Here is a 55505-nt window from a genome sequence, read left to right as displayed (position 1 = left end):
ATGTTGGGAGATTTTGTACCAAAGACACGCTTTGGTTCATACACAGGTCAAACCAAAGGAATGGGGAGGGGGAAGGAAAGGAGAGATCATTCTAAGGGTTCAACCAGAGGGCAGGCTGCAATGCATTTCATCTTATTTCAGAATCCAAGACTTTAGTGTAGAAGAGCATAGACTGGGAAGCCAGAAGAAACATCTTCATTCAGAGATTCCTCTTAAGGTGCAGGACCTATGTGTGGTTGCTCTGGAACTAGAAATGGCTGGGGAGGATCAAACCGGGGATCATAGCATTTCTGTTCAGGTCACAGGCCCCACTTGCAGGGCTGATAAATGACTTCATGGCTTGGACCGATGGTGTCTCAGACCCACTGGCTCTTCTACCACAGTTCCCCGTCTCCTGGCACAATCGATCTTTCCAGCCATCTGGGAAAGGAGATCACCCAAGAGGTGTGAACACCCAAGGAGTTCACCCAACAGCAGAGGAGCCTGTCTCCCATCAGCACTGGGACTTCAGATAATGGAAGAGGCTACAGAGGGGTGCCAGAGAGGAGCCTCTAAGCCCACCCTCAGTGCGGAGCAGGTTTACACGGGAGGGTTTGGCTCATTCCTGGAACCACTGGCCTGTTTGTTGCCTTCCACCCAGTTTTGGGCTTTTCCACTTAGAGAAAAGGTCCTTCCCACTGAAAGGTTTTCTCCTCCAGGTGTAAAATAATTTTCTATGACTATTTAGTCATTATAATTTATTTATTCAACTTATGTTCTCCAATTAAATTAGTCCCAAGGAGTCTCTAAGCAGATTTGATCACTAAAAAACTAATACTAAAACACAGGAAGGCGAAATGGCCATGTGGGTGGAGGATTTAAAGAATCTGTTGGAGTTTGAGCCGGTGGCCTTTGGACCACATCTCCAAATGGATAGATGTATGGATGTTTGGTGTGCCTTTGTCAAAATAACTGTATAATTACTTTTAATAATGTAGGCATGTTCTTTATATGCTAATAATACATAACAATATATATAAGTCACCAGTGCTTTGGATCTTTTCCTTTACGTAAATGCTATTCAAATACTGCAATTTTGTTCTTCCCCTTTTTCTCTTCTCTTTTCTCCCTTTTGCTTCTTTTCTCATGGTGTGGTTTGTTTGTTTTTGCAATGCACAATAAAAAAATACCTCTTTTGAAAACCAATCTTTGATTTTCTGCCTTTCCCCAGTATTTGGCGAAGTCATGGGTGAACTTTTCCTTCATAGAATAATGGAGCTGGAAGGAGGCTTTTAGGCCAGGGGATCCAACCCCCTGTTCAGGGCAGGAACCCAGTTTAAAGCACCCCTTATGGGGGGTTGACCAGTCTCTGCCAGGGGGCCTCCAGTGACACACACACCCTAGGCAGCTGGTTCCATTTCCTGACTGCTCGGACACTCAGAAACTTTTCCTTGATGTTCCTCCAAAATCTGCTTTCCTGCAACTTACCCCAGGACTGGCAGTCTGAGATGACAGAGAATTCCTTCCAGCCTTCTATGTATCAACATTTCTGGTCTGCCAAAATTCCTATCTTGCTCCACCTCACTCTTCTCTTTTCCAGAATAAACAAACTGGAGCCTTCAAGCTTTGATAGTTGGACTTAGTTTCTAGTCCCCCATCATCTCTGCTACCCTTCTCTGAGCCTGCTGCAGTTTCTCCAAATCTTTCTTGAAGTGTGGCTTCAAGGCCAGAACTTTCAGGTCTGAGGTTTGGGCAGGGGGATCTTGTGAAGCTATTTAAGTGTGCACTACTGTAGTGTTTGGTACACTTCAATAATTGTGTGTGTGAACATACCCACCACTCCCATACCGAAGGCCACATAAGCTCAGGGAGCTGGAGAATTTTAAAGACTCAGAGACCACCGAGGAACAGTGAAAGTATGAAATTGAAGTGAGAGGTGTGTGTGAGAGAAGTTACTTACCCAGGACCCTTCACTGTAGACTCAGAAACTGCAAGCAGAAACTGTTAAAAATGGTGCAAGAGACTGGGAGAACTTTACAGAGGAATTTTAAAAATATCTAACAATTGACAGCAAAAGAAGAAGGGGATGGCAGAGGATGAGGTGGCTAGATGGTGTCACTGAAGCAGTTGGCGCGAGCTTAAGTGGACTCCAGGGGATGGTGGAGGACAGGAAGGCCTGGAGGAATGTTGTCCATGAGGTCGCGATGGGTCAGACACGACTTCGCAACTAACAACAGCAACGAATAGGGAACAAAGGGAAACAATAATGCCAAACAAGGAGGCAATTTCATGCCCTCAAGACTACAGCTCACATCATCCCCAGCCAGTATCGGGAAGAGATGAATCTCCTGGGAGGGCCCAGCTTACCATCCGCAAAATTCCTCAATCATTCCGTGATTTTCCCAGCAGTGAGAAAACATTCTGCTGGCCTCAGTCATGATCAGCCACATGGACAAGCTGTGCTTAAGCACTGCTCATTTTGTTCCTACAAGTTGAAATGATGGGGAAAGGATTAGCAAAGGGAAATTAAGGAAAGCTCTCCTGGACTGCACTGTGGGTCCTTCCCCAGCAATGAAGCTGGCACAGGGTTTCCCAGAAATTGGAATTTGTTGGAAGCTTCTTCTGAATAGAAGACAGAGAAGAGAAGAGTCAGAAGGGGCCTCCAGGGCCATCTAGTCTGACCCCCAACTCCAGCTGGCTCTGCTCATGGCTCTGCTCATACCATGTCCCTGTCCAGCCTATTCTTGAACACCCTCACTGATGGGGCTTCAACCACCTCCCATGGAAGCCCATTCCATCACCTAGGGAAGGAAACATAAAGAACATTGCGCCCAACGTGGGGCTCGAACCCACGACCCTGAGATTAAGAGTCTCATGCTCTACCGACTGAGCTAGCCGGGCTCCTGTGCACAGGGATCCTTCCAATAATTTGCCTTTCCACTTCAACGTCTTCTCTTATTCCTTATCTTCATCTATGCAGCGATTTTATAGTTATTGTTGGCTTTATGCTGTGTCTTGTTAAATCTAATATGAAGTGCGTTATTTTAATTGCTGTGTGTATGCTGTGAGCCACCCAGAAAGCCTATGGCTCAGGGAGCAGCAAACAATTCAAATGAATCGATCGAACATCTATATACCCCATATCTATTTTAGAGACAGAGCATTTTGCAGCCCCCACCTGGGAATTTGAACAGTCATCAGTTGTTGTTTCTTTTATTTTTTATTTTACAATACATTAAAACAAGATATAAATTTTAAAATGGAAGGATCATGCAAAATAAACCAGATTAATTCAAGCACTAGGCTGAAATAAAACCATAGAATCTACAGAAAAGGGAAAGGAAGCTAACCTCCCCCCATCCCTTCTTCATGTTCGCAAATGTGTTCATAATTTTCCTTTCTTTTCCTTTTTTTGTTTTTTCTTTTGGGGGGGAGGGTTGTCCATTTGTTTTAATGAGGAAGCCTCTTAGGTGCAGTGACCTGGTGCATGAACTTGGATGGCTCCCCAAAGAGAACCTGTCAGCCGCAAGGCACCGAACAATCCTTGGCTTGTAGAGGTTATTGTGCCTATGTCGGAATGTCACATCATCCAAACCTCGGTGACTAGCAGACCCATTGTGGGTGCTGGGAACCAGCAAGCACATTTCTTGGCAAGAGTGGCAAACCTGCCCCTTGGCCAGTTACCCCAGAGAGACTCCAAATAACCTTTTTCCCCTTCCGGTTGGACTGACAGCTATCCAAAGGCAAGCTGTCCAACTAAACCAAAAGTGGGAGTGATCTGCACTTGCAAAAACAGGAGGGGGGGGTTTACACCCCTTTTTAGCAAGATCCAGTTGGACTCAACTGGACTCTGAGGGTGCTCTCCACTTTCCACTTGTTACCAAGACTTTAGGTGCCTGGGAACTTAGAAAACAGCAAGACACCTAGAACTATCAGACAGCTGTCAAAACTCTGCTTCTTTTAAAAAGGTAATTACTTTGGACATGAAGCCACATGGATCTTTCAAAGGCATATTTGCATTCATGCCTCTGGGGGAGCACAGCAGTGTGGTCTCCCCTTCACACGAACGCGGACGCACATACTTCATTCACTGAAATGGGGGGTTATGTTTTTGCTTCTGCCCAAAGTCCCTCTGCCCCCACCCCCCCATTACAGATTTCTGCTGCTGGATCAGGCAGGGGAGACCACCAAGCAAGGACAGGAGAGGGGATCCTTCCCAAAATTTCTGCCTGCAAGATCTCGTTACATCCTCATATGTCCATCTCCTGCGGCCCTCTATTTATAACCTTCGGGGGCTTTCCCTCCAGCCCCCCCCCCAATTTTTTTTTAAAGCGCTGCTCCCGCGTTCATAGTCCCCGTTAGCAAACGGGATGCATCTAGGAGACTCGGTTCTTTGAGAATACACAGCTTTTAGAGTAGCTGCCCATCATGCAGCGACCCCGAAGAGGAAGAGGAGGAGGCTTTTCCCCGTGCAGCAAATTAGCAGATGCAATTAATTTTATTTATTTATTTATTTATTTGGGGTATTTTTAGGCCGGCCAGTCACACTGAGTCTCTGGACGGCTCACTGCAAATCCATAAATACAGCAAATGCGCGTCCTCCCCGCACCCGCTTTGCTGTGGGCCTGAGCCCCGGGGCTTTCGGCTCCTGCCCCGCTTGCCGGCCCTGCCAGAGCCGCACGGAGAAAGGCCTCTTCCTCTTCCTCCTCCTCCTGCTCGGGGTCTCTGCGTGATGGGCAGCGGAGCCGCGGAAGAGTTAAGGCGAGAGGCTGCGGCGGGATCGCGGCCAGAGAGGCGCCGAGGAAGCGGGCGGGGCGCGGCCGAGCTTCCTTCCCTTCCCGCCCCCAGAAGGGCAGGCGAGGCCGGGCAAGGAGCGCGACGCGGAGAGGCAGGAGGCCGCGCGGAGACTTTGCGGGGGCGCCCCGGAGGGAGCCGAGCGGCGAGAGGGCGGGGGCCGCCTTGCCCCCGGGCAGCCGCCGCCCCCCGTGCCAGGCGGCTGGTGAGTGGGGTGGGGGGAGAGCCCAGGCAGGGCGAGCCGTGCCCGGAGGGAGGGGGCAGCGCACGGAGCGTGCCTGCGCCCCCCCCCGGCCAAAAGAGGGGGATTCCACCCCAAGGAGGGGGGCGGCGCGCCTCAGCTGCCTGGAAGAACGAGCCTGCGATCCTGCTCCCCGATGGGAGATGCCTCCCAAGGAGGTGGCGGTCTGGATGCCCTGGCTGGAAGAGAGAACAGGAGACACACCCCTCGAGAGAGCTGCCCCCCGAGGGAGCTCCGGGGTGCGGTTTGGGGGAAAGCCTCAGAGCCTCCCCCACCCCGAAGGGAGATAGATGCTCGCTCCTCGGGGAGGCGGGCCTTGCAGCTGACCTATCGGGGACCCTGCGGCATTCCCACATCTTGGAAATGCTTCCTTCCTTCCTCCCTCCCTCTGCTCCTCCAGAGAATGGGGGTGAGGTGGGGAGGGGAGGGGGGTACAGCGCTTTCCTGGCCAAAAGAAGAGACTGCAGATCTTGTGCCGAGATGTGTCCGGTTTTTTAAGTTTAATTATGTTGCTGTAAGCCGCCCCTAGGCTTTTTGCGAATGGGGCGGCATAGAAAAGGTTTAAATAAATAAATAAATAAATAAATAAAACTAGAGAAAGACTTCTAGAGACGCACTTGCTCTGGCGCCAAACTGGGGTCCCCTTCCTTGGGTCCTGGTGCCGGTGAACCTGAAAAAGATCCGAAATGAGAATTTAGGAGTCTGGCCAGATGTAGAATGCAGGCAAAACCCAACAGACCATCGGTGATGTTGGGAAGCAGTTTCCTGACAGCTGGTGTGTTCTGATGACTGCAGGTCTCTTTCGAGGTTAATTGGATTTGGAAGTTTTTTTCCTGGGGTCAAGCTAGTTCATGTTTGCAGGATGGAAAGGAAAAGGCATCTGAGAGTGGGATGAAGAGAAAAGGGTGAGATTTCAGACATAGCTGTTTGTGCAGAGGAGGGGGAGGTCAAGGGAGGGAGTGTTATGGGGGAATTGTTAGGGCTGAGACAATGCTAGAGTTGCACATTGGTCTGGATGAAGCTGAAGGGTGGGAGGTTCAGGACAGATAAAAGGAAGGACACACAATGTATAGTTAAACTATAGAATTCGCTGCCACAGGAAGTAGAGATGGCTGCCAATCCGGATGGCTTTAAAAGGGGATGGGACAGATCCATGAGGGAGGAGGCTGTCTGTGGCTACTAGCCCTGCTGGCCAAGTGCTCCCTCCTTCCCCAGAGGCGGCCAGCCTGCACAAGCCCGTTGCTGAGGAGCTGGGCAGAAGGGGGTCCTGCACCCCTCCTGCTGGAGGGATCCTGGGGGCAGCTGGTTTGCCACCCCTGGACTGGATGGACCTTGGGGCTGACCTGGCAGGGCTTTTCTTATGAATGTTAAACATCTTTTTTCCACCTTAGTGTTTGTCTGGTTTCCTTTCAGAGGGAAGCTCCCAGCACCAGCCCAAGTTGCCCAACACGTCCTGCGAAGCTTCTTGGGGCATGTCGTAGCCTCAAAAGGATTTAAGACCTTTGCAGAACTTGGTGGCCTCCCCTTGCCTCAGGAAAAGAATTGGCTACAGAGGAAGAAGAACTCTCAAGCTGTGATGGAGGTAGACCCAGAACAGAGGGAAATGCTGGGAAATCGGACCTCAGCTGGGTTTGAGGTGGGAGAAGACCACCATGACACCTGGCCTGGGAGAAGCAGGGGCTCCTGGGAGGAGACGATGCAGAAGATCCTTGGTGAGGAGACCTTCAACCTGTACGTACAGCGCCAGCGCTTGAGGGAGTTCTGCTTCCAGCAGGCCGAGGGGCCCCGGGAAGTTTGCAGCCGACTCCACAAACTCTGCCGGCAGTGGCTGAAGCCGGAGAAGCACACGAAAGCTCAGATGCTGGACCTGGTGATCCTGGAGCAGTTGCTGACTGTCCTGCCCCCAGAGATGGAGAACTGGGTCCGAGAATGTGGACCGGAGACCAGTTCCCAGGCGGTGGCCCTGGCCGAAGGCTTCCTCCTGAGCCAGGCGGAGGAGAAAAAGCACGCGGAGGAACAGGTGAGCGGTCCGGCATTCCTCAACAGTTGCCCACTTGCCCGCCCTGTGGTTTTCCTAATTCCTCTCACAGATCCCTGTGGGGGATTTTTGGTGCCGTTTCAGGTGGAGAGGAGGGCTGAGGTAGCCAGCGATTTCCCAGGGACAGAGAAGGCCACGCAAGAAGCCCCAGAGAGGCTACTTCACAGAAATGGCGGAAGTGCCAGCGTGTCACCAGGTGAGGGTGCCAGCATCTCGGAAGCAGCCTTGGAATGCTGGTTGGGAAAACGCTCCTCTCTACCCATTTCAAAATGTGTGGTCAGTCATTGGTGCTGAGTGGCATTATATGAGGGGTCTTCAAAAAGTTTCCACACTTTTAAAAACTCCATTTATTAAGAATTTCAAAAACAAATCACATCACTTTTCTACACAGTCGCATTCCTTTGCCATGCATTTTTCCCAATGTTGTACCAACATTTTAATGCCATCAGCAAAAAATATATAAAATATATTTATAAAATATAAAAGTGCAGAAACTTTTTGAAGACCCCTTGTACATTCCATCATTTATTCTATTTGAAATGATTTGGTGTTTGGAATCATATTCAAATCACTCTGGAGCAGCTCCTTAAAAGATAGTCTAGGAATAAAATCACATATATAAAAATGCAGGTTGAGCCAAGTAAATCGGGCTTGGAAATGCAGACAAATCCCTTAACAATCTGAACTGGTTTTTATCTGGAAATGAAAACTGAAAAGAAGAAACCAATCTAACCAACTTAATGGCTTCGCATTCCATTTTGTACAAGTGTGTGTTTGTGTTTGTGGACGAGAACCGTAAGTGAAAAGCCTTTTCCGTGATGTCCCTCAGATCAAAGCCCAATAAATATTCCCCTTATCCCCCCCATTTCTTCTGCTTTTCTCTAGAAGCCTCAGGTTATAAAAGCACAAGGAAACCTGGAGCAGAGAATCTTTATAATAAACAAATATAAAACTTGGGGAATGTACTTTGACTCTTCCTGATATCATTTAGGGCACGGTTACTAAGGACTAGCAACTTGAATGGGGCAGGGCAAATAACAGAATCAAACATCTTCTGACCTACAGGCGGTGAAATGATCCAGGAGCTTCATCCCAGGCCTTCTCTTCTTGGTGATGGAGTGAAAATGCTTGATGTGCAGTTGTTGGATCAGGTAGGAGAAGAATGATTGGGTAGGGGGCAGACTGGATGCCTCCATCCTCACATTCCAGAAGGATCTTTTTGTTCCCTTTGACCCTGCAAAACTGCTCATGGACAGGACTTTGGAAGGGACTGAGCAAGCTCCAAATCTCATAGGAGAACCTCAAACCACTCATCTTTACTGTCCTTCTGGATAGCTGCATTGTCTGCTAGAAGAGATATTTCCTCTTCTTTTAGGGTCCAGTGACCTTCGAGGAGGTGGCTGTGCAGTTCTCAGAGGATGAGTGGGCACTGCTGGATCCAGGCCAGAGGTCCCTTCACGAGGAAGTCCTGCAGGAGAATTATGGGAATTGGGTCTCTCTGGGTGAGCATCTCTGTTTTCTTTGGCTGATAGGCAAAGGACACCGAGAAAGCTGACTCTGTTTCTTTGTTTGGGAACTGAAGACATCCTGGGCTGATCCCTCTTCCTTGTCTTGTTTGTTTGTTCCCAGTGTTGTTACAACTGTTGAGTTATCTCTGTCTTACAGCAACCCCATGAATGTGTCCCCTCCAAACCATCTTGACCTTGACAGCCCTGCTTGGCTCATGTAAACACGAGGCTGTGCCTTTCTTGATGGAATCCACCTGGCCTGGTTAAGAGATCTCTCACTATTATGAGCCTTTCCATCATCTTTGCTAGAATGGACATAAGGCTAACCAGCCTGTAATTCCCATGTTCCCTCTACTACCATTTTTGATAACTGGGACCACTGATGCCACCCTTCAGTCCTCTGGAACCTCACCTGTTCTCCACGAGGCCTCAAAAATAGGCCGCCTAGGAAGCCTTAGCAGTTGTAGGTGGCCTGTAAATACATGTATGTATGCATGTATGTATGTATCAAACAATCAGCCAACCAACCAATCAAATGGAGGCCAATGGGTGTGAGAATACCCCCACCAACTCCTGAAGTACCCATCAGGGCCTGGCGCCTTTGTAACATCCAGGGCCCTGAGGAGCTCCTCAATTTATAGGGGGGATGACTCTAATCTGTGCCCCTAAATCCCTGGCCTCATCTAGTCCCCCATGTAGATCTCCCCCATTCTGCTTTGGGGAGAACACAGAGGCAAAAGAGTCATTTAGCATCTGTGCCTGTTCCCTCACATCAGTCACCTTCCTCCCTATTAAGCAGTTCCACCACCTGACTCCCCTTCCTCTTGCTATTTACGGAAGCCCTTTTTGTTGCTCCTGATGTTCTTTGCAAGTCTCAGCTCATAGCAGTAGAGAGTTGGGAGGGGTCTACAAGGCTCTTGAGCCCAAGTCCCCCATCTGCTTCCACATGTGGTCCCCCATCCAGCTGCAGGCCTGGGTCTTTCCTGCTTAGCAAGGGTGACTCAGCATGCTCACTTGATGTACAGCTATGCAGGCAGGTGATGGAAAGACCTTTGCAGTACCAACCTTTGTAGTGCAGATTATTTATTTATTTAAAACTCTTTTTAGACCGTCCCTTACCATGGTCTTGGGAAGGTTTAACAATAAGATGAAACAGAATAAAACACAGCATCCTAATCAAAATTTTCCCATCAACAATAAAACCCCCTATTAAAACAATCAAGTCTTAAAACATTGGGAAAATAAAAAGATGCTCATATAGGACTGCCCCTGATCTATCTTTCCCAGTAATATCTGCTCTCACCAATGAAGGTTTCTCCATCAAGCTCTCTCACCTCCTCCATCAGGAGGTGCTAATTGTAACATCATAGAACTGAGAGGGGGAATCGGGTAGTAGTCCCGTGGTGCTGATGATCGCTGCCACTGTGATGTATCGCGTTCATTTTACCTAGAAGGCGCCAGCCGCCAGCCCTTGCTCCGCCCCTGCACTCCCACCCTGGGGCACCCCTTCCCTGCCCCTCCAAGACCAAGTGGCCACCTCAGCCTTAGAGCCCCACCTCCAAGGTCACAGGAGCTCCAGGCAATCTTATGCCCACTCCCGGACTATGTCCAAAGGCCAGAAGATTGCACTCCCCCACCACCACAATCTGCTTGGGCGCCATGCTCAGCCTCTGGGACCTTCCTCTGAGTGCCATCTCCAAGGGAGGGGTAGAGGTTGGCAACCAGGGGAGGGCTTTCTCTATGATGCCCCCCTCCCATCTATGAGACAGTCTCCCCACTGTCACCCACCTGGCATCAAACTTACTATCTTTTTTTTTAAATAAATTTTATTATTTTCTCTACAATCTAACATTAAAAACATCAATCATTTAAGACATCGGACATACTAGGTTGACATCTTACTCTTTTTAACAGTCAATAACCATATTCAGATCTATGCATAGTCCCATTTCTCTAGCCAATAATAAAAAGAGTTCCAAGTTTGATAGATATATGTATTCTCCTTCTCCTTCAAAGACAAGGTCAATCTGTCCATTTCCGCGCAGTCCAAAATCTTTAAGATCAGTTCTTCAGTAGGTGGCTCTTCACTCCTCCAATGTTGGGCAAATACAATCCTCACCGCAGTAATTACACATAGAATCAGGTATATAGCTTGTTTATCAAAGTCATCAGAAATGATGCCTAATAGAAAAACTTCAGGTTTAAATGTTCAAGGGTTTTGTAGCATTTCCTCAAGCCATTTATGTATTTTAACCCAGCAAACTTGCTATCTTTTCAGTACTAGGTTAAGACACATCTTGATGTCAAGACCATGATGGATTTTCTTAGTTCCCTAAAGCCTGGAGGGGATTACCAATCCTATGTGTTTCTCCTTTTCAAGGATCATTTTACTACACATTTTACCTGCCTTAAATTCATCTGAATATTTCTTTAAATTTACATTTGTATTACATTTTAGTGTTGCTGTGCATTGTTGTAAACCACCTCAGGTATGGGGCAGCATAGAAATGCAAATATTACTACTACTACTAATAATAACAATAATAATAATAGATGATGATGGTCACGATCCCACTGCCATTATTATTATATCAATATTCTTAATATAATAAATAATAATATAATTAACAAATGATACCCGTGGGCCAGATAACCTCAAAGGATGGGACCACATCCCATGCCCAACATTCACAGTGGATCGTCTCTCTCAGCACTTTGATGGGGAACCCAGCATTGCTGGTCACAGGCTGCCCTGCTGTGGAGAGGGAAGTACACGCAGGAGATTCCTTGTTATCTCTGGACACTTGCATGCCTAGCGGTTAAACCTCTGGAGAATTGGTAGCTTGGGGAGAGCAGATGGAGGAGGCTGGGCTCACTAAGGGAGTCCAGGCCTCTGCAGGCCGCATGGGGAAACTGCAGGCTGGAGGTTCCACACCGTGGGCTGCTGGTTCATGCAAGTGACCTTTAGTTTGAAGCTGGCCCCTAGAAGTCTCTCTTCTATATTTCAATGGGCAGTTAATGGAGTCTATTCTCTGATTAGGGGGTCTGTTACTTCCTAACCAGCTTTCTCTCCTTATTTCCTCAGGCGACTGGAGGAAGGGCGAGAAAGAAAGTGAACTGCAGAGTTGGGAAACTGATGCACAATGGAAGTGGGGCAATAGACCTGTTCCTTCTCATGGGGCCAGTTTCCATGAAATCCCAAGGCTTCAAGAATGTCACACTGGAAGCAAAAGGAATGCAATGTCTTTATGTGCAAAAGTCTTAACTAGTAAGCCAAGCCTTAGGACACATCAAAGATTGCACACTGTGGAGAAGCCGTGTAAATGTTTAGAGTGTGGGAAGAGCTTCAGGTGGAGTTCAGAACTTTGGTCACACCAAAGGGTCCACACAGGAGAAAAACCATATCAGTGCTCTGAGTGCGGAAAATGCTTCAGGGAGAAGAAAAACCTGAAGGGGCACCACAGAATCCACACAGGGGAGAAGCCCTATAAATGCGCAGAATGTGGGAAGAGCTTCCGATGTAGTTCAGAGCTCTGGTCTCATCAAAGGGTGCACACAGGGGAAAAACCTTACCAGTGCTCAGAGTGTGGAAAGAGCTTCACAGAGAAGAAAAACTTTAGAATGCATTATAAAATTCACACTGAAGACAAACCTTACAAATGTTCAGTTTGTGGAAAGAGCTTCAGGGAAAACAAAAACCTTATCATACATTACCGAATCCACACGGGGGATAAACCTTTCCAATGTACTACTTGTGGGAAGTGCTTCAGTCATAGCACAAACCTTACGAGGCATCACCGAGTCCACACTAGGGAGAGACCGTACACATGTGCAGTGTGTGGAAAGGGTTTCAGTGATAGCAGAACCCTGAGGAGGCATCAGAGAATCCACATGGGGGAAACACCATATACGTGCTCCGAGTCTGGACAGAGCATTGAGTACAGTGCCGAGCTTTATTCACATCAAAGTATACACACTGTGGCTAAACCTTACCAGTGCGCTGAACAGCGTCAGTACCGACACAGGCCCTACAAGCCTTCTCAGAATCTGCATAAAGGAGAGGCGACATACATGCTTGATATGTGGGAGGAATTCTAGGACACATTTGGTCCTAAGGTCACACCCCCCAAAAAACAATACCTTGAATTCAAAATGTTCCAAGCTTTCACAAGCCCTAAAATATATCATGGAATCCCTCCACCCAAAGGATAACCTATATAAAGGTTTCTGGTGTGGAAAGACCAGAAAGTAAACCTTACAGAATATCAGATAATTCATAGGTTCAAGGTTCAGTTTGGGGGCCAGGAAGTACTTCCTGGTGGTTAAGACCCCAAGGGTATGGAATGGGCTTCATTGGGAAGTGGTTGAAGCCCCATCCATGAGGGTGATGGACAAGGATAGGCTGGACATGCACATGGTAGGCATGTCATAAATGGAGCCGGGGGTCAGACTAAATGGCACGGGAGACCCCTTCTGACTCGCGCTCTGCTTCTATGTTTCGACAAAGGAGAGAAACCATATAAATGGTCAGAGGCAGAAAGCATTTTATGAGACAATCCTGAAACAACATTGAGCATCCACACATGAAAAGCCGTTCAGGGCACAGCCCATCATCCCCCAGGAAGCATGGCTGGCTGGGAGCTGCTGGATGTTGTAGTGTTTTCCATTGTACCCTTAAATTCAGAATATGAGAAGGGAGAAAGCAACACTGCAGCTGGATTTCAAGCTCTACTTTGCATAATAGTGTAGGAGTCAGAGAGGCTGAGGGTGTAAAAGGTTTCAGACAACCAAAGTTTTCCTTACCGTCAAAGAATGAGCAAAGCAGAGAAGCTGCTTAAATGCTTGGTGTGTGGAAGGAACTTTGGTGGGGTGCAAGTCTCAGACCACATTGAGGAATCCACCCAGGGGAATGCCCTACAGTTACGCTGATTTTGGGAGCACTTAGAGTAGCCACCTTTGGTGGGGGGCTAATGATGCTTGAATTTCAACTCCCATCAGCCTTAGCTAGGATAGCCAGTGGTGAGGGATGATGGGAGCTCCAGTGTGTCAACATCTGGAGTAGGGCTGTGTGAGGAATCCATTTTGGGGGTGGGGATCTGTTGGATTCCCTGGATCCAGCTCCGAACAGCTGGACCACTTCGTTGCAGCTGTGCGGCCAACTTCCTGGCAAGCGTGCCCGGAGTTTGTGCACTGCTCACCAGGAACAGCCCCGCACAATTGCTGCACAAGCAGGACTCCTGTGCTGCATGCACCACCTTTGTGCTGGTACACAAGACATGGAAGAAGGTTGCTGGTCACACAGCCCACGCTCTGTGAGCTTCAGGCTTCCTCTTGGCTCTTCCTTCTAAGACAGAGCCAAGCACGAGAAGAAGTCCACGGATCCTAGAGAAGCAAACTCCTCAGGGCTTCATTGTATTGCTGATCTGGAGGGCCACCCTTGCCGCTGGGCTCCAGGTGGTCTGCAATCAAGAAGCTCCTTCCAAAAAAAGAGGACTCCCAACTGCGGTGTTGCTGCCCAGAGCACCATACATCCCAAGAGGACAGGGAGGTCCAAAGAATGGATGGTAGGATATGAAATCCCTTTTCCAAGCCACCAAAGACCAGCTGAATTCAGTGGTACCTCGGCTCATGAACGCCTCAGTTCACGACCACATCGGGTCGCAAACAGAAATTTCATAAAAATTTTGCGGCAGGTCACAAACTCTGCATCCGGTGACGATCGCAATTGTGCCCGCCTTCCCTGCATGGGTGCAATTGTGGTCATGCTCAGTGGGGGGGGGGGGCGCGATGGCCACAATTGCACCCGTGTTCCCTGCCCGAGCGCAACCCCAATCGCGCCCATCTATGGCCGCAGTCATGCTTGTGCAGGGAAGATGGGCATGATCGTGGTCATGCTTGGGGGAGGGGGGGAGATGGCCGCGATCTTTGTTGTTCTTCCTTCAAATTTGTGTGAGTAAAAAAATGGTTACAGAATGGATTAATTTATATTGGACCTTATGGGGAAATTTGACTTGGCTCACAACCAATTTCGATCATGACCAGAGTCATGGAATGAATTAAGTTCATGAGCCAAGATACCACTGTACCCTCTTTCCCTGAAAATAAGACTGCGTGTTATACTAATTTTTGCTCCAAAAGACGCATTAGGGCTTATTTTCAGGTCTTATTTTTTTCTTACGAAAGCTGTAAGATTCTTCTCCCGAGAGTCCTCCATGATTCCTTTCTTGTACTCAACAAATAGCTCTTTCTTTTTGCACCCATCTTGCATTTTACATCTATGCATTAAGTATGTCCGTTACAACACATGACGTATTGACATTATTTTTATGTTGTGTCTGTACTCTGGTCATTCAGCAATAAGTCTCACATCCATCTGTATACATAGGCATTTACCTCTTGTCCAAAGGTGCCCGCTTCAGTATTTACAAATAATTATAATGTATATTATAATGTTTTTTAAGTATTAATGTCAATATTATTTAAATTTAATTATATAATAACATTTTTATTTTATAATTCAATGCATCTATCGTTTGTTGCAACGGATGTACTGCCATGTTTCCCCATCCGTCTGGCTGACGATCTTAACTGGGGCCTATTTTTGGGGTAGGGCTTATATTATGAGCCTCCTGAAAAATCATGCTAGGGCTTATTTTCTGGTTAGGTCTTATTTTTGGGAAAACATGGTATGAAAACTAGCTAACCGGCTACTGCTGGGGCTATACTTAGAGAGGAAAGGTTCAGGTCATCCCTTGGCGGTGTTAACCAAACTGCAACAATCCCCTTGGATCCTCTTTTAGGCCTGCTCTTATTGACCACATAATGATATCCATTGCCCTTTGACATACTCCCTTCCATTACTGGTTTTGTGTCCCCTCCTGAGTCCATTACTGGTTTTGTGTCCCCTCTTGAGTCCTTACATCAGCCATTCCCGCAGCCCATCTGAAAACTATTTGATCTCATCTTCCTCAAATTTGATTGTGATCTATTTTAATAAATCTGTTTAATTTTTCATTGAGTTCTGCAAACTGGGATGACATTCCTTTAAGCTGCAAGCAACTCCGCATCCCTGCCTGGAGCGGCTGGGAATGGAGCCTGGAAAACGGTAGCAAAAGAGGCTGGAGGGAGAAGAGACACCTGCAAAGAGAGGGACCTCAGAGGAAGATAGACTACTTGAAGGAAGTTCCCTGGTGATGTGTTTGAAGGGCGGTCCAGATGGGCTATTGATGGCCACCAATCTGGGTGGCTTTAATTGGATGGATTTGTGGTGGGGAAGGAGGTCCTCCGTGGCTACTAGCCCTCCTGGCCATGTGCACCCTCCTTCACCAGAGGTGGCCTGCTTGCACACCCCCGTTGCTGAGGAGCTTGGGCAGGAGGAGGCCTTGCACCCATCCTGCTGGAGGGATCCTCTGGGCAGCTGGTTTTCCATCAAGTGGACGGAGTCAGTGCTGAACTAGATGGACCTGCGGTCCAGCAGGGCTTTTCTTATCTTCTTTCTTATGGATCCAAGTTTAAGCAGCCTCAAGGTGGGACATCAACAAGGGGAAGGCTTTTTTTTTTTTTTTTTTTTTGCAGTGCCCCCCCCCCCCCGGGGGAACCCCCCCCCCCCCAATATGTTTGCCTAGTGCTTCGGCAATGCTTCGGGCACCAGGCAAAACCCTTTTTTTTTCGCCCTGGCTTTTTAATATCAGCAATCTTGTGGTCTCTGGATCGTGTCTAAGGAACTGTAGAATATTTTGGATTCCCACAAAGGAGGGTGGAGACAATCCTCTGACTTCAGAGCTGGGAATTGGGACTCTTCTGGGGATTGGAGTTCCTTCCATGCCCCTCATGGCTGGCATAGGAATAACTCTGCTGGCTGCTTTCCAAGGTCAGGAATTCAACCTCGGAGAGGTGAATGGAGGACTTTTCAGGGGAGAGAAGACCAGAGAAGCCAAGACACAAGATATCCTACAAATGTTTTGTGTCTGTTTCAGTCTTTTGTCCACATTGCATTAAATTGCTTGCTTTTATGTGTGCACGCTGGCCTTAAAATTCAACTGTGATTCTGAAGGAAAAGTTTTAAAGAGAGAAATACGTTTTCCAGAAAGTGGCCCTTCTCTCCCCACACAATCGCAGGGCAACCCACAACTCCTTCTAGGCTACAGAAGGTCTGTACAGTCTGAACACCATAAGGCTTTTCCTCAGAGCTGAAGCTCCCAAGCCTGGCCCTGGCTGGGCGTATAATAATTCTTCCTTCAGTGGAGAGTGGCACTTGAAAAGTTTTCATGGAAGCCCGGCTGAAGTCAGTCAGTCTCATTTTGGTAAGTGTTTAGCTTTCACCATGAAGGCCTGGAGACTAGATCAACGTGAAATCACATGACTGTGCAGAGACAACTGCATGAAAATGGGAGTTTCCTACAGATGGTTAACCCTCAAAACCAAAAAGCTCCAGGGATGAGATTCCCCCTTGACCTGTTTCTTCACTGCAACCTGCCAGCTCTCCTGCCTCGCTCAAGTTCAGAGGAAGGGAGCAAACAAGGAAGAAGCTGATGGTGGTGGAGAGAAGGAGTGGCCGCCACTGTCTTTTGCTGGCAAGGGAGTTGAAAGTTAAATGCATAAATGGGAGCCTTAACTAGTCTTGAAAGGAATGGCAATTCAAACAGGAGTAAACTCTGCTTTGTGGCTATGTCTTTTCTCCTCTCAATCATTGCACCAAACACATTTCAACCCCATTCCCTTTTAAGAAAGGAAAGACAGGGTGGCATACTGGTTACACTGGTTGGGCTGAGGAGATTTAGGTTCTAGTCCCCACTCAGCCATGGAGCCAACTGGGTGACTTTGGGCCAGTCTCAGATTCTCAGCCCAACCTACCTCACAGGGTTGTTGTGAAGATAAATTGAGAGAAGGAAAATCTTGTAAGTCATTTGAGTTCCTTGCAAGAGGAATGGTGGGGTAGAAATATAATAATAAAATAAACGTTGGAGCAGCAGCTTTATTAGAGATCATTACAATGCACAAATGGTCAGCATCTCCAGGCATATGTTAGAAAAAATGTATTTGGTGAGGGGGAGAGATGGGAAAGGGAGAAAAGATGCCTGTTAAAATTCTTCGTGTCATTCTGTAGTTAGTGCCACTAAAGCATGGGTCCTCAAACTATGGCCTGTGGACCAGTTCTGGCCTGCCATGGCCATTTATCTGGCCTGCCTCAGAGTTTTGGACTTGTCCAGAGGAAACGAGCTCCAAGTAAGTCCAAAACCTCTGAGCTGGTGCAGGCGTTCTCAGAAACTGAGCAGAGAGAGAGAGAGCTGGTGCATGCCCAAATTGCAAGAGCCCAACTGTGCGGGCGCCGGCTCTCCCCCCGCCCCTACCCCTCTGCACACATACACAGAACGGGAATATGGAGCGGGAAACAGAAGAGAGGCGGGTGGAAGAGAGAGACAAAGATGGCGAAGGTGAAGACGAAGAACTAAGAAAAGGATTGAAAGTAAGAAAAATATAACTTTTAAAATCTATTTTTAATTATGTGAGCCCAGGGGCAGCTAGCCGCCATCTCGCCAAGTCACAGGGCAGCCAGCCACATGGCCGCTTCTGTGGGAGCAAGCCTCTGCCTCACCGGTCCCCTGTGGAAAAAGTTTGAGGAGCCCTGCACTAAAGGGATGACTTTTGAACTTCACCAGAAGGTCAGCTGCAGAAGGTCTAAACTGCTAAAGTACCAGATACACATTTATGCATCATGAAAGTACCAGATACACATTTATGCAATCCCCAAAATGTATTCACCAACCAATTATATGTTCGTTCATACACACAGGCTGTCTCTTAAGGTAAAGAAAGCCCTCTGAAGGCAACTTTCAACACAGAGAAATAAATAATATGCATCGGTACCCTTTTTAAAGCCACCGTACAAAAACAATAAACAAAAAACAAATAATACTAGCCCAATAAATAAAGCACAAAATTAGGGAACTAGGGGCATTTACGTGTACTGAATGGGGTTGCACTCCTTCAAAAGGAGAACAGTTTGGGGGTGCTTCTTGATTCATCAAAGTCGCCCAATGTGTGTGACAACTCAGCAGCCACTCCCTGCATGTCAACTAGGTGTCATTACAAAGTGGAGAAACTTGGCCCAGTAATACTGCAAGTGCGAAGGAACTTGGAATTGCTGAAGATCACAAGCTAAACATGAGTCAACAATATGATATGGATGCAAAAAGGGCATTTTGGGCTGTGTTTATAGAAGTATAATTCCCAAATCATAGGCAGGACTAGTTTCTCTTTACTCAACACTGGTTAGGCCTCATCTGGAGTACTGCATCCAGTTCTGGGCACCACATTTTAAGAAAGATGCAGGCAAGCTGGGAAGGGTTCCAAGGAGGGCAACAAGGATGATCTGGGGCCTAGAAACAAAGTCCTCTGAGGAGAGACTGAAGGAACTGGGCATGCCCGGCCTCGAGAAGAGAAGACTTTGGGGAGACAGGTTAGCACTCTACGAGTACTTGAAAGGCTGCCACAAAGAGGAAGAAGGCCAGGGTCTCTTCTCCACCATCCCAGAGTGCAGGACATGGAACAACAGGCTCAAGTTACAGGAAACCAGAGTTCAGCTAGATACCAGGATGAACTTTCTGATTGTTACAGCAGTACAGCAATGGAACCCAAGACCATGGGAAGTCGGGGGCTCTCCCACACGCGAGGCGTTCCAGGTGCAACTGGGCAACTGGGCATGCATCTGAGAAGGATGGTTTAACTCAATGTCCTGCACTGAGCAGGGGGTTCTGCTCCATTCCAGCTCTACTATTCTAGGATGCTGCAGCTGCTGACATGGAAAGATCCATGCTGGCTGCTTCTCCAAAGTTGTAAGACCAACCACAGATAAGGGGAAAAGGAATTCTGGAGGGAAAGGAAGAGATTGGCTCTCTCAGTACACATGTATCCTGAAGGAACATTGGCTCCAAGATGGAGTCCTGTTAGCTTATTTGAGTATATCTTGAGCAGACAAATGCATCCCTGCAGCTATAGTTGTAACCATGGATCTGCCTATTCTCACAGGGTCTCCTGGGGGCAACGTTTATTCATCACAGGTGACCAGATAGGTAACAAATCTTAAGACCACTTAGACACCTCATACAATGCCACCTCCAGCTGAGATCCACTGCCTACACCCAGCCCTGCTGATAGACATCTCTGCCACATTTTGAGTAGTGAGGTGGCTGGCTCTTTAATGAATTGTATAGCCAGAAACAGTCATAAAATAATTCCTTTGTGTCTCCTCACAAAGTTTGAAAGAAGATCTGAAGCTGTTTCCCCATCCCAGGCATTTCAAGGGATTCTCAGGATTCCTTCTAGCCTGGATTCTTTGATGGGACTCAGATATCTTGCTTTCTGGCTGAAGCTCCTTCTGCATCAGCGAGTTTCTAGCTCATGTGCAGTTTTTGGTGTTGACAAAGGTGGCTCCATTGTCTGAAAGTCTTTCCACACTGTGAGCATGTATATGGTTTCTCTCCTGTGTGAATTTTTTGATGAAAAGTAAGATTTGAGCTACAGTGGAAGCTCTTTCCACACTCCGAGCATTTGAATGGTTTCTCCACTGTGTGTAGTCTCTGATGGTAAGTAAGACCTGCACTACAACTGAAGGCCTTTTCACATTCTGAGCATATAAATGGCCTCTCCCCTGTGTGGATTGATGGAAAATAAGGCTTGTACTAAAGTGGAAGCTCTTTTCACACTCCAGACATTGATATGGCTTGTCCCCTGTGTGGATCCTCTGATGGACAGTGAGGCTTGAGCTGCAGCTGAAGTTTCCTCCACACTCCAGGCACATATATGGCTTCTCCCGTGTGGATTCTGTAATGGGAATAAAGGTTTGCTCTTTGGCTAAAGTTCTTTCCACACTTTGAGCATTTAAATGGCTTCTCTCCTGTGTGGATCCTGCGATGGGAAGCGAGGCTTGAAGTATAGCTGAAACTCTTTCCACTCTCCAAACATGTAAATGTTTTCTCCCCTGTGTGGGTTCTCTGATGGGAAATAAGGCCTGATCTACAGCTGAAGCACTTTTCACAGTGTGAGCATTTAAATGGCTTTTCTCCTGTGTGGATTCTCCAGTGGGAAGAAAGGTTTGGGCTCTGGCTGAAGCTCTTTCCACATACTGAGCATGTACATGGTTTCTCTTCAGTGTGTGTTCTTTGATGTATGGTCAGGGCTCCAGTATCAATGAACCTCTTCCCACACTCCAAGCATTTATATGGTTTCTCCCCTTTGTGCACTCTTTGATGTTTAGTCAAGCTGAGTCTCTGACTGAAGCTCTTTCCACACTCTGAACATATTAAAGATTGCTCCCTATTGTGTATTCTTTGATATGTAATAGGGCTTGCTTGATTACTAAGCATTTCTGCAGCCTGAGGAAGCGTAGTCCTTTTCATTCCTTTGTGGCTTACTTGGAGTGAATTTCAGAGAGGTCAGCTCCTTCCAAAGCAAGTGATTACTTCCTCCACTTCCATTTTGATTCCTTTTCTTCCATTTTCCCTCTTTATCAGTGTCCTTCTCACCACAGAGAGAAGAATCTGATAAGGGAGAAATGAAATCTCAGACAAGGAAACAAGCTCAATTAACTGCTGTGTATGAAGCAAATTCCCCTTCATGGATCACTGCCTTGTCCTGGCGAAGGGGCTTGCGTAGTTCCCTTGGACTGCAAGGAGATCAAACCAGTCAGTCCTAGAGGAGATCAAGCCTGACTGCTCTTTAGAAGGCCAGATACTGAAGATGAAACTCAAGTATTTTGGCCATCTAATGAGAAGGAAGGACTCACTGGAGAAGAGCCTAATGCTGGGAACAACAGATGGCAAAAGAAGAAGGGGACGGCAGAGGATGAGGTGGCTGGATGGAGTCATTGAAGCAGTTAGTGTGAGCTTAAATGGACTCCAGGGGATGGTGGAGGACAGGAAGGCCTGGAGGAATGTTGTCCATGGAGTCGCGATGGGTCGGACGCGACTTCACGGCTAACAACAACAACAACAACAATGAAGCAAATTAAAAAGACTGTGGAGAAACCCATGTCCGTTAAGTCCTCCATCCATCCACCTTCCTTCCTTTCATCCATCCATCCATCCTTCATATATTCTCTGTACTGCCCAACAACAGTCAAAACTCTCTGGGCAGTTCACAATAGCAGATTAAAAATAACAATACAATACATCATATTGAAACATATTAGAATGCCATAAAAAGTTTACAATACAAAATGTAAAACCTGATTTCAAAGCAGATTAATATTAACTTGAAGAAAAATCTTAAGACTTGTTTGAAAGCTAGCAGACCCCAGTCTTTACCTGGCACTTAAAAGATAGTAAAATTGGTGCCAGCCAGGCCTCAGTGGGGAGCTCATTCACAACTGTGGGGCTGCCACTGAAAAGGCCCTTCTCCTTGTTGCCACCAGCCAAACCTCCCTCAGAGTTAGGCCCCAGAACTTGATGGCAGTGTCCCACTTCTTTGATGGGAAGTAATATCCTTTCAGTGCCAGGTTAAGACTGTCTTCCACTGTAGTCATTCACTTAGTTTACTGGGGGTTTTTAGCTGCTTAAATAGGTCTTATGAACTAATTCATATTGCAACTTTGCCAAATTTCAGAACAGCAATTTTTATGATTTTTTAAAAAATACTGTTGCATTTTATATTGTTTTTTAAGTGTTGTGGTAAACTGTCCAGAGACTTTTGTGATGTTATAAAGTAAAATATGATCAGTTTTACTCAAAGTAAAGGGCACTTCTCCATGAGAACTGGGATGAGGGATGGAGGCAGTATGAGCAGGGCAAAGTTGCCTAGACCAGCAGTTTTCAACCATTTTACAGTTAGGGACCAGAAAAAAAAATGAAAATTATTTTGGGGACTGCTGAGGCAGAAATAAAAAGCATTATATACATAATATAGTATTTTGTGTATTAGTTTCTAAATACAGTACCAAAAAAAGAAAATTTTCTAAAATAACCAGAACATTAGCAGTAAAAATGCTAATAAAAGAATAAAGTATTGAAATTAAATATAATCGAATACAACTGAAATTTTAGAGAGCAATATGTAATTCAAATAAGGCTACTGTGAAATCTGCTGTTGCTTCTTTTCAAGAATACTTGATCAACAGCTTACAATAGCAAAATACAAAATCAATATAAATCCAATACTATACTCATAGCCAAGAAATTAAAAGATGCTTGCTCCTTGGGAGGGAAGCAAATGCAAATCTAGACAGCATACTAAAAAGCAGAGACATCACCCTGCCCACAAAAGTCCATATATTCAAGGCTATGGTTTTCCGAGTTGCAATGTATGGCTGTGAAAGCTGGACCATAAGGAAGACTGAACAATGAAGAATTGAGGCCTTTGAATTGTGGTGCTGGAGAAGATTCCTGAGAGTCCCTTGGACTGCAGAGAGATCAAACCAGTCAGTCCTAGAGGAGATCAACGCTGACTGCTCTTTAGAAGGCCAGATCCTGAAGATGAAACTCAAATACTTTGGCCACCTAATGAGAAGGAAGGACTCCCTGGAGAAGAGCCTAATGCTGGGAACAACAGATGGCAAAAGAAGGGAGGGGGGGAACAGCAGAGGATGAGGTGGCTGGATGGAGTCACTGAAGCAGTTGGCGTGAGCTTAAGTGGACTCCGGGGGATGGTGGAGGACAGGAAGGCCTGGAGGAATGTTGTCCATGGGCTCATGATGGGGTGGATGTGACTTCACAACAAGGAAGCAAAATCCAACTCTGGCTTGATGAGCTCTTGCAAGGAATTCACTGAGAACCAAAGAGGGCATGGCTCTTAAAACCCAGAACAGCTATTTCTTGCAGCTATTTCTTCCAGCCTTTGGCCCTATCTTATTTGTGGGGGCTGAGGTTTAGCCTTGAGCCTCCAGCCATGACTGCAAGGTGGGGTTGACAACATGGAGTAGATGCTACAGCATTTCTTATTTCATTCCTTTGCAAGTTGCTTTGGGATTGAGGAAAAAATGCTGTGAATAAGTGAAGGAATAAATAAACTGTCCCCTTTCCCACAGGAGTTGTGCACGGTGGCAACTAAGTTCCTGAACCCCAGCAAACAGAGAAGGTACATTTGGGGTGCAGATGGGGGAGTGGAATCCTACATTTGCCAATATGACTGGGCAATACTGGGAGTTCTGGAACTTTAACTCTGGGTTGAAGTATGTACTGTGTAGGATTGAAAACTTACTTAATTCAAGCATTGTCATGCCGCTCTGTGGCCCTATTTCCTAGCCAGTTTACAAAACCATGAAGTAGAAGAAAGATGCTGCAGTTTAAAAGGTGCACTTTTTTAAAGCCTGGAAGATTTCTTTTTTTAATCACTGGATGCCCAGCCCCCAAATTTCGTGAATGCAAAATACAGGGAGCCCCTATAGCAGCTGGCCATCACTCCACGCCCCCAAAATTGCACCGAGGGGAAATGAGGAAAGCCCCTGACAAGAAATGCTCGTGTGTCCAAAAATCATTAGGTGCTCCGAATATCATGATGGGAAATGGGGAGAGGTACGAAAATACATTGATGGGGAAAGGAGAGAGCTTTTATAGGAAAGCCCCCCTGCTTCCAAAACCCTAACCCTAACCTAAAATAAAAAGTCGCGGGGAGCTCCCACAATGATGCTGATGAGAAACGAAGAGTCTCCAAAGAGGCGTCGATGGCAGATGCGGCCATCGCTAGGCAGGATTCCTCCACTTCCACCAATAAACGGGCCCCCCCAAAATGGCATTGGTGGGACATGGAGCGAGTCTCCAAATTGACGTGGATGGGAGCCGAGAGGAGCGCACAAATTCTCCAGCTTCCAACCTCCCCAATCCGCCCCGCTCCGTCTCCGCCTTTCCCCCTTTTTACACGCCTCTCCACAATCCAGCCTCTCTTGCTTTAACCCTTCCCGGGACGAGACGGCCAAGCGGACCCCGCCCCGCCGCTCCCGCCTTTCAGACGACCGCCTCCTCGTCTGCGTGAGACCCCTAATGCGTTGCAGCGCGTTGCCCAGATGCGAGAAGATTCCTGGGTGCGCTTTATTTTTATTTGGGGGGGGGGGTAGGGAGGGGTGCTGATGAGGGAGGGGTGCTGATGATGCTTCCTGAGAGGAGGCGATGCAAGCAGCTTCTTGCTCTCCGCACCCCCAAATCCATTCTTTGGGAAGCCGGGGCGGGACGTGGGTTTTGGGGAGAAGAGTGCTCCCCACTGGGAGCTGCTGGGAAAAGATTCAGGATGAGGGCCCTGTGGGCGGGAGGTCCCAACCAGGCTGCCCCAGTCCCCCCTTGTGGGGATGATGGGGAGGGACGCCCCCCCCCCACTAGGGACATCAATGGGGACACAGACCCGCTCCGGAGCAATCTGGTGGGGGGCGCCCCTGACAAGCCGGTGGAGACTGAGCCGGACACAAGAGACCTGGATTGTCCTCTCTGGGTGATTTGGGGCCAGTCACCCACTCCTGCTGAACCCACCTCACAGGGTTGTTGGGAGGATAAAATGGAGGGGGGAGGAGCTGCCCTGGGTTTCTTGCAAGAAAGGGAGGGGGAGGTATACATATAATAAAATCAATAAATAAGTGGGAAGCAAAAGAACTAGCGAATGCTTGCAATGGAAGTCGTGGGGTTTTGAGTTATGCAGAAGGCTTGCCTAAGCTTGATCTTTTTTGGGGGGTGGAGGGAGTGGAAAGGAAATATTTCTAAATGGGGTGTAGCATCCACATTTCAATCCATGGTTCTTTCTGATTCTTGGGGTTTGCTTTCTTTTCAGGCTGCAGGGGGGAGCTGGGGTTTAAAAACTATCTCACTTTGCCAGCAATATATCTGCTTGTTTGGAGAGACGACATTAGGGAATTAACCCTGGCCCTCATTCTTGTGAGACTAAGCAGGGCCCCTTGCACAGTCTGGGCATGGAAAGGACTTAGAGCAAGGGGATATTTGGAGCCTGCATTTGGGCACAGAAAATGGATGTCCAGGATCCAGCAAGCAATGAACTAAGGCTGGGAGCAGGAAAAGACTCTCATGCTGAACAGCCTGGGAGCAGCCGAGGTGTCTGGGAAAGAAAAGCGCTCAAGAATCTGGATGGAGGAATTGTTGGTCCGGATATCCCACTCCAGCATTTCCGAGAGTTCTGCTACCAGCAGGCTGAGGGCCCCCGGGAGGTTTGCAGCAGACTCTACCACCTTTGTCGTCAGTGGCTAAAGCCAGAAAAGCACACGAAAGCTCAGATGCTGGACTTGGTGCTTCTGGAGCAGTTCCTGACTGTCCTCCCCCCAGAGATGAAGAACTGGGTCAGAGAATGTGGGCCAGACACCAGCTCTCAGGCAGTGGCCCTGGCAGAAGGATTCCTCCTGAGCCAGGAAGAGGACACAAAACAGAAAAAGCAGCCGGTAAGGGCTTATTCTATGCAGGCAGTCTTGAAGCGGTGCCTCTCCCACCTGAATTCGCCTGGACATTCATTGTCTGCGGGCTTCTTCCAAGTACCCATTTCCAAGAGAGGTGCAGAGAGTAGCATCAAGGGGGAGGGCCTGCTCTGTGGTGGCTCCAAAATGCGGCCCTCCTGTGTATCTTTTTGTCACCAGCTTAAAGGTGCCTTCTTCCCTGAGCCATTCAGTGGCATGTAATGGCATACAGCAGGTGGGCTTTTTGGTAGGTCTCCCACTGAAAATTTTTGACCTGCTCAAAGGGTTTTCAGCTCTGTTTTTGTAAGCCATCCAGAGACTTACTATTGGGACAGCATATAAAAAATTTAAATAAATAAATAAATAAATATTTCTCCCCTGTTGAAACGTGAAAAAATATTTTTGAAAAACGTCGAAAAATATTTTTATTAAACTCTCAAAAAATATTTATTTTTTAAATAAATATTTTTCCCTGTCGAAACGTTAGGCTCTTTGGATAGTTATTTTTGTTGGTGTTGTCGATGTGGATCACCCAAAGAGCTTTGGCTATAGAAATGAAATAAATAAAATGACAGGCAGTATCTGGAAAAACCTCAAAAGTGAGCCATCCTTTCGGAATATTCTCCTGGAAAGGTATATCCTAATTCTTGTGGGCTGTGATGTCATACGACATGTGACAGGCACTGTGGAGCTCCAGGAGAGGAAGAAGATTCCGTATACCCAGAGGTAGTTTCCTCCCAATTTGTGCTGTCAACTCCAACTTATTTATTTTATTATTTATTACAGGCATTTGTATCCTGTCCTTCCGACAAGCGCTCAGTATGGCTTAAATAATATAAAATTAGAATAATAATAAAACCATGAATAATACAATAATAAAACCACTATTATTAAGACCATATAAAACTGGACATCATAAACTAAAAAGAAAAGGAAGGAAAAGACTGAAAATAGAAAATGCAACTGTGAGGAAGGAAAAAAAGAACCTTACAACATCTAAAACCCTTGTTTATTAAAACGATGGTTGAATAAATAGGTCTTTACCTGGCTCCAGGAGTATAACTTGGGGGCCAGGCAGACCTTTCTGGGGGGCCCATTCCATATTCTGGGTGCCACTGCGGAGAAGGCTCTCCTCCTGGTAGACACCCTCCATACTTCCTTCAAGGAGGCTTCCCAGAGCAAGGCATTATCATATCACCATTAAAATGGTTTTACTAACAGTTGGTATTTCAGAGAGACAGGGAATTTATAGAAGCTGCAGAAGCTTTCTCCCTTCTTTCCTCTTTCCTCTGCTGGTTTTCGGATAGTTTTAGGAGGGGATTAAAAAAAAAAAAACTTATGTTCAGGCAAAAAAATACTGGGTTAAAATACATAAATGGCTTGAGGAAATGCTACAAAAACCTTTAATATTCAAACCTGATGTATTTTTATTAGGCATCATTCCTGATGATTTTGATAAACAAAGTATATATTTGATCTTACATGCAATTACTGTGGCGAGGATTGTATTTGCTCAATATTGGAGGAATGAAGAACCATTGACTGAAGAGCTGATTCTAAAAAAGATTCTGGACTGTGCAGAAATGGATAGACTGACTCTGTCTTTGAACGAGAAGGAAGATACATACTTCTATCAAATTTGGAATTCTTTTTATCATTGGTTAGAGAAATGGGACTATATGTCGAAATTGAATATGGTTATTAATTGTAATAAGAATAAGATGTCAACCCAGTATGTCCAATGTCTCAGGAATAATTGCTGTTTTTAGTTTAAACCTGTAGAGAAAATAATAAAAATTTGGAAATCACAGTTTTAGGAGGGGATTTAGCTGTTTTAAAACAGCACCATTGCATTACTACCTCCACTTCGTAGATCCTTTTGCCATTGCTTGGCAGAGGTGTGTGTGTGTGCTGTAGGGTTTGAAAAGTGCAATCAGTTGAGGAGTTCAAGATCCCAGGAGTTCAAAGATCTGCCCCATTTCTTTCCTTTCTTAATCCCAGCCCCACATTTCACACCTGGGGTCCTCACTCCTGTTTTAGGTGACAAGAGGCAAAGCTGCCCCTGATTTCCCTGCGGCAGAGAAAGGCCTGGTGGCCAGTGCATCATGGCTGCCATTCCAGGGAACCTTCCAGAAGGATGACCGAGATGCTACTCCACTGGGTAAGGGTTATTTATTTATATGTTTATTTACATGTATTTATTTGTTGTTGTTGTTAGTCACCGACCCATTGCAACCCCATGGACAACATTCCTCCAGGCGTTCCTGTCCTCCACCATCCCCCGGAGTCCCCTTAAGCTCACGCCAACTGCTTCAGTGACTCCATCTAACCTCATCCTCTGCCACCCCCTTCTTCTTTTGCCATCTATTGTTCCCAGCATTAGGCTCTTCTCCAGGGAGTCCTTCCTTCTCATTAGGTGGCCAAAGTATTTGAATTTCATCTTCAGTATCTGGCCTTCTAAAGAGCAGTCAGGGTTGACCTCCTCTATCACTGACCGGTTTGATCACCTTGCGGTCCAAGGGACTCGCAGGAGTCTCCTCCAGCACCACAATTCAAAGGCCTCAGTCCTTCGGCGCGCAGCCTTCCTTATGATCCAGCTTTCACAGCCATACATTGCAACTGGGAAAACCATAGCCTTGACTAGACACACTGCCTATAATTGCCGAGACCTTCCTAGGCAGCTTACAATGCATAAAACATATTAACAGAGTAAAGCACATTAAAACCAGTTAAAACACAACAAATTAAACATCTATAAAAGCAATTTAAAAAGGCCACAGAGTGCAGGCTAAATGTAATTTTTTTTCTAAAAAGGTATGTCTTTGCCTGGTGCCAAAAGGAAAATAAAGATGGTGCCAGGCAAATTTCCCTAGGGATGGAGTTCCAAAGATTAGGAGCAGCAGCAGAAAAGACCCTTCACCTGGTTGCCACCCCTCTCATCTCCTTGAGGTTAATGGAGCAAATTTCTACCAACTCTCCCTGTTGTGTCTGTGTGGGAGAGATGCTTCTTTCTACGCTCTTCCACACTTATACAAAATCCTTACTAAAAAATATCATTTGATATTTCCATTTTTGGTTTGCAATCACCAACCACCCTTCAGCATTCTACATAGGGCAGACTGGCCAGTCCCAGTAGAAAATAATTAATGGACAAAAATCTCACACCCGGCATGGTAATATTTAAAAGCTGGTGAGAGAACACTTTGACTGACCTTAAAGTAGCCAATGGGAAAGAAAGGAACCTTGAAGCAAGATTAAAGTGAGAGACTGTTGATTTGGCTTTTATCGAGGAGTCCTAACATCAGAGGCTTCGATTGTGATAATGGATTTTTGTCACACTACATGTGCTACAAAGTGCCAGGACATTTGTGTTGCCAGCAGTGACAGTACCATGAACAGTAACTGTCACTGTCAGTACTTTCCACTTTTTAATTTCGTTTGGGTCTAGTTTATTATTCTTCCCCATTATACAATCTTTATACAGATGGTATAAAGACCCAAATCTCTTGATGATGCTCCGTGCATCTGAAATGGACTGTAGTTACAGAGAAATAAATTGGTTTGGCTTTAAGATGCCACACGACTCTTCGTTGGTTTGAAATCAAGTCCGTCTCCACCTTGATATGGCTGCTGGTTTGGGTTTACAGAACAATCCGAACTGGCGTGTTGAACTGTGGCCAAAACCAAGCTGGAGAGAAATCGATTTCAAACCAGGCTGCACAATGCCAGATGCTATTTCAAGGTACAAACATCTTACCATCTCCTTTATTTCCCTAGCAGGTGGTAGAATGACACCTACGCTTCATTCCAGGCCTTCTTTGCTTTGCGCTGGAGCGGAAGCAAAAGCTTTGCAGCTGTCTGAGGTAGGAGAATAATCATGAGAGAAACAGGCAGACCTTGGCATCTCCCTGGACCTGAAATAAAATCTTTCTCTTTGCTTCCGTCAAAGCTGGCTCTCAGCTAGGCTTTGGCTGTCACTAGTGGAAGTTGAACTCTCACTGGAGACCCTTCACTTGCCTCATCTTTACTGCTTTCTTAAGATTGCAACATTATCTGTGAGGAAGAAAAAATGGTTGCCTTCCTCTTTCAGGAGCCCCTGTCTTTTGAGCATCTAGCTGTGCATTTTTCAGAGGAGGAATGGGCCCTGTTGGATCCAGGCCAGAGGGCTCTGCACCGGGAAGTCATGGAAGAGAATTATGGGATTGTGGCTCTTTTGGGTAAGAATCCTCTTTTCCTGGGCTGCTAGTTGTAGAAAGCAAAAACTGCTTCTGTACTTGGTTGGTAGCAGTGCACTGGGGCGGTTTCACTGAGCAAGACAATAGCTGGTCCTTGTTCTTATGGATGCACCATTTATTTATTTCTGAAATTTATTTAAAGCATTTATATACCATCCACTACAAGCATCTCAGGATGGTTTTACAATAAAAGCAGCACAGGAAAAAAAATGGAGTACAGCACCCAAAACTTCCAGTAAATAAAACCCACTTTAAAACCTATTAAAATAATGGGAAACTAAAAAGGGTTTCTCCTGGCGCTGAAAGGAATAAAGCGCCAGCACCAGGTGAACCTCTCTGGGGAAGTGTTCACAGCTAGGGTCAGGATGAAACCCTGATCTGTCCTTCTAGCATTCACAGGCTTCCTCTTGTGCTCAGCCCCATCTTGGAAAGAAAGCTTGTGAGTGGAGCCGGCTGGAGCCAGGGGTCAGACTAGATGGCCTGGGAGGCCCCGTCTGACTCGCTCTGTTTCTTTGTTTCTATGAAAGCTGAGCCGAGAGGAGGTGAATGCTTGTGGAATGAAGGTTACACAATGGGTGACTTTCATCACATTGTGTGCAGCCTTCTGTGTCAGGCCCAGGATGTGGTGTAGAAGAAAGTGAAGCTTGCACAGTGCATGGGATTCAGTTCCCAGCAAGCGTCTCACAAGTGCTGGGCACGCTTGCCAGAAAGTTGGGCTCAGGACCGCAACAATGCAAACTGGAGTCCGGGGAGCCAAGCCCAGGGAATTCATCTGATTCCAAGCCCCATTATAGGTTCTTCCACAACCCGACCTACTAGTAGGACTGGATCTCACAAGGCAAAACATGTGCAATAAGGTGTGAGGTCCGTCCAACTGTGTCATTGCAGGCTTTTAAGAAGGCCCTGAAAAGGACCTTTTATTTTGGTTCTTCCCTGCTCAGGTTCATGGCTATGGATTAGCCATATTGATTTATGGCTATTTTTATTTTGCTATTGTCCTTTTCTTATTCATTACTTGATTCCACTTCTGTACCACCCGACAGCCAAAACTCTCTGGGCAGCTTGCAGCAATTCAAAGTCGTAACACACGGCATAACATACAGTATAACATTTGTTATAACATAATAAAGCCATAAAACATGGCATAAGATACAGTATGACATTTTATCGTGTTTTCCTTGTTTTTTCACCATGTTTTTAAATGGCTTTTTATCCTTGCATGCCACCTTCTGTCTTACAAAGTGGCCAGGGAATTAAAAGCAACAGCCAAACTTCTTGACTGTCCGATCAGTTGATAATGGAACGACTTCCCTGGGAAGGCTGCTGGCTCCCTTTTGATGGAGTGCTTCTGGCAGAGGTTGGCAAGACCCTTGTAGGAGGTGCTTTCACTCTGGTCTTTTAAAGCAGACCAGGATGTACTAGATGGCCTACAAGAACCACTCCAATCCTTGGATACTGTGAATATAGGGGCAGTTCTTGACAACCTACAAAAGATATTTTACCTGTGGCAAGAACTGCTTTCCCATTAAGCCTTTCCAGTTCTGTAATTCGTATAGACCAAGACTGCAGAACTACAAGCCCGGGAGCCAACTCCAGCCTTCTTGGGATCCCAAGCCTGTCTCCTAGGATTCCCCAGTTGGTGCTGTCCCCTCTCCCCCAACTTTGTGGTGGCGCTGTGAAGATCCAGCTGGAATCCCACTCTCTTGTGTTCACCAGCTTTCTTTCTCATGCTCAGCCCTGACCGATGATGCAAGCCGAGCCGAGATCCGCAAGCAGTAAGGAATGCCAGTGGGTCGCGTCTTTCTGAATTATTCTCACACAAAGCATGCAAAACCCACAAGTCCACTTGTACAGCATGCACACACGTGGCACTTGCTCTAGGGATACCTGCACACCTGCAATGTAGCATGCAACAGGTGGACTTGCCTCCTGCTGGTCCCCTGCACGGATGCTCGGTGCGAGCTGGACTTACAGCAGAGAGAAAGCAGGGCAGAGTCTGGGGAGCCGAGCTGAGAAATTCCAAGAAATTTGGACTTCCAAATCAGATTCCTCATAGAATCATAGAACCATAGAGTTGGAAGGGGCCAAGAATGCCGTTGAGTCCAACCCCCTGCAGTTGCAGGACAATGAAGTACACCATCCCCCTCAGATGGCTCTTACATTGTTAGTTGGTGGTTTCCTGGCTTTTTGGAAGTTTTATTGTCTTTCTCAAAGATTGAAATGTCCTTTCCATGTCTTAGTTACTAACAGTAAACCTTAAAACTAAAATAGGCTGATATTTCAGCCATTTCAGTCCTGCCTCCTTTGCCTTCACCTCACATACTACTGAAAGGGAGACCCCGAAAGACTGAAAATGATTCTGTGTGCTGGATTTCTTTGACAATGCCTGTGTTTATCCCTGACCTGGCTTCCTTCTACCAACAGATGACAGCAAGGATGCCATTAAAAAGGGTAAGCAGCAGAAAAGGACACGTAAGCCTAAACAGAGGTGGAAGAGGAATTCTGCTGCTTTTGAAGTTTCCAGTTGCCATGAAATCCCAGTCCAACAAGACTGTGGAAAGGGAGACAAAGAGAAGACATTCTCCCCATGTGCAGAACTGTCTGGTCTTCTCACCACTCAAAGTATTCCTTATGCGGAGATGCTGCTGATATGTTCAGAATGTGGGAAGAGCTTCAATCGGAGCACGAACCTTACGCGACATCAGCGGATCCACACAGGAGAAAAACCGTATAAATGCTCAGAGTGTGGAAAGAGCTTCAGCCAGAAGATGAACCTTACTCGACATCAGAGAGTGCACACAAAGGACAAGCCCCATGAATGCTCTGTGTGTGGAAAGGGCTTCAGCCAGAGCACAACTCTTCGGATACATCAAAGAATTCACACAGGGGAGAAACCTTATACATGCTCCGAGTGTGGGAAAAGCTTCCGTCAGAAGATCAATCTTACGAGACATCAACGAGCACACAAAAATGAGAAGCCATATACATGCTCAGAGTGTGGAAAGAACTTCAGATATATCTCAAGCCTTAATGATCATCAGAGAATCCACACAGGTGAGAAACCATATAAGTGCTCAGAGTGTGGAAAGAGTTTCAGCCAGAGCACAAGCTTCACTTACCATCAAAGACTCCACTCAAGAGGGAAACCATTTGAATGTTCTGAATGTGGAAAGAGTTTCAGCCATTGCTCAAACCTTAATGAACATCAAAGGATCCACACTGGAGAGAAACCATATCAGTGCCCAGAATGTGATAAGACTTTCAGTCAGAAGATAAACCTTACTAGACATCAGAGAGTGCACACAGGTGAGAAACCATATAAGTGCTCAGAGTGTGGAAAGAGGTTTAGTGACAGTTCAAGTCTTACTTCCCATCAAAGAATTCACACAGGAGAAAAACCATACAAATGTTCTGAGTGTGGAAAGAGATTCAGTCAACTCACTAACTTTACTTACCATCAAAGAATCCACACAGGAGAGAAACCATATAATTGCCCTGAGTGTAGAAAAAGCTTCAGTCAGAAGATAAATCTGATTAGACATCAGAAAGTCCACATGGGAGAGAATCATGTGGATGATAGAAATGTTTGGAATGTGGGAAGAACTTGAGGTGGGCTACAGAAGTTCATATCCAATGATGCACATGTAGGCAGGGATAAATGACCCGGAGATTTTCTGACCAAATCAATTTTAACAGCAGAGAATTCATATTTTGAGAATAGGTATAATCTACAGGCATGCTCATAATGTGGCAAAAAACCAAACCAAACAAAACTCTGTTAGCAAGTCCATTAAGACTATAAACAAAATGGTAAGGCTTAGACTCTCCCTGGTCCTCTTTAGTGAATAAACTTGGCCTGCTGGCCATAAGATGCCTGCACTGACCAGGGGCTGGATTGGATGACCTTACAGTAAGGTGGAGCTTCCATTCTGTGTTTCTTGTGGAAAACTGAAAGAAATCTTCCAAATCCTTTAATGGTTGTAAAGCTTTCTTTTCCATGCGATAAAACCATGACATACAACATACTTCATCATTCCTTGTTATGTAGTCTCTTCATGCCATGATAGCGCTTCTTGTATTCAACTTCTGGTTATAAAGAGATGTTCCAGGGTCTGTTCTACCTTGGATGAAATAGCCATGAACATTGTGATTGACCAGTCTGAACAGAGGAAGAAAAACAGGACAGACCTTTAGGAACAAATCATGCCCTCTCTCATAATGTGAGAAATGGGGTAGAATTGGTTGGCAGGAAATCCAAGCCTTACAAATGGGACTGTTTCTTCCCAGTCATAAAATCCTAGAATCCTAGAAGAGTAGCATTGGAAGGGGCCATAAGGCCATCAGGTCCAACCACCTCCAGTTGAACCATCCCTCTCAAATGGCTGTCCAACTGCATCTTGAGGGCCTGTAGTGTGAGAGAGCCCACAGCCTCCCTCGGTAATTGGTTCTGTTGTTGTACTGTCTGATAGGAAGTTCTTCCTGATGTTCAGCCAGAACATGGCTTCCTATAACTTAAGCCCATTATTCTGTGACCTGCACACTCTGTCAAGATCTCTTCTCGCTGATGCCAGAGTGAAGGACATGGAATAATCAATTCATGTTGCAGCAACCCAGATTCAGACTGGACATCAGGAAAAGCTTCCTCACTGTCAGAGAATACAACAGTGGAATCAGCTGCCTAGAGGGGTGGTGGACTGTCCCACACTAGACACATTCAGAAAGAAACTGGATGGCCATCTGAGTGGGATGGTGTAACCTCGTGTCCTGCAACAGCAGCAGGTTGGACTCGTTGGCCTTCATGGCCCCTTCCAACTCGACTATTCTATGATTCTATTATCCTGGCCTATTGCTATAGCTGATTTACAGAAATTACTTCTGCAAGGTATGGCATGCTCAGTATCTTAGTTTTAAAACTGGGTAGACACATTCTTGAAGCTCAGGTCTTTTGTTTTCTAGCAGTTCAAAGACAGGAGTCTCCTCATATTGATTTATTTATATCTTACATTTATGTGTAAGAATGCCACATACTTCAGACAGAGACCAGGGAGATGCAAGCACATTCACACTGGGCTTACACTCCATCAGCTGATGCTCTTGGAGCCAAGAGTGCTGGACTGGGCTTGACCTGGGGGCTAATCCTGCAAATCAGTTCTTCCGGCTGTACTGCAGTGCCTCTCCATGATCTTGGTCAGGGACTGGTCAGAGCTTTGCTATCCTGAACACACAAGATGCAAAGGTTTGAACTGGAGGTCTCTCCCTTCTAATGTAAAGTGGGTCAGTGCTGGTGGAGGTATTCCTTGGACAATTGTTGGATCACACATGGACATCGCTAGCCATAAGGTGTTGACTTGCTGAAATTCTATCCTATGGAATTGTAATCATATAAGACGGGGTATAACTTTTTTGTACATTTTAAGGAAGAATCTTGTGATGCCATGAATACGGACAGAGGTGGTTTGTTTAATGATAACAAGGGCATCTAGAGGCTCTATGCACTATCCCACCTAGAGCATCCACCACATTCCTTTGTTCTAGGGAGATCCACTGTGTCAGGATCAGGGCCTGAGTGACCCTGCAAGTACCTGCAGAACTAGGAAGACCTTTGCAGGCACTTGCAGGAAAGAGCTGAGGCGCAACTCTGCAGTGCAGCTGGGGGCACTGGAGACCAGGCACTGCTGCTTTTAGCCACAGCAACTCAGTTGTCCGGCTCCTGCATCTCTCTGCCTTGCTGCAGTTCTTCCTGCCTTGCCCTGGCTTGTTCCCGCCTTGCTCCAGTGTGTTCCTGCCTGCTCCTGCATCTCTTGTCCTGGACCTCACCCAGTCCTGGTACTCGACCCCTGGACTGTTTTGTGACTGTGCTATGTCTTTGCTATCCGACCAAGCATCTTCTCCAGCTTCGACCTTGGACTGGTAACTCTCCTTTGCTTCAAGCCCCCAAGTGGTCATGAAGAAGGGGGTGCTGGTTCGGGTGTTCTGCCCACCCCAGCCCGCCACCCACATCCAAGCCTGCTGTCATGAGCTAGGCGTCCTCTTCCAAACAAGACCAGCACTTCAGCAATTATTGGAAGAGCCTTTATTCCCTACAGAAACAACGTATTCACAAGCTTCGAATCACACACTCCAGGTGGAAAGTTGACCCCTTGTTCTGCCCCCATTCACCCAAAACTTTGTTTATGAACCCTTTGGGGCCGGTCTCTGGAGCAGGAGGTGCGCTATGGAAGCAGATGTGCCAGCGTTCTTCCCATTGAGCCCCAGATTGATCCAGCTGGCGAGTGCATCAATGGGCCCTCTCGTCCCCATCTCCAGGGGTGTCAAGTTCTCCTCCCAAGAATCCCTCCTCAGCCGGTTCCCCACCGGATTCTTTCCCACAGGAGAGATGGGGGTTTAATAGTTGTCCTTTATTTATTTATTTGATTAGGATATTTGGATGCCATCCTTTGCAAGAGCCTCAGGACAGCTTACACAAATAAAATACAAATATCTAACATAACATAAATTAACGACCCACTCTGACTGCAATTAAAATACGATGATAAAATTCAATATTAAAACTTATTAAAATATTGATTAAATAAAAAGGTCTTAACCTGGCACCGAAAAACAGATAATGACAGGGCCAGGCGGACCTCTCTGGGGAGTGCATTCCATAGTCAGGGCGCCACTGCAGAGAAGGCCCTCCTCCGGGTACTCTGTCTCCTAATATCTTCCACAGAGGGTTCCTGGAGGAGGGCTTCTGCTGCCAATTTCAGCCCTTGAAGTGTTTTGATCCAGAGCTGGCTCGGGTGGGCTCACCCGGAGAGTTTATTTATTTTATTTAGGAGACTTCTATGCCGCCCCATTCGCCAAAGCCTCGGGGCAGCTCGCATCCATAAATAAAGTTCCTTAATATAAATTAAGTTTAGTCTTGCTAGTCTCAACAACTGAAGGAGTGTTTCCTTCCATGTGTGCCTGCCTGCCCCTTAAAATCTGGGGCAGATGCCCTTCTCTAGGTGCCCTCTCTGAAGGAGATTAGGAGGGTGAGTACCCAGCGAAGGGCCTTCTCTGTGGTGGTACCCCAATTGTGGAATTCGCTCCCCAGAGAGGTTCGTCTGGTGCTGTCACTTTATTCTTTTCATCACCAGGCCAAAGCCTTTTTATTTTCCCAATGTTTTAAGACCTGACTGTTTTAATTGGGGTTTTATTATTAGTTAAATTTTAGGATGCTGTTTTTTTTTTTAATTACATTTTGTATTGTTAAACCATCCCAAAACTTCAGTAATGGGATGGTCCATAAAAGTTTTAAACAAATAAATAAACAACTCCAATATCAGAGTGAGAACTCTGAGCCACAGGTGGGTCAGCTATCCATCCTGCCTCCTCTGAGTTTGAGCCGTCATTCCCACCAAAGCCCTCCATCTCTCATGCACACCTGGGAATCTCATCCGAGCACACGTGCATGACACCCCTTACACCTTGCCCCATTTCAGACATTACTTCATTCTAGAACCAAACTTTTGCAAATGGGAAAAAAAGGGGAATGCCTAGAATTCGAGCGGCTTTCCCCAACCCAGAACTGTGCAGGTGTGTTGGATCCCAACTCTTGCATTGGCCATGTGCCTTCTGAGATGCAGGAGATATCTCACACAGGACAGTGGGAAGCTGGAAAAGATGCTGAAAAGGGCCACCAAAGTGACCAAGCAGAAGGAGGAACTTCCTGGGAGGAAAGGCTGCAGCCATCAAAGCCCCCAACCCTCTGTAAGGCCATTTGGACAGAGAATGTGTGAATATTTGGAAGTGGGGGAAAGAAGCTGGAGGGGCTGATGAACTGTTGCTTTCAGTAGGACAGGGCTATACATGCTGCTAACAGGACTAATTCCCCCTGTTGGTTTACCTGAACTTTTCCTTTCTTCTCCACTGCTATCTTGGTAAATGTACAAGCTTTACTAAAGCATCACAGTATTTAGGGCAGCTTCAGCACCCTCGTGGAATACTGATGATAAAGTTTCGTGCAGTTGAAAATAAAAGCATGGCACATTCCAAGAAGTGGACCTTACACATTTCGGCCCTGTGCATTGACCTCCAATGTTTCCATCCTCTTTGTGGGCAGAATAATTGGAGTGAGGGGAACCACAGCCTGGAATTTCTCCAGGGGAAGAAGGAATTCTCACAGGTGGGGAGTTCCCGTTGGCACGGCACTGCTGTTTGTTCTTGCTTTTTGCGTTGCTTCTGCTGCCAACATTTTGACAGTCTGGTCACCAGTTTGCGTCCTTCACCAGGATCCACACCTGGTGTCATTTGTGGGTGTCATGTGAGGCTGGGTCTTATTTGACATTTCTCCACTGCTCTGTAGTGCCCCAGGCTGCCTGCACTGCCCCAACTGAAAAAGCCTTAAAGGGGGAGCCACTAAAAGATGTCTTCTCCTGCAGCCGTCCTGGGTCCAGATGTATCCTCTAATCTCTTCCCAAGAGCTTCTGAAGAACAAGAGCATTCACATCTGCAAATGGAAACAGCACAGCAGTGGGGAAGCCGGGGGGCTGGGTGGGGGGAATCCCAAGTCTCCCTTGGACTACATGGTAGAGCTCTCCAGTTTGCAGTGGCAAAGTTCACCTTGGACCCAAAAGGATGGTGAGCTGGAGTTGAAATTGGATCTCTCAGGCAAATATTTTCCAGTTATAATGAGGAGACCTGCCATTCACTGCAGAAGGCAAGGTCGCTTGTCTGTGATTCTCTCCCTAGCCCAGGTGTTGGCAGCCTTTAACACTCAAAGAGCCATTTGGACCCATTTCCCACAGAAAAGAAAACACCGGGAGCCGCAAAACTCTCTCGACCTCCATAATGAAAATAATACTGCATATATCGTTTTTTACTTTTATGCTATGTACAAAAAAACTATAGTGTGTTGCATTTATGAAACAGAGCGGGGGCTGTGCTGTGCCGGCGCGTGTCGCAGATTGGCAGCTGTGAGTGACGGAGCCACAGCAGAGGGATTCAAGAGCCACGTGCGGCTCCGGAGCCACGGGATGCCGACCCCTGTCCTAGACAAACGCTTCCCCGCACAGTTGTATTGCAAGGGCTGCATCAGATCTGGGATTCTAATTCTCAGGGTAGGTCCCAGCAGATACTGCAAGATGGCAACAAGGTGCTAGCAGAAGAGAGCTGTTGGCCACTAGACGGATGGATGGATTGTATATACTGCCCTATTCCCATAGGCTCTGACTGGTTTACAAGAGATGAAAACCAGCAGTAATTAAAATTTAGACTAAAAACCAACATATTAAAAGTAATCTGGGAACTACGTGGGGAGGGCTTGTTGGCAGGGATGCCCCTTTCACTCCCTATTGCAAGTAGCACTCTGGGATATGTGGCACATCTTTCCCAACAGGCCATCTCACAGTTTAGGGGCCACCACCGAGAAAGCCCCACGGGTAGTTAGCCATCTTGCAGAAGCAAATTTTGGAAGATTATCCTCAGAGGACCTTACTGGGTGAGATGGGATGATGGCGATGATGATAATGAAGATGACGATGGTGATGGTGATGATTAAATTTTTATACCGCCCCATAGCCCATTGGTCTCTCTGGGTGGTTTACAGATTTAAAAATATACATAGGAACAGCAAAATGAAAACAAATATCTCACAGTGTGTGTGTGGGGGGGGTGGATCCCAGGATGAGAGGCTCTTCTTGGGGTAGATGTGGCAGGTGTGGCATGGCACCTTCTTCTCCCCCCCCCCGCCCCCCTCAGCCCATCTGCTTTGACTAGGACTACCTCTCACTCGGGGGGAGTTTGCTATATGTGAGCACAGGCACTCCTGAAGGTATTTTGAACCAAAGCCATGGATGGTTTTACAGGTAATTCCCAACCCCCTTGTACTGTGACCAGAAATGTACTAGCAGCCGGTGCAGAGACTTTAATTTTGGTGATAGATGATCTCTGCATGACGTTCCAGAGATGAGCCGGGCTGCACTAGGTGCCGTTTTCAGGGTTGGCACAAGGGTAGCCCCACGGAGAGCACATTGCAGGAACCGAGCCTAGAAGTTACCTATTGCTTTCAGGTCATTCTCCAGGAAGGGATACCCACGGTCCACCCTGAGCTCTTGTTGATTCAAGGCTGTGACTTGCTTGATGGAATCTCGTAGCTCGTCTTTCTTTTCTGCCTTCAACTTTACCTTCTTGCGACGTGCCCAGCCTCTTTTTGCCATTTTGGCTTCCAGTGAAAGGTCTGGCTTGATTAGACTCATAACTTATTAAAACTATTCTTAAGCAAGAAGTGAAGTCTCCCAAGTTCCTTTATTCTCCAGCCAGGTCACCATAACCCCTTCTGCTCTGATTTTCCTTCTTGCCTCCTAAATAATTTCCAGTGAGCTCTCAAAGCAGTTAACATTTGGCCATAAAAATACACTAACACGAGCGGTCAAAAACAAAACTGCATTGTCAGCAGCACGAAGGGATGACGCTCAGAAAATGAAGCAGTCGCTTTTCAACTGTGTTCAAAGGCGGGAAGTTTCCAGCCATGCGATGAGATGTAGGTGTCAGCCCATTGGACAAATGTTGCTCGGCATCAAACTACACTACGTGTTGTGGGGCATAAAGCCACTGAGAAATTCAAGCCCCCCGTGCATCTCCCCAAATATTTCCCCACTGCCTAGAGGCAGCTTGCCTCGCCCAGGCTCAACTGGGATTGGCTTTAGTGGGAAGGACTTGCCTTACCTTGCTCCCTGGTTGACGCCACACAAAAAAAGGAACGCTGCAGGGAAAGCCTTGATTCACACCAGAAAGCCTAGTTAGGCAGAAGTAAATCCCAAAGGATTCTCTGGGGCCCACTCCCGAGTTAAACAAGCTGCTTTTCTCTTTGGCTTCCTCTTTCCGACTTTGAGCTGTATGGCCAACAGAGAGGAGATACCTGCTTTTTTCTGGGGCACCAGTCCCCCAGTGTTTGAATGATGAGCGGAGGCAGTACAGTGGTACTTTGACTCACGAACTTAATCCATTCCAGGACTCTGGTCGTGACCCAAATTGATAGTGAGCCAAGTTAAATTTCCCCATAAGGTTCAATGTAAATAAGGTTAATCTGTTCTGCACCCATTGGTTTAAATCAGAAAAATATGAAGCAAAATGACAACAAAGATCGCAGCCACCAAGCACAAGCGCGGCCATCTCCCCGCCCCCACAGCACGACTGAGATCACACCTGTCATCCCTGCACACTGGGGGGTAGGGGGAGATGAGCGTGATCGCGGGCACACTGGGGAAGAGGAGATGAGTGCAAACGGCGCGCTGGGAGTGGGGAGGAGATGGCCGCGATTGCAGTTGTTTTCGTGCAGGGAAGGCATGTGTGATCAGAGGTGCACTCCTGCAGGAAAGACGGGCGCAGCACTGCACAGCCGCCGGGGGGGGGGGGGGGATGGCCGAGATCGCGCCCATCTTTCCTGCAGGAGTGCACCTCTGATCACGCACGCCTTCCCTGCATGAAAGCAACTGTGATCATGGCCATCTCTCCACTCTGGCAGGGTGGTGGGGGGGGAGATGGCTGCAATCTTGGTCACCACCCAATGCAGAGTTTGTGACCCACGTCAAAAATTTTAATGAAATTTTTGTTCGTGACCCAATCTGTTCGTGAACCAAGGCGTTTGTGAGCTGAGGTACCACTGTATTTAGGTGGAAGTTAACCCAAGGTTTAAGGTCTGTGGAAAATGGGTTGCCAACATAAAAGTCATAATTTCCAAGATCCTGTAATATTTTCTGCATCAACCTAATATCCCCCAAAGTAATTTTTTTGCTTTGTTTTGAACCACAGTGATTAGGGATTGACTACCAAATGCTTAACTGTGTTGTGATTTAGGGATATATTGGAAGACATTTGAATCCCTGGAAATGTGCATCACATGTTGTTTTGAAGTTATCTATCTCCAGCCAGGAACTGAGGTCCCTTGTCTCTGGAATACGGTAAATTATACCCTTATCGATTTCTATTTTCCTGCCTCCCTGCGACCTTTTCATTTGATGCAGAGCACAGACAAAATGCATGGTAGATAAAAAGGGTTCTACAAACATTAACATTTCCTGCAGACAGAGCTTTGGTAGCATTTTAACTCCTGTATGAACCAGATGCCAGTTCCTAAGCATCATTCTTGTTCCAGATTGAAAAAGCTTTTTCATTTTTTGAAATAATGGGTTTCATCAAGCATGTTTCTTACAATCAATCAAGGCATAGGAGAAGCTAACAATTTTTTTTAATAAGTTTTATTCTTAATAAACCGAACCAAAACAAAAACAAAACCCCTAAAAACAACATCAATCATCAAGAACATCGGACCTGCTGGGTCAGCCCCCCACATTTTTTCTTTTTATGGAAAACTATAAACATATTTGAATCTATGCATAGTCCCATTTCTCTAGCCAGGAGAAGCGAACGATTTGAAGAGTAAGGAGTTAATTACTCATTTACTTGTCATTTTCAGGTTCACAATCACAGAATAATGGAAAGGTTTAGAATTCAGGAAGTAGATTTGTACAAAATAATCTGGTAAATGGTCTTAATGGAAAAAATACTTGAAATTGAAGGTGGCAAGGGGTTAGGTAAGCATGATTCACTTTATGCAATCTGGCATTATTTTATTTACAGGAAAAGGATGGACAATCAATATCATTTCCCCCACACAAAACAGAGCATTGGACTGAGATTCAGGAGATTTGGTCCCGGCTCGGCCATGCAGCCAGCTGGGTAACTTTGGACAAAACACCGACACTCAGCCCAGCCTACCTCACAGGGTTGTTGTGGGAATCGGATTCAGTGGAGGAGAATGATGTATGCCACTCTGAGTATTTTTTAAGAAAAAAGGCAGGATATAAATCTAATAAATGCAATAAATAAATTATAGTATACAGAATTCTGAAAAGAAAAAATGACAGTATGAATGAGAGTATAACAATTGATAAGTGAACAGTTTGAGTTGAAACTAAGATCTCTATAACCTTGTGTCCAATGCTTACCTAAGTTATTTTCCTTTATTTTATAAATGTAATACATGTATCATCTTGTATTATTTACATTTTTGGTTGCTCTTTTATTGTTTGGCACAATAAAAAAGAGAGACATGATGAATGCAAGCGCATTTCTATTTAAAGAAATGCCAATTCCACAAAAGACAGCTCTAGTGATTTTTAAAGATCTTACTTGCTACTTCATCTTTGACATTATGCTTCCTTCCCGTAGGCCTTGGGTGGTAGGCCTGTCCCAACTCCCTAATCTGAAGTGACCAGCAGCAAAATATCAGGGACAGCAGCAAAAAGACCAGATCTGGTTTGATCACCTGTGCCTTGTATCATGAGAACGGTTCTTTGCACATTCAAAGCCACAGACATTTCTTGCAAAACGTTCTTTATTGACCAAAGCATTTTTTAGAAGTACAAACACACAGAAGGAATCTCTGAGCATGCACAGAGTGGTTTGCTGGACCCAACCTAGTATCCATGGGAGGTGGTTGAGGCCCCATTGGTGAGGGTGGTCAAGGATAGGCTGGACATGCACATGGTAGGCATGTCATGAGTGGAGCTGGCTGGAGCCGGGGGTCAGACTAGATGGACCGGGAGGCCCCCTTCTGACTCACTCTGTTTCTATGTTTCTATCTACTTCTAGGAACTCTCATGAGTATGTTTGTGCCCCATTTTTCAGGAGGGGCCTTTTGAAAACAAGCACGTCTCCCCTCTGCACACTGATCCTCTACCTGGCCCATCCTCCTCTGTAAAGGGGGTTGAGAGCTATACTCCCCTAAGAGCAACTCCCCTGTCCCAAGCCCCCTCCCAAATACCTGTCCGTCTAGGGCATTCCCAGAGGCCGCCTGAGCACCTGGGCAGCCTGACCTCTGCTTCTCTCACCGAAACATGTGCAAATGACCCACATTCCGAGGCCTCCCTGCTCCTCCTCTGTTTCCCAAATGGGAGGTCTTGGAAATGCATACCAAGAGCGACTCTCCTCACTCCCAACAGCACATTTCTCATATTACGGCCAATAAAGAAGTCCAGTTCCTTTTGCAGCAAATCCATGCATAGATGCAGGCTTTACAGAACGGGTCCTCAGACTATGGCCCGCGGGACGGATCTGGCCTGCTATGGCCATCCATCTGGCCAACGCCGCCGTTCGCCGCCCGTATGTGCGCTTGCTGCATGGGCGGGGAGGTGGTGGCTTGCTTGCTCGGAGATGGATTTGGACTCACTGGGAGATCTCCATGCGAGCGAGCCACTGCCGCGCGTGCCCAATGCTGCCTCGCGCGCGCCTGAGGGCACCTCACTGGCCCACGCTTTCAGGCACCCCCACCCCACTGGCCCGCGACAGTCACCGCAGCCTTTCAACTGGCCCCCTATTCAAAAAGTTTGAGGACCCCTGCTTTACAGTAATGGTCAGAACTGAATTTCCCATATATCCTTTTCATTGGACCTCTGTGTTTTCCCACGAGCATGAGCGTGTAACCTTATTACAACCTAAATATAAAAATGCTAGCTGCTATTGTTACACTTCAGATCCTCCTAATTCCATGTACGACTGTGACTAGCTTGTTTCATCATTGCAAACTTTTATTCTCTGTAATACTGCTTAGAAATAGACAGACACCACAAACAGTGGTTCCACTTTGCATTATTTGGCCTAAGGTTCCTTGGAGACTAGAACGCGTGAACTGGGATTTAGAAGAGTGTTGTTGAGTGAGCTCAGTCCATTTAGATGTTGTTTCAAAATTTCCTCTTTTTTAAAAAAATGTAATATCTTGACCTATAAAATGTACATTATAATCTAATATCAAACATATGAATTGTGTAGAACCAATAAAAATAATATATAACATGCATACTAGAGAATTAAAGAAATCTACATAACTGTATATATAAAATATCGCAATACAAAAACATGGGAAGAATCTTATACTTCTCAGGATTTAAAAGTATACCTTAATTTCACAAAAACAATGAAAGAAAACCAGCTAATATTACAAAGTTTCCAAATGTTTTCTTTGCTGTTCCTTCACCTCAATAAATTGTTAATTTTATTAGTTCTGCAATCTCCCAACTTGTCATATACTTCTCCCCATTCCTTATCTGTTTCTCCACTTTGGAGTTACCAAAATTCTTGCAGCCACTAGTAAGTACCAATTTTACTCTCTTTGATAGAAAGCAAACTGATCTAAATAGCCTAAAAGAATTGTCAGGGGATTTAAGGGTACAGACATACATACCATGGTGAGATTATAATACATATATCCCTCCAAAAAGTTGCAATATTTGGGCAACTCCACCAAATATGATCAAGGGTTTTCTGAAATCCGTACTTGCACTGTAGATTGCTGGAATCAACATGTTACTCAAGTGTAGGAAATCAAGCACCATGACACATGATGTTGGTTTCCTTTTGTATTAATTCAAGGTGAGGCAGGGCCCAGAATCAACTAATCAGTCAATCTAATCTATCTACCCTCCTCTCCTCTTCTTTCTTTTTGGCATAAACAAACTGCAATTGGGTGCTATTTTCTCTCTTTTTCAGGAGTCACAGACCAACTTGTTCAGGTAAGAAAAAACTACCTGGTCAGGTAGTTGTTGTGAGAACATGTAGCTCATTCCGCAATGTTGCAACCAACACATTCTTTCCCGTTATTCTTTCTCCCTCTCTAGCCCTCCGCAACAATTGTGTTGGAAGGGGCGTTCCCCTTTCACTGCTGGAAAGACTGCTGCAAGCAACAGATCTGCTTTGTGACCCAAATGCTTGTGTTGGGTTCATTTAACCATGGGGCTGCTGTGTCCCCCCAGATACTGTTTTTACATGACACCAGTGCGCACCCATCTTGCTGTGGCTGGCTCCACCATGCAAATCCAATGGGCAGAGGCTGTCTGAGAGTTGGGCAACCATCGAAGAACCCATGCTTTATTCGACACGGTTTTAAGGGCTGTCTGTCTGGGTTTGTATGACACAAAAACTATAGCAAGCCAGAGGCTGATGCCAAGGCAGTTTAACCCCATGCTTAAATTAAAAGAAAGTGGGTAGTCATGATGTGGTAATAGGTTCATGAGGATGTGGGGGGGGGGGACCACTCACAGAATTTTCTCTGCCACATAATTATTATCCTATTCCAAAGACAAAAGCCAGCAGGAATATTCCAAAGCAACAGGAGTGAAGAATATGTAGTCTAACTTTGGAAAAAGGAAAGAAAACAAACATCTTAACCAATTCTGATTTATCTCAGACATTTTAGCTATGGTGGGAACATCTGTATGATTGACTTTCTTGTGAGATTTCTATGCATGTAAATGGTTTTTCTACACTTTTCGGTTTTTGATGCCCTGTAAAATTTGTGCATCAACTGAATTCTCTTCTACTCCACTCAAGGAAACGTTTTCTCCCCATGTGAGTTACTCCCCATTGTACTCTCTAAATCATCCTCTGTACACTGCTATGATTTGATCAGTCTGAGTGCTTTCCTCTATGGCAAGCCTTCTTCTGTCCCCACATCCTCCACACCACCTGATTCTTTACTGTAAAGATAAACACTAATCCGAATCAGAATCTGTCTAAACTTCATGAATATTATAAGGTTTCTCCCAATGTGTGAATTCTTTGATGTGAATTAAGACCTCCACTCCCACTGAAGCTCTTTCCACAGTTTCTGCATTTATACGGTTTCTCCCCTGTATGGATTCTTTGGTGTGAAAGAAGGCTACTGCTCACATTGAAGCTCTTTCCACATTCCATACATTTAAATGGTTTCTGCCCTGTGTGAGTTCTTTCGTGTAAAGTAAGACTATCATGCCGACTGAAGGTCTTTCCACATTCCATACATTTGTATGGTTTCTCCCCTGTGTGAGTTCTTTGATGTAAAGTGAGACTATTACTCCGACTGAAGTTCTTTCCACACTTCAAACATTTACATGGTTTCTCACCTGTATGAGTTATTTGATGTGAAGTAAGGTGTCCACGCTGACTAAAGGTCTTTCCACACTCAATGCATTGATAGGGTTTCTCTCCATTGTGTGTTCTTTGATGTGAAGTAAGTTGTCCACGCTGGCTGAAGTTCTTTCCACACTTCATGCATTCATACGGTTTATCCTGTGTGTGAATTCTTAGATGTTTAGTACGATCTCCACTATTCCTAAAGCATTTCCCACACACTATACATTTATACGGTTTTTCCCCTGTGTGAGTTCTTTGATGTAAACTAAGAGTATCACTCCGACTGAAGCTCTTTCCACACTCCATACATGTATAGGGTTTCTCTCCAGTGTGGGTCCTTTGATGTGAAGTAAGGGTACTGTTCAGACTGAAGCTCTTTCCACACTCCAGACATGTGTATGGTTTCTCCCCTGTATGGGTTCTGCGATGTGATGAGAGCTGTTGGTTCTGACTAAATCTCCTTCCACAGTCTATACATTCATAGGGTTTCTCCCCTCTGTGGGTCCTTTGATGCAGAGCTAGGTTATTATTCTGACTGAAGCTCTTTCCACACTCCACACATTTATATGGTTTCTCCCCAGTGTGTGTTCTCAGATGTTTCGTAAGATCTCCGCTAATTCTAAAGCTCTTTTCACAGACTATGCATTTATATGGTTTCTCCATATTATGGGTTCTTTGATGTGTTATCAATGTTCCATGACTCATGAAGCTCTTTCCACATTTTAGACATGTATAGAGCCCCTCCTTCCTGTGGGTTCTTTCATGTGCAGTAAGATTTCGGATATCCCTGAAGCTCTTCCCACATTCCATGCACGACACTGGACATTTTCCTCTTTTCTTTCGTGGCTTACCTTTTTGGGGGATTTGGTGTTCGTGGAAGTCAGTCCCCCCAGAAGTAAATACTTGCTTCGTATCGGAGTTTGCTTCATTTCCCTCATATTTTGTCAATCTCCTTTGATTCCCAAATGTGTCTGTTCCAACTTCACAGTTGTTTGCTTTCCAAAACAAGAAAAATTAAGAAAAATAATATTAAGTTGTTCACTGTGGTAAACAAAGCCCTCAATAGGGATGAAGTTGCTTACTTCAACATCTTAAAGCTTTCTTTTCCTAAAACTGCTGAAACTGAGGTTATCTTAGGGATATGCTTCACTAGGACAATCAGTAGTAGCAGTAGTAAGTAGTAGTAAAAATCTTTATTGACATAGTTATAAATAATGCGTGCAAATAAAACTTTAGTCTAAAACACAGAGGCTTAAACCAACTAGCTTTCTTCTCGGGACTTCACAATCCAGTGCATAAGCTGGTACTCTTTCCAGAACCTCGGGCATCTCAGCAGATAAGAGAGTCCGTACTTGATTCATATCCGACCAGCCATGGATCCTTTCTAGAATCAGGCCCAGGTATTTCTTATGAAGCCTTCTATGAAGGGGGCAGTAGCACAGCATGTGTGTGAATGTTTCACCACTGCCCACAGGGGCATTGCCTTTCATGGGGGCATCACCTTTCATCATAGGGAGTCCCATTAAATCTACTGTCAAATAATGTCAAGGGCAGCAGGACATTAACATGAATGTTTTTGGGGAAAAGTGGACAAGTGACCTGGCCAGAACCTGGTGTGCAGTTCGAACCAAGCGAGGGGCGGGGGGGCGGATTTCAGAGGCTAAATTTCAGGACCAGGATACCTGAAGGAATATCTCCTTCCTTATATGCCCTCACACCCCTTAAGATCAGCGAGGGAGGCCCTGCGCTGAGAACCCTCCCTAAAGGAGGTAAAAAGGACGTCTACTTGGAACAGGGCCTTCTCTGTGATGGTGTCCAGATTATGGAATACACTTCCCAGTGAGGTTCACCTGGCACTGAACCTATATTATTTTCAGCGCCGGGTTAAAATCTTTTTATTTAATCGTTATTTTTAAAATTAGTATTGTTACTGTTTTACAGTTGCTTTTGTTTTGTTTTGATTGGATTTATTTGTACTGATTTTGATAATTTTATTGTATTGTATTGTTTTAGTGTTTGTTCTATGGTTTTGCTTTTAATCTTGTAAGCCATCCTGAGATGCAATAGTGAAGGACGGCATACAAATGTGTTGATAGTGCTTAAGGTGTTGGACTGGAGATTCAAGAGATATGGGTTCTAGTCCCTACCCAGCCATGAAGCTTACCGGATGGCTTTGGCCAGTCATGAACTCTCAGCCAAGCCTACCTCACAGGGTTCTTGTGATAAAATGGAGAGGAAGAGAACCTTGTAAGCCACCTTGGGTTCCTTGCAAGAGGCAGAAAGGTGGGATATAAATGTAATGCAATTCTTTATTTATTTTCACATTTATACGCCATTGAATAGCCCTCTGGGGCCTCTCTAAGTGGCTAACAACATTAAAAACAGGCCAACAGTACAATTTTAAGTACGGGAGAAAGGAGCAGGAAAAATCTGTAGCAGAGTGAGCTTTTACAATCAGGTGTTGAAGTCAGCTTTCAAAAAAGCTTCAAAGAGGACAGTTTTTGCTTGGCATTAAGATGAAAGTAGTGAAGGCACGCAGTGGACCTCTTTAGGAAGCCCATACGAAAAGTGCGGGGCAGCCACTTAGAAGGCCCTTCTTCTAATTGCCATCTCTTGGGCCTATTATTTTCATAACAGCGGCAGCGGCAGCAAACATTTGATTCCTGATGGATGACCCATCTTTCTCCCTCTCTCCCTCCCTCTCCTTATTAGGGAGCCAGTGGGGTGTATTGGTTAAGGATGTGGGTCTGGGACTCAGACGATCTGGGTTCTATTCCCTGCTCAGCCACGGAGCCACCTGGGTGACTTTGGGCCAGTCACAGACTCTCAGCCCAACCTACCTCACAGGGCTGTTGTTGTGGGGATAAGATTGGGAGGAGAAAGAAAATGTAAGCCACCTTGAGTTCCTTGAAACAAAAAGGGCAAGATATAAATATAATTAATTAATAAACTCTTGAGCTATTCCTAGTACAGCTGGCTGACTTGCTGCATGGGAAGTGATGGGCTGGGTGAGTGGGGAGGAGAGGCAGAAAAAAATGTCCAAAAATTAGAGAGAGAGAGAAAGCAAGAATGGAGAGGGCAGCTAGGCGGAGCTGAGAAGGCTGAGATGGGGCAAGATGCGTGTCCAGGGAAGACAGAAATTGCAGTGATAGTGAGACCCAGTCTATGCACCCAGGGACTTAAGAAAGAGTCAGGCCAGGAGAGAAAGCAAGAAAGCACCGTCCCAATGCGTGTGTCCGATCACTTGGAGGGCTCTGTGCAAAAGGCGCTCTCTACCCCACCTGCACCAGATAGCTCCTTCAGGTCTCCCATCTCAGCTCAGACACTCTCTCCTGTTCTCAGGACCAAAATGAAGGGAAGGGTCAAGTGGGTGTGGGCAGAAAGCGTGAGGCCACCCAGAGAATTTGCAGCCTGATGGGCCAGTTTCTCCTCACTGAAACTGGATGTAAATGGAAATCTTCACCAAGGAACCTCCTCAGTTCTCAGGTGGGTTGTGGTCCCACCAAGCACCTACTTCCTGACCTGTCCCCTTCCTCGGTACCTTGGGCAACTGGATCTTCTCCTTCTTCCAGCTTGGAGATGAGGTCTGGTTTGGGCAGGGCTTCTATGCAAAGAAATAAAGAAAAGAATTTGTACTTTTGAGTACAAATATGGAGACTTTCTCCATCCACCCACTCCCCTGAGCCCCTTCAAAAAGCTTACAGAAGGAACAGACAAAGGGAAGGATCACATTCTAACATTGGATAAAGCCAAGAGAAAAGAAAAGAAACTTTTTCATGCCAATTCATTTCCTAGAATTAGATTAATATTTACAGAAGACCATAACCAAAAGGTACAAGATGGAAGGCTATTTATTATACAGATAGTGCCTTTGTCAGAAAAATCCCATCACATTAATAAAGATGTTAATTATGTATTGCGATGACTTGCCAAACTGAAGTTCAAAACAAACTTGGAAGATGAGCCCCTGGGCTGTCAAATCCAATGCCTTTAAATTTTTCTGGTTGACCAAAAGGAAAACACAGTTGCAGAAACTGCAGGAAAAATCCTCAAGGGAGGTCTGTCCTCTGCTGAGTGGGATGATGCTGATGAAGGGCATGCGAGGTGTACCCACCATCTCCCCATGAAAATTCTAGCATGCCAAGATGAGAACAAGACTAGAACCTTTCACCACAACAATGGGAGTCTTTCATTCCTTTGAAATACAAGAAGCGGGTGTCAGATCATGGAAACCTCGTGCCAGGAATCTGATGTTTAGCAATGCATTTGCTATATTTGCGACATGCAGCACAGGAGTGAGAGAACAATGAGAGATCATGGAGCCACGCTTCCAGGTTTCTCCTCCCTAGAAAGTGGATTTTTCCATGTGGAAGATGATATCCTCTAAGCTAAAGACCCACACAGTGCAGTAAAGATCTGGCCACTGATTTTCCTCACTGCAGAAGTACAGGGCAGTGATTAATACCCAAACATGGAATTAATCCCTTTGGTATCTATTCATGAAAGGAGAAATATCCTTACCCAGAGAGGCCACTTTCCCATAGTTCTCCAGTATGGCTTCCTTATACAGAGCCTTCTGGCCTGAATCCAAGAGTTCCCACTCCCCCATGGTGAAAGGACAGAGTCTTCCTCAAAGGACCCTGAAATCGAAGTGAAAACAAGCTGATCTCGATTTGAAACACTCTTCCGAAAAGCACCACCGCTCCCAGTTCTGGAAGAACTGATGGCTTTTTTAAAGCATCCTGTGTGCAATGGATTCACTTCTGGGGAAAGAGAAGGCAGAACAAAAGGGATCATTGCTCAGGAGCATAAAGAAAGAACACCTACTAGTCCTCAAGAAATCAAACCAGTCAGCCTTAGACGAGATCAACCCTGACTGCCCTTTAGAAGGCCAGATCCTGAAGATGAAACTCAAATACTTTGGCCACCTAATGAGAAGGAAGGACTCCCTGAAGAAGACCCTGATGCTGGGAACGATTGAGGGCAAAAGAAGAAGGGGACGGCACAGGATGAGGTGGCTGGATGGAGTCACTGGGACAGTGGGTGTGGGGCTGGGTGGATTCCAAAGGATGGTGGAGGACAGGAGAGCCTGCAGGAATGTTGTCCATGGGGTCATGACACGGACACAACTGCAACTGAACAGCACCAACTAGTCCTCATGGCTGTTTGCTACCTCCAGTATCTGAAGCCATGCCACAGGTGCTGGGATACATGGGCAAGAGAGTGCTGCTGCTCATAGATGTTGCATGGCCAGCTGGCTGGCAGGAGTGTGGAGAGAATCTAGCAGAGAGGGGCCTTTCACCTGATCCTTCAAGGTTCTTAAGCCCTCAACAGTTTTCTTGGGCTGCTTGGGATATCCTGCAGCACCAACACAAAACGGGAAGATGCATATTCTTTGCAGCCCCTGCGTTCAAACACACTGCAGGGTAGCCAGGCTGTCCTCATAGTTTTCACAATGACCTTTCCCTTATAAGTCTTAGGAGAGGATTTTCAACATGTCAGAAAGTCAGGTAAATGTGCAAAAGGGAATCTCCAAAAACTGGGGGCTTTGGGAAGGCAGGAAAAGTGGGCATGGGCATCTGGGAACTCTGGTGGGCCTAATAGGGACCCCTGTAGGACTGGTTGGATCCCACAGGCTCAAGGTAGCCCAAGTCTGCTATAAAAACTCAGTCCACTCTTGGGCTCCTAAAGTAGTTTCTATCATGCACTGCTAGGATTAGTTCTTTTACTACAGTCTTAGAACTGTGTGGATAGCAGTGCAAAAGACATCCACTTAGAATGAAGGAGCTCTAAGTCCAGGAATGTGCTTGGAGTCCCAGAACTGAGTTCACAGCCCTTTCATGCCAAAATCCATGCCTAATTATCACCCATTCCTTGTTTGCTTTCTTTTACCAAAAAGTGTGTGTGTTGGAGGGGAATCTTTTTGTTGTCACCATTTTATACAGTTGGGAGCCAGAAACTCTTGGTGATCTACCTCAAGTCAAATCACCCAAGATCTACCAGTTGTTTCTAAAATAGCTTACACCCAATGCTACACAACACCATACAGGCTTCCCTTCTGTACTACCTTACAGGGTTGCTGTGAGGACTGCTCCCTTGACCATCCTTGGCTTGCAGGAGGAAAAGTGAGGTGGCTTTTTTCAGACTGAGGACATCCAAACCTATCTTTCCACCTCCAGCCCTGGAGCACAAAAACAAGACACTGAGCATCACGGTGCGGCCTAGTGGTTAGAACATTGGCCTGGGATTCGGGGGTTCTGGGTTCCAGTGCCTACTTGCTCATGAAGCTCGCTGGGTGACTTTGGCCAGTCCCCCCGCTCAGCATCTCAGCTCACAGAGTTGTTGTGAGAATAGAAAAGTGGCTGAGAACTAAGTAGGTTGCATTAGGTTTCTAAGGGGAAGAAAGACTGGATAATAGTAATAACAGTAATAATTAGTAAAGCAGTAATTACAGTAATAAACCCTTTGCTCCACCCACAGCAAAAGTTTATGGCTCCGATGAGGGACAGCAGGAAAACTGAACAAGGAAATAATTCATTGTTGGGGTGCGGATTCTTTGCGGCTGCATCAGCTTGGATCCTTTGGGGTCCCCTTCCCCGTTTGGGTTTGGGGGGCGCTATCCCCTCCTCTGCAGCAAGCCTCGCTGGCCCACCCTCCCGTACCAACCCGCACCGGGGAGCCCCTGCGGGAGGCGAGAAGCAATGGGGCGCCAGATCATTGCAGCTGGGGGCGACTGCATCCTGCGGGGGCGGAGGTCCCCAGTTGGGGAGCCCTTTCTCCTTCCTTCCCCCCACTGCCGGTCCCATCCCACCGAGGACGGGGGGCTGCAAAGGAGGGAGACGCTGCAAGGGGAGCTCCGCAGTTCTCGGGGGGCCCTCTGCAGGGGGGCGGCGCGGATCAGCCCCCGCCCCGAAGCGATCCGCGGGGCAGGGGGGCTCCTCGCCCCATGGCAGCCCCCAACCCCATTCTCGGCTTCCCTCCCCCTCCTCCCGCCCCGCCCCCACGCTGCCCCTTCCAGGCTTTATCGAGCCCCCTCGGCACCCCCACTTACCGCTCCCCGCGCTGCACCGCCACAAGCGCCAAGGCCTCCCCGCTTTTCGGGCTTCCTGCCCGTCTAGGAACCGCCGCTCGGTTCATTTAACCATTGCAAGGTTGGGGAGGCAGCCGCTGCAGCCGCTGGTCCCGCGCTCGCCCCCCGCCCCCCGCCCTGGCTTCTCTTCCCCGGGGCAAAGCTTGAATAGTCCGCCTTCTTTGCATCGGAAGGATTTTTCAGCAAGCAGCGACGAGATGCTTGGGTACAACACGTGGTGTTCGGCCGAGTTCCGAGATGCAGGGAAATTACGAATGTTTAGGGTCACGGTTTCTGATAACCTAAGAGCCAGTGTGGCCTAGTGGTTAGAGTGCTGGGTTGGGATTCGGGAGATCCAAGCCGTGCTCTGCCGAGAAGCTAGACTTTGGGCTAATCAGAGACGCTCAGGCTAACCTACATCGCAGGGCTGGAGCTGTCGATTCCAGAGGAAGCCGCAGCCTCGAGCTAGAAGAACCGAGCAGGGCTGCTAAGTGCAGCTCATTTTGGAGGACACGTGTCTGCAGGGTCGCCATCCCCAAGGAGAATTGTGCAACCTTCTTGGTTCCTTGCAAGAGGAAGAAAGGTGGGTGAGAAATGCAATTTAAGAAGAAGGAAAAGTTCTCTCTTGAGTCAGACCAGGGTCCATCTGGTCCAGCATTCTGTTCGAACAGTGGCCAACCAGGTGCCCCTGACAAACACCCAAGTAGGAAATGAACACCACTTCTTCTTCATCATCATCACTACTACTACTATTACTGTTGCCAAGAACAGTTTAGTGAACAGATGAGTTCAGCCTGAGGGCCCCCTAGACCCCAGCCAAGAAGAGCCTAGAGATGAGACTATGAGTCATACAAGCTTTATTTTAGTGTACCAAAAAGAAGCAGAGACCAAAAAAAAAAGGGGGGGGGAGATTGAATGCCCCAAAGCCACAGATCAATTACAGTACCCTAAACAGGTGTTATATACCTACCTAAGCAATCAGGTCACCTTATACACATCTGGTACATCAATACACTTTGCCCCCTACTGCTTAATTCCAAGAGTCCTGTCTTCTTCAAGGTCTAGTCTTGGCTCATGTCCAGTTCCTTATCTTCCTGTAATACACATCAGCCTGGTGCAGTCTATTCCCTGTATCTAGCATAGCATGTTGTTACTTTTGCTCTAGCTAGACTCTACTGCCCCTTTGATTATGAAGTTGAGGTCAGGCTAGATTGTTAGCTGCAGGTTACACAAAGTTCATTTCGCTCTCATACTCTTTCCTCCCACTCAGACCGGAAGCTCAATCTAGCTGTTAATTCTTTAACTATGGCTACAGTGTTTGTAAGAGAATATGAGTGTGTGTGTGTGTGTGTG

At 46.3% G+C, this 55505-nt stretch overlaps 2 protein-coding genes and 1 non-coding gene across 4 annotated transcripts; 1 reads left to right on the top strand and 2 right to left on the bottom strand.

Annotated features, from left to right (window-relative positions):
• Positions 1 to 2807: 2807 nt before the first annotated feature.
• On the bottom strand, positions 2808 to 2880 carry TRNAK-CUU. The gene has a single exon. It is a non-coding gene; the product is annotated as a tRNA-Lys (tRNA).
• A 3694-nt stretch (positions 2881 to 6574) lies between these two features.
• LOC123024203 (zinc finger protein 345-like) lies at positions 6575 to 33780 on the top strand. The gene is made up of 6 exons (XM_044431630.1): positions 6575 to 7034; positions 7137 to 7248; positions 8118 to 8203; positions 8428 to 8554; positions 11646 to 12503; positions 32831 to 33780. The coding sequence occupies exons 1-6, from the start codon at positions 6591 to 6593 to the stop codon at positions 33778 to 33780; spliced, it is 2577 nt and encodes an 858-aa protein (XP_044287565.1). The 5' UTR covers positions 6575 to 6590.
• A 13323-nt stretch (positions 33781 to 47103) lies between these two features.
• On the bottom strand, positions 47104 to 54184 carry LOC123024206 (putative protein ZNF720). 2 transcript variants are annotated; one of them, XR_006414874.1, is made up of 5 exons: positions 53151 to 53245; positions 51605 to 51723; positions 50625 to 50687; positions 47935 to 48078; positions 47104 to 47239 (listed from the first exon to the last, which is right to left on the bottom strand). XR_006414874.1 is itself a non-coding variant. In XM_044431633.1 (5 exons), exons 2-5 carry the CDS (start codon positions 51690 to 51692, stop codon positions 47235 to 47237), a joined length of 300 nt encoding a protein of 99 aa, XP_044287568.1. In that variant the 5' UTR covers positions 51693 to 51723; positions 54135 to 54184; the 3' UTR covers positions 47104 to 47234. The 2 variants fall into 2 exon arrangements, 1 of the variants encoding a protein (XP_044287568.1); XM_044431633.1 differs by lacking the exon at positions 53151 to 53245 and adding an exon at positions 54135 to 54184.
• Positions 54185 to 55505: the final 1321 nt, after the last annotated feature.

The sequence above is a fragment of the Varanus komodoensis genome, unplaced genomic scaffold (genome assembly GCF_004798865.1).
Source record: "Varanus komodoensis strain SLA01 unplaced genomic scaffold, ASM479886v1 scaffold222, whole genome shotgun sequence".
Classification (NCBI taxonomy): domain Eukaryota; kingdom Metazoa; phylum Chordata; class Lepidosauria; order Squamata; family Varanidae; genus Varanus; species Varanus komodoensis.
Note: the sequence above shows the minus strand (reverse complement) of the source record. Positions and strands in the feature narration are given on the sequence as shown.

What these genes read in the sequence shown, in the direction of transcription:
- LOC123024206 (XM_044431633.1), bottom strand. Translation starts at nt 51,692, where the DNA reads ATGGGGGAGTGGGAACTCTTGGATTCAGGCCAGAAGGCTCTGTATAAG. An exon ending in TGGGAAAGTGGCCTCTCTGG is followed by an intron (nt 50,688 to 51,604) that starts GTAAGGATATTT and finishes TTCTTTGCATAG; the next exon opens with AAGCCCTGCCCAAACCAGAC. An exon ending in AGAAGATCCAGTTGCCCAAG is followed by an intron (nt 48,079 to 50,624) that starts GTACCGAGGAAG and finishes TGTTTTGGAAAG; the next exon opens with CAAACAACTGTGAAGTTGGA.
- LOC123024203 (XM_044431630.1), top strand. Translation starts at nt 6,591, where the DNA reads ATGGAGGTAGACCCAGAACAGAGGGAAATGCTGGGAAATCGGACCTCA. An exon ending in AAGTGCCAGCGTGTCACCAG is followed by an intron (nt 7,249 to 8,117) that starts GTGAGGGTGCCA and finishes TCTGACCTACAG; the next exon opens with GCGGTGAAATGATCCAGGAG. An exon ending in TGGGAATTGGGTCTCTCTGG is followed by an intron (nt 8,555 to 11,645) that starts GTGAGCATCTCT and finishes TTATTTCCTCAG; the next exon opens with GCGACTGGAGGAAGGGCGAG.